Here is a 67,535-nt window from a genome sequence, read left to right as displayed (position 1 = left end):
ACACTTAATACAGTCCTGAGGAACAGGGATGTTCCCAAAAATACATCTGGAAACCATTCCCTTAGATAAACAACATCTCACTCCATGCAAATGACAGGATGAGATGCACTGCAATGAGTTGCACTGCAAAGATTTCTCACCTTCCTTCAAATCACCCTACCTGAAGCTGTCGTTCCCAGCAAAAAAGCCACCCATTGTCTTCAGGATTAACTAAGCTTCAAACTCCCTGGAGATGTTCTTCACACCACTCCTGTTAGGCTTTTAAGGTGAGAGATTCCATGGTCTGGTTTGATGACCCACCAGGTGATCTACAATGAAAAACAAGTGGAAGCCTTCTTTTGCCTATGGCTCGTTGTTTCTAGTCTGATGGTGGCATCTACTTATGTTCTTGGTGCACCAGTGAAGATTCTTGTTCTAAAAGCTCTTGGGGATGAATCTTTTCTCTAAGGCAAAGTTCTGTTGTCATCTGTGTTATTAATAACTAACTAGGGCTCTTAAATTGCTGAGGTTCTTGCGGGTGAAACAAGGCAAACCATTTGCAAAACTGATGCAATTATTTGTGACTTTGGCATGTGGTGATTAAAGCCAAATTTCATCACCCCTGGTCACCTTGATTTTTAGTTTAGTTCTTTGCTTCCAGTTTTGAGCTCTTGGAATGCCAGTGAAAGATGGAAACCCTAATCCTCTGCCTTGGCCTCTTTCTTTCAGAAGGGTAGAACTTGGCACCCAGAAGGAGATTAAAACTGACAAGGACAGCCCATAAGTTTGGCATGAATGGGTTTGTGCCTGGTCAGTGTCTTTTGTAGGGAGAAATCAGGGAGCCATAAACCAAGTGGAAAGCTGGACTGTGGGATTCATATGGGGCCCATTAAATACATGTGGGGCATCCAAGCAAGGACTGAGGCTTGGGGTCAGTGTCAGGGGAGCAGGTCTCTCCTATTCCAGGACCCTGAAATCATGGCAGCCCAATCCTAATCACAATAGAAACGTCACCCCCATCTTTCAAACTCTATATATTGCAAACAATTGTGAGTTAAGGAGCTAGGGAAAGCCACAGGCCAAGGGTAGCAGCTTCCAATGGTTAGTGCTCAGCAGCACACCTCTTCCTGATCTCTATGTTACCATCTGAGAGCCCAATCCTATGCATGTCTACTCAGAAGTAAGTCCCATTACTGTCAATAGGGCCTATGCCAGGTAAGTGTGGATAAGATTGTAGCCTGAGTCAGCAGCAGAATGCAGAGAGAGGGGAGAGGACACCAGTAGATCTATGTCTCACAGTTCTGTGATATGAATGTATTGTGACGACCGACCCCCATGTCTTTTGCTTCCCGAAATGGCTAAGGTTATTTTGCTCTTTTGAAGGCCTGCCTTAGGTGTGTTCTGTTCATATGAATGCACACCTGTGTGTTCAGTGGCAAGTGTGATAACAGAAACTGCAGTAACGTCACAAGGAGGGTGTGGGCCACATTGGGTATCACCCTCAGGAGGGGTGACACCACACTTCCTGAGTCTCTTTGTCCCACTCTGGGCCCAGGCACCTTGTGCTTTGCTCATGTTTTTGCTGCTTGCTGGCAGGAACATAAAGCGACTGGGTCTGAAATCGGCTGAAGATTGCCAAATAAAGGTATAGGTCATGTATAGGGTATAGGGTTCTGTTCTGGAACCCCCAGTGGATTAAAAAATCAGTGGATACAAAATCAGTGGAAAAATAGCTTTAAAGACCCATTATCAGGTTTCTTGCTCCTCTACTGTCGCCCCAGAATGAATTGGTATAGACACTATACCACATTCAGCCACTAGATGGGGTGAATAATGGAATCTAATGGAACGAAATCATAATTACCGTACATACCTGCTTATAAGTCAATCTCACAGATAAGTCAAGGGCAGGTTTTGCACCAAAATCATGGAATTTTCAATGACCCTCAGATAAGTCAGGGGAGTGTTAGGGGGGTGTCTAACAATTTTGTCTGATTTTACTCAAGGCCAGATCCTGAAAACTAACCTACCTAAGAACTGTACAGTCTCTAATTTTTTCAAAATATAATAAAAGATAATAAGATACATTTTTATTCATTAACTTTTTAAATTCTGATCTTCACAACCCTTTTTGTAAACACTATCAGAGTAAGTACACTGTAAACAATATACCAGGAGAACCCTTAATCAAATCCTTCTTTAAGGTGCCTGATGTGTTAAGCCAGAGGCTAGCTGGCCAGTTAAGCAAGGACCAATTGGGAGCAATGGAACTGGAGGAGGAGTGGAACTGAGAGGGAGGAGAGCAAGAAAGAGTGGAGCTGGAGGCAAAGAGAAGTCTGAACAAAGAATACATGGGGAGAAAACCCCTCCCAGGCCCTGGAAGAGAGAAATAACAGGCAGGGGACCTGAATAATTAGGGAGCCAGGACCTACAGCTGCTGTGGCTCACAAAGAAAAACTAAGGACACAGAAGCCTGTGGCCAGAGACCCAGAGTACAACTATTCAGTTTGTCCAAACTGTTGTATTTCCAGGATTGAGGCCGAAACACTCTTCCTGGAGACCAGGGCCTATCTCTCAAAGTGATCTGGTGGAAGTGTTTGCTTAGCAGGTGCAGTTTGGTGTTAGGCAGTAGTACATATTTAGCTTTAAAAGACAGGCAGGGAGCCCACTGGGAGCCCAGACACCAGATCAGCCACATCAAGCACTGGTTCGGGGTTAGGGGGTCCATCTGGCCCAAAGAGGGGGTCCAAAGTCCCAAAGAGGGTCCATCTGGCTGGACCAACTCCAGAACCCCCACTACCACTGGTCAAGATAACAGCCCATGCACCTTCAGGAAAAGGGTGAGTAGAGAGATGAAGGCCCCACTTCAGGGCTTTGCACCAATGCCCCCTGCAACCTGGTGCCAGTCAGGCAGGTACAGAAATCATCTGTAGAGGCATAGAGCATCTCTTCCCATATCAGTTCCGTAACACTGCAAGACATGAGATAGTTTTGCTAAGTGCTGTGGATACAGAGTTATTCCTTTAACTTACCCCACCCTCTGTTACTTTCTGGAGATGCCCATACTGGAAAATCTCAAGAGCAATGACCTCAGGTACAATGTGGTACAAAGCGCAGTAACGCAACAACTTTGTACGGGAGTTTCCCACCTCCCTTTGCTATAGAACCCCTATGTGACCTCCTTAGGTCAAGTCCACAAATGACATTTTGGGGCATCTGGCTGAGATGGGCATCTGGCTGACTGCATTGTGGCTCACTAGAACCCAAAGCCACAAAGAATTGCATTGGTTTTGCAAGTGGCTCCCATTATTTCATGGACAAAACCTCAGGGATTCAGGAGCGCTAGTTGGTTATGAATAACATGGATAACAATAGGACATTGCCTCAGGGAAGTGATGCATCCCCAAGATGCTTCTCCACTGGTGCACTAAGAACTTAAATAGCTGCCAGGAACAGACAAGACAAAGAGCCGGGGGGGGGGGGGGAGACTTCCTCTTGCTTTTTCATTGTAGGAAGAATGGTGGGTCATCAAATCAGACTCAATGATCAGAGGAAACTCTCATCATAAAAGCCTGTCAGTACTAGAGGGAAAAACAGCTCCAGGAAGATGAAAGCTTAGTTAATCCTGAAGATGATGGGTGGCATTTTTGAACATGCTGGGAGCAGCAGGCTCAGGTAGGGTGATTTGAACGACGGTTGTAAATTGTAGCAAAATAATGCAGCCCCTTCCTCTTGTTCATACTTTTCATTGTCTGACACTGTTTTTCCAAGAGACTGTTGCATAAATGGTCCAGGATGTGTGTCATCCTGGAGTGAGCAGCTGCATATCTAAGGGGCAGTGGTCTTCTGTTGCATTTTGGGGAGTATTGGAGCTCCGTTGCCCAGCTAGGGAACCTTTCCAGTGCATGGCATCCTGTCACTTTTCTAGAATGAGAGGTTGGTTATCTAAGGCAGTGGTTTTGGGTTGTATCTGGGTGACGTTGGAGTTCTTCAGAAATGTATTAGGGCTTCTTCAATGAGAAGCTGCCAGCTTCATGGCAGAGGCAAGATTTAAACCCAGGACCTCCTTGTTCAGGAATGCGGCTTTGCTGAAGACCACAGATAGTCCTGTGTTGTTGTTTTTAACCTAACACTCATCCAGGGAGTTCTAATTTGATCATGCGTGCTGCAGATGAAGGAATTCCACAAAGATTCCAAATGCAGTGACATTTCAGATGTGACCCCCTCCCCCATCAAATGCCCTGCAGTTCCACTCAGGTGACAGTGACTGGAGCAGCATCTGCCTCACGGAGAGATGGCCACTAGCCCCTAGGATGTTTTGTGGGCTCTGCCCGTACCTGTACTGCCTTATTTCACATTTGGTCTCAGTGTTCTTGAAGTGAGCTGAAAATGCAAAACAAACAAAAAACACCTCAACTTGTGTTGGTTTGTACAGGAAACAAGATCTGCAAATCCTGATTGAAGTTATTCATGGAGGTCCCCCCCCCCTTCCAACATAATGCAACATGCTTGTGGGAGGGAGTGGGGTGGGGAGAAGAGGAGAGAGAAGTTCCAGTTTCCTGCACATGTATTTGAGAAAAAGAGTGCAACCAAAAGTCCAATCCTAGGCATGTCTACTCAGAAGTAAGCCCCATTATAGTCAATGGGGCATACTCCCGGGTAAGTGTGGATAGGACTGTGACCCAAGGTCCTTACTCTAAAAGCCAAAGTGCCTTGACAGTGCCTTGACAGTGGAGGCAACACAGGGAGGGTCACTTTGGGGCATGCAGCAAGGAAATGGGACTCTCAAGGACCCTTTTCAGGCAGCCAAGTCCTTTGATTGGTGGCCTTGGCAGACTCCTGCCTCACTCACTCACTCACTCACTCACTCACTCACTCACTCCTCGGCTTCCACCAGCTTGGAGCTCCTCCTGCCTTCTCTAGCTGCCCAATCAGAGCATGCAGGGCAGGCAATGGCCACCTCGTTCTTGCTCAACAGCAGGAGCAAGCGACAGCAGGAGGACCGTGAAAAGCAAAGCTCCTTTTCCTGGTGCTGCTGTGCAAGACTCAAAGCAGCTGCTTCTCCCATGTGGTTGCTCCCTGTCTCCTCTGGCCCCACAGCACACCTGAGGCAGCCCGGTGGCACACCAGTGTGCCAATGGCACCAATGTGCAACGGCACAGAGGTTGAAAACCACTGCTCTAGGCCTAGAGACACTAGGAAAACCATTTTCAGCCTCTTTCATCTCTTGGCACACCTACATGGCATTAAATTTGTCAAGGCACACTGTATGTTTTTGGACAATTGACAAGGCACACAACAAATTCACCAACGACCCACTTAAAAACGACCCTCTCCCAAATTCCCATGGCACAACTGTGGGCCATTCACGGCACACCAATGTACCACAGCACAGTGATTGATAATCACTGACCAAGACCAATCTAGTTGTGTGGTTGATCATCACTGTCCTGGGCCAACCAACAAAAGTTCAACAAAAGTCCATCTGCCCTTCAAAGGCAAATGGAAGTTGATGGATAACTTCTCTCTTTTGCTTTTTCTCTGCAGGACACAGGAGGGAACAGGGACAGTGAACCACACCACCATCACAGAGGTCATCCTACTTGGACTCACCAATCACAGGAGGACACAGATTGCCTTCTTTGTGCTCATCCTCTTTGCCTATGGGATCACCATGTTAAGCAATTTGCTCATCATCATGCTGGTCCGATCTGACTCCCGCCTCCATACCCCAATGTATCTCTTCCTCAGCAACCTCTCGGGCCTGGAGATGTGTTATATAAGCAGCATTGTGCCCCAAATGTTGGCCCACATGCTGTCTGGGAGCGGAAGGATCTCTTTCAATAGCTGTATGGTTCAGATGTATATGACCTGTTCTCTGGGTTGCACAGAAGGGCTGCTCTTGGGTGCCATGGCATATGACAGGTATTTGGCCATCTGCTGCCCCCTGGTGTACCCCATGGCCATGAGCAGGGAGCGCTGTGTGGCGCTGACCATAGCCTCGTGGGCAGGAGCTTTCCTCTTCTCTGGGATAATCACGGCCTGTATTCTGCATCTCCCATTCTGTGGTCCCAACCACATCAACCATTTCCTCTGTGAGTTTATCATGGTGATTCAGTTAGCCTGCACCAATACTCACTTTGCCGAGCTCTCCGTCTTTGTGTTGGGGATCTTCACTGTTTTTATCCCATTCTGTGTCATCCTGACCTCTTATGGGGTCATCCTGTTGTCTGTAACGCGGATGAGCTCCGGTGTGGCTCGAAATAAAGCCTTCTCCACCTGCACCTCCCATCTAACCGTGGTCATTATTTTTTATGGGTCCATCATTGGCATATATGTGAGGCCTCAGCCTGGCACAGACCATGGAAATGACAAACTTGGGTCTTTCTTTAATGTCGTCTTCACCCCTCTCCTCAACCCAGTCATCTACACCTTACGGAACAAGGATGTCCACGCTGCACTGACTAAGGTCCTCCGTGGCAGAGCTGCTGGACACATAACAGGACTGTAGCAGGAGTAAATGAACTGTGCAAGCTGAGAAGTTAGGGTTTGTGCCACTCTGAAGGCCATCTTTTAAGATCTATAATAAACTGTACTAATGTATAGAAATGTTTGAGTCTGTAACTGTGGCTTCTCCTGAATCCCTTCCAATTTTCTATGAACAGGGCATTTGTGTTAATGAGGCGAAAATTTAATCAAACATCTGCCCCACTTGCACTCTGAAAGTGGTGCAAACCCAGAACAGCTGCACTATGGGATTTTGTTCAAAGTGAGGTTCAGCCCACAGTTCCATTTAGCATCCCACCACTCCATGATTTCAAAATAAATAAAATAAAAATAAAAAATATATGGAGTTTTGTCTGGATGATTGTATGTGTGCTGTTGTTGTATGTGTGAAGCAGTTGTGTGGACCACTGTTTTCATTCTTTTCTGATGTGGTGGTGCTTAACTTTGGCAGCATTATGGAAATTCAGGGATCAGGTAATGACATAATTATGTAACCTCTCATTTCCAGGCTCTCACATTGGTTTAAATGTGAAAAGGCTGCCTCCCTTTGACAAAATTCATGCCAATTTGGGCACGAACTTACTTTGTTCAAGCATGGAGGAGGTCTCCATGGGCCAACACACATCCTGCCATCAGCCCCACCAACCTACAAGGAGGTGCAGACATGCCTTATAGCACATTTGTGACACTCCGAGGCCAGCACAAGGAATTTGTGCCGGTTGAATGTCAAGGTGGGATTGTGCTCTTCTAGGCACAATTGTGCTCTAGACCAGAAAAGCACATCTGCATGTTGGGAACAGAAAAAATCTCTTTCCATTGTTGCATGGGTCACATACACTTTTTCAGGTTCTTTGAACTGCACTGAATGTGTGCGAATGGTGTGGTTGGTGACTGGTATTTGGCCATGCAATGTCCCCTGGTGTATGCCACAACCAAAAACAGGGAACTGTGATTGATGCTGGACGCAGCTACAGGAGATTTCCTTGTCTGTAGGATAACCAGAGCATGTGTTTGGCACCTTCCCTTCTCTGGCCCCAATCATTTGAAGCATTTCTGTTGTGAGTTTATCATGGTGATGAGACTAGGATGCATTGACACTCATGCTATAGAGACCCCTTGTCATTGTAGTGGACATTATTATTTCAGGTGTGTCTCACTCTTTACCATCCTGACCTCTTTTGTACTTATCACAATGTTGGTCCTATGCATGAATTCAGGTGCAAGCTGGAATAAGGTTTTCTCCACATGCGCCTCCTATTTAGCATTAGAGGTTGCTACATTCTATGGATCACTCACTGCCCTGTATGTGAGACCTTGGTGTGGCTTAAATCCTGGTCATGACAAAAGTGGATACATTGAACATTTTGGTGGTCTCCCACCTTGAGCCAATCATCTATTCATTGAAGAGCAAGGATTAAGGGTGACATACCTTGCTAGGGAATCTCCAAGAAGGAACAACAATTCAGGACTCCTTGCACATTATGGTAAAATATTTCTGCTTGACAAAGTTAGAATAACATCACATTAAAAAAATATTTAAAAAACTGCTCAGAGTATGAAGAAATTGTTCCCATCTCATACTACTTAACAGCAAAACCCACAGAGATTTAGGCGTGCTTATTAGTTGTTTATAATCCAGAGGAAAACAGTGAAATGCCTCAGGGAAGTGGTGGATCCCCCATGTGAGTGAGCCAGAATCACTCTTGCTGCTTTACAGACTTAAATAGGAGACAGTTTTGGATCAGGCAGAAACCCAGAGAAAGACACATTTAATTCTCTCTTTGCTACACGGGACAGGAGTTGGGAAATCACCGGAAGTAGCGTGTACCATCCAATACCTGAGAAGTCTTCCAGAATTGGTTGGAAGGATATCTCAAGGGACCTCGGAGCTTAACTAATTCCTCCTGAAGGTGATGGGGAGCATTGTTGAAGGTGCCAGGTAGAGTAATTTTAAATGAAGAACCTCAGTTCCCCCCAAGTCCTGCAGCAATCACCATCTCCCCAGCTCTCATCCACCCACTTGCTGCTCCATCCATCTAGTCTCTCTTCTCCACTCTCTTTCTCTTCTTTCCTGTATCCCTGCCTTCTACCTCCTACATCTCTGCTTCCCCCACTGCAATGCTCATCCTACTCCTTCCACCTTTCCCCTTTCTGTCTCCATTCATCCTCCTCTGCTTCTTTCAGTGATTCCTTACACGCTCGCCCCACTCAAGTTAGACTGTTTCCTCCTCCAGCCTGGTGGGTCATGTGGAGAAGTCTTTGCTCCAGACTTCAGCTGAGCTCATGCATGCTGCAGATATGATGATGAACCCATAAGAGGTCAGGATGATGTGGATGGGGACAAATAGTATGATAAAACTCCCTGCTAATCTGATGGCCTCAGTAAGGTGAATGTTTTATAAATACTCCAACCCCAGAGTTAATTCAGTACTGTCGTGTTTTAATATTTTAATATCCCTTTTGATCAACCCCTGCTAACTGGGCAATGAGGCATCTTTTAAGTGGTGATTCAGTAATTTTTAGGGGGGGGGGTTGGGGGATAACTCTCCCACTGTCCTAGCATAGCCTTTTCCCCAGTGCTTCTCTGATGGATTCTTGGCTTCCTTGTGGCTGTTTTTAGATTGTGAATACCTCTGGAATGAGGAAACATTTTTGTTGCTGTTATAAACTGAGTTGTGAATCTTTTTTTGAACAAAAGTCATATATAGATCTCCTCCTCCTCCTCCTCCTCCTCCTACTATTACTAATACCACGTAGTACTATCAGAGTGCCTGTTGCTGCTTATTGACATTAGCCAGCACTGCTACAGAATTTTGCATTGTGATATGAATAATGTTCTAAACTTTTAAAGTGAAGGAATGCAAAGTCCTGTTCTGGAAGCTAGATGAATATGAGCCAAAGAACTAGAGCAGACGCCGGCAAACCCCAATCCAGGGGCCCTTTTGGCCCTTGTGGACCTCCAATCCGGCCCACAGGGAACCCCCAGCCTCTAATGAGCCTCTAGCCCATTGGAGACTGTTGGAGTCCAGCCAGTCACAAACCCCAGATACGAGCTGCGGGCTGAGTTAGAGCAAGGCCTTTTGTGGTCTCCATGTGTTCTCTGCTTTCCCCTTTAATGCCCTCCCCCCCAATGCCTCTGAACAGCTTATGTCTCCATGTGTGTGTGGCTTGGTCTGACTTGGTCTGTATGTTTTCAGTGTGCAAGAGGTGTGTGGCAAACAGTCTATAGTTCTCATGTGGTTCTACATGCCTGTATTATAGTTCTCATGTGTATTTTAAATAGTAAAATTCATTCATTCATATAAGTTCCCTCTCTAATGTATTCATTTATTTAATTTTATGTAAATTTATTCAAATTTGAATGGAAAATTAATGCATTTTTTCCTGGTCCCTGACACCGTGTCAGCGAGATGATGTGGCCCTCCTCCCAAAATGTTTACCCACACCTGAACTTGTCTTGATGTACATATGAACAAGTGATCACCCATATCAGGCATCTTTAAAACCCATTTTGCCAGACCCACAGCTGTACACATTTGGTCCCTGTTGTGTATATGCAACCTTGGGAAGAAAGCATAGGGGATGTTGTTGTTGTTATTTGTTTACTTCTGTATGTTACTATTTGTCTCCAGGCTACTAGACAGAAGGGGAGTTGTGAACAACACAAGCATCACTCAGGTCATCCTTGTGGGACTCACAAACCACCAAAGGTTGAGGATTGCCCTCTCTGTAGTCTTTCTTATCACCTACCTGGTCACCATGGTGAGCAATTTCATCATCATCATGCTGGTTCACCTGGACTTCCGTCTCCACACCCCAATGTATTTTTTCCTCAGCAACCTCTCATTCCTAGAGATGTGTTTTGTCACCAACGTTGTGCCCCAAATGTTGGCTCACATGCTGGCTGGAGATGGAAGAATCTCTTTCAATTGCTGTGTAGCTCAGATGTACATTACCTGTTCTCTGGGTTGCACAGAAGGGCTGCTTCTGGGTGCCATGGCCTATGATCGGTATGTGGCCATCTGTTGCCCCCTGGTCTACGTTGGAGTCATGAACAAGGGACGCTGCTTAACACTAGCAGCCATCTCATGGGCCTGTGGTTTCCTCTTACCTGTGGTTTTCACACACTGCCTTTTGAACCTTCCTTTCTGTGGCCACAACAACATCAACCACTTCTTCTGCAACCTTCATATGGTATCAAAACTCATGTGCGGAGAAATTCAACAGCTTGAGGCTATCATCTTTGTGGGGGGAGTTGTTGTCCTACTTGTCCCCCTCTGTGTCATCCTGACTTCTTATGCGCTCATCGTAATATCTGTAGTGCGCATGAGCTCAGGTGCAGGTCGAAGCAAGGCCTTCTCCACATGCACCTCACATCTACTGGTGGTGACAATGTTCTATGGGTCCCTCATAACCCTTTACATGAGGCCTCAGTCAGGTACAGACACCAGTCATGACAAACATGTGTCTATCTTTTATGTAGTGATCACCCCCCTTCTCAACCCAGTCATCTACACACTGCGGAACAAGGATGTCCATGCTGCAGTAGCTAAGGTGTTTTGTAGAGGAGGTGCTGGACACAAGGACTCAGTTCCAGTCTTCATGGGGAGATAATGACTTGGTCTCACCGAGATGTAAAACTTGAAAAATCTGAAGGTGCATTTACTATATATACTACTATAATAAATAGAACAGTTTCTCCAAACTCTTGTGTTCCTTTATATTCTTATCTCAAACTTTGAGACACAGTGCACTGGTTTGATTAACAGCGAAACAAAACAAATGTCTTCATTCATTTTATACTACCTCTAATGTCTAAAGCAATACAAATATCTATCTCAGCAGCACGTTTGAGAGTATCAGTGCTGAAATTTCCAGGGACCAGTTGCCGCTCTTATAGATATCAGCTCTTATGCACTGTTGTATAAGAATATAAGCTGTGGTATACCAACTTCTCAAGATTTTGGGTGTCCAAAAATATATATGACATAATGACATAATGACATCAACTCTGACTAGGTTCTCACATTGGATTCAATGAGAAAAGCCCACCTACCTTTGGCAATCTTTGGGCGACTTTGGACCTAGCCATTGTGCACAATCGCTGGCAAGCAATGAAAACATGATCAACAGTGAGATCCACTGGATTAAAAAAAACAAAAACCTGTGTTGACGTAAGCTTGATACATATGCTCATATAGTTCACTGCTAAAAAATATGGGAAGTCATCTCTTTATTCTCTCCATTGTTCATTCTGCAGCTTGCCATTTTATAATCACATGACCATCACAGAGATGTCTCTGGTGGGATTCACCACATACCAGTCAATCACCATTTCTATGTTACCTCCTTCATCATAATGGGCGATCTGGTCAGCATGATTTGTCTGCTGCCTCAACCCCCTAAAGCGTTTCTTCCTCACTAGCCTCTCAAGCCCAATGAAGTGACTTCCATTCTGATATCTTTTGGTACCCATCACAGTGTTGGTTGTATGCATGAATTCAGGTGCAAGATGCAATTAGGCCTTTTCCTCATGTACTTCCTATTTAGCAGGGGTCACTATGTTCTCTGAATTCACCCCAGCACTGTCTGTTCTACTGTTCGTAGTGTCTGTCTGCTGGTATTCATTTGCATCTTTTTAGATTGTGAGCCCTTTTGGGACAGGGAGCCATTGAGTTATTTGATTTTTCTCTGTAAACCGCTTTGTGAACTTTTAGTTGAAAAGCGGTATATAAATACTGTTGTTAATAATAATAATAATAATAATAATAATAATAATAATAATAATAATAGCTCATCACCCTCTACGTCAGACCTTGGTCTGGCATATATCTTAGTCATGACAGATGGAGAGACATTCAACATTCTGGTGGTGTCCTCCTTGACCCACACACTTGTTCATTGCAGAACAAGAATCAAGGTTACCATCTGGCTAGTCAGGCTCCCCAAAATTAGGAGGAAAGACATCTTAGGGTTCCTTGCACATCAAGGTACATTTCTGCTTTACAAACTTAGAAGGACTTACATCACTTAAAAAACTGCTCAGAGTATGAAGAAATTGTTCCCATCTCACCACTACTTAACAGCAAGAAACCCCAGAGATTTAGGAGCACTTATTAGTTGTTTATAATCAAGAGGAAAACAGGGAAATGCCTTAGGGAAGTGGTGGATCCCCCATGTGACTGAGCCAGAATCTCTGTCGCTGCTTTATGGTCTTAAATAAGAGACAGTCATGAATTCGGCAGAAAGCCAGAGAAAGACACATTTGATTCTTTCTTTGTTGCATGGGACATGAGTTGCAAAATCACCATAAGCAGCGTGTACCATCCATCACTTGCGAAGTCTTCCAGAATTCGTTGGAAAGATATTTCAAGGGACCTTGGAGCTTTACTAATTCCTCCTGAAGGTGATGGGGAGCATTGTTGAAGGTGCCGGCCATGACAGTCTCAGGTGGGGTGATTTTAATGAAGAACCTCAATTCCCCCCCCCCCACCAATATTCTGCAGCAATCGCCATTGCCAGTTTTCACCCACCCACCTGCTCCATCTATCTACTCTCTGTTCTCTCTTCTCCACTCTCTTTTCCTTCATGCCCTGCTTCTACCTCCCCCTTCTCTGCTTCCCTCCCTGCAATGCTGGTCTGCTCCTTCCACCTTTTCCCATACTGTCTCCATTCATCCAGTTCAGGCGTGCCACAGATATTATGATGAGTCCATAAGAGGTCAGGATGACATAGAGGTGGACTTGTGGGATTATAACCCCTGCTAATTGGGTAAGAGGCACTTTTTCAAGTGGGTGCTCCTTTTTTTTTTAGCAGGGGGAGAGTAACTGGCCCACCTCACCCCAGCAGTGTCTGTTCTAGTGGCTGTCTGCTGGTATTCACTTGCATTTTTTTAGATTGTGAGCCCTTTTGGGACAGGGAGCCATTTAGTTATTTGATTTTTCTTTGTGAACTTTTAGTTGAAAAGCGGTATATAAATACTGTTAATAATAATAATAATAATAATAATAATAATAATAATAATAATAATCATACCCCACACTAAGCTGATGGCTTCATTGTGGTGAATGTCTCATAAACACTCCAGGTAGCAGCAGAGTTAAACCAGTACTGTAGTGTTTTAATATTTTAATATCCCTTCAGTTTAACTACTGCTAACTGGGCAACGAGGCATCTTTTAAGTGGTGGATCAGTTATTTTTAGTGGGGGGAAACAACTCTATTTCTTCTTCTCCTTCTTCCTGCTGCTACTACTAGTACTACTATTACTATTATCAGAGCATATTTTGCTACTTATAGCTGGCATGGCGATAGAGTTTTGCAACATGATATGGATAATGTTCTAAAATAAAAATGAAGGAATGCAAGGAGTCCTGTTCTGGAAGCTAAATCAATAAGCCCCAATCAACTAGAGGAAAAATAGACTTATCTTGATTTACAGTTGGAACAAGTGGTCACCCACATTAGGCAACTTAACCCATTTTTGCCCAGTCCACAGGTGTACACATTTGGTTCCTGTTGCGTATATGCAACCTTGGGAAGAAATGGATTAAAGCAAAGAAGAAGTTGTTGTTTGTTTACATCTGTATGTTGCTGTTTGTCTCCAGGCTACTAGACAGAAGGGAAGATGTGAACAACACAAGCCTCACTCAGGTCAACCTTGTGGGACTCACAAACCACCAAAGGATGAGGATTGCTTTCTTTTTAGTCTTTCTAATCACCTACTTGGTCACCATGGTGAGCAATTTCGTCATCATCATGCTGGTTCACCTGGACTTCCGTCTCCACACCCCAATGTATTTTTTCCTCAGCAACCTCTCAGTCCTAGAGATGTGCTTCATCACCAACATTGTGCCTCAAATGATGGCTCACATGCTGGCTAGAGATGGAAGAATCTCTTTCAATCGCTGTGTAGCTCAGATGTACATTACCTGTTCTCTGGGTTGCACAGAAGGGCTGCTTCTGGGTGCCATGGCCTATGATCGGTATGTGGCCATCTGTTGCCCCCTGGTCTACGTTGGAGTCATGAACAAGGGACGCTGCTTAACACTAGCAGCCATCTCATGGGCTTGTGGTTTCCTCTTACCTGTGGTTTTCACACACTGCCTTTTGAACCTTCCTTTCTGTGGCCACAACAACATCAACCACTTTTTCTGCAGCCTTCATATGGTATCAAAACTCATGTGTGGAGACATTCAGCAGCTTGAGGCCATCATCTTAGTGGGGGGAGTTGTTGTCCTACTTGTCCCCCTCTGTGTCATCCTGACCTCTTATGCGCTCATCATAACATCTGTAGTGCGCATGAGCTCAGGTGAAGGCCGGAGCAAGGCCTTCTCCACATGCACCTCACATCTACTGGTGGTGACAATGTTCTATGGGTCCCTCATAACCCTTTACATGAGGCCTCGGTCAGGTACAGACACCAGCCATGACAAACATGTGTCTATCTTTTATGTAGTGATCACCCCCCTTCTCAACCCAGTCATCTACACACTGCGGAACAAGGATGTCCATGCTGCAGTAGCTAAGGTGTTTTGTAGAGGAGGTGCTGGACACAAGGACTGAGTTCTAGTCTCCATGGGGGGAAATGACTTGGGGCGCAATGCTTACCCCTTATGTCAGTGCTTTCCAGCACTGACATAAGGGCAATGCAGCTCCGAGGTAACGGAACAAACATTCCCTTACTTTGAGGAGGCCTCCGTGAGTGACACCCAACTGCAGGATGTAGCACACGTCCCATTGGCACTGCTATGCCAGTGCTGGAAAGCACTGACATAAGGGGTTAGGATTGCGCCCATAATTACATCACCCTTGATCAGTTTCTCACTTTGGTTTCAATGCAAAAAGTTTGCCTTCCTTTGACAATCTTTGGGCAATTTTGGACCTAGCCATTGCACACAATCGCTGGCAAGCAGTGAAAACGTGATCAATAGTGAAATCCACTGGATAAAAAAAAATGTGTTGACATAAGCTTCAAACATGCTCATATAGCTCACTGCTAAAGAATATGGGAAGTCGTCTCTTTATTCTCTCCATTGTTCATTCTGAAGCTTACAGAACAGAGCCTGATAATCACACGGCCATCACCGAGATCTCTCTGGTGGGACTCACCACTTACCAGTCAAATCACCATTTCAAAGGATGAATGTTACCTCCTTCATGCTCATCATCATCATGGGTGATCTGGTCACCATGATTGAACTGCTGCCTCAACCCCTTAAGGCATTTCTTTGTCACCATCCTCTCAGGCCCAATGAAGTGACTTCTTGGCACAATTGTGTGCTCTGGAGTCTAGAGTCTAGACGTTAGTATGTCTCCATGTTGGAAGAAGCTTTTTTCAGCTATCGCGTGGGCCACATGTACTTTTCAGGTTCTATAGTCTGCACTGAATGGTGGTGGGTGGCATGGTCTGTGGCTGGTTTTTGGCCATATGCTCTCCCCTGGTGTATGCCACAGCCAAGAATAGGGGGCAGTGCTTGATGCTAGACACAGCCTCATGAGCAACTTCTCTGCAGCATGACCACAGTCAACGGGATGACCACATCATATGTTCTGCATTTTTCTTTCTCTGGCCCCATTTCTGCCATGAATTTGTCATGGTGGTGAGACTAGGATGCACTGATGCTCATGCCACACTCATGCCGTCATCACTGTGGCAGGGATTACTATCTCAAGCATCCCACTCTCTGCCATCCTGACCTATTTTGTACCCATCACAGTGTTGGTTGTATGCATGAATTCAGGTGCAAGATGGAATGAGGCCTTCTCCACTGGGTGTGCCTCCTTTTTAGCAGTGGTCAGTATGGATTGCTCATCACCTTATATGTGGGATCTTGGTCTGACATAAATCCTGGTCATGACAAATGTGGAGACTTTTAAAATTCTCATGGTTTCCCCCTCAACCCACTCCTCTGTCCATTGCAGAACAAGTATCAAGGGTTACCACCTGGTTAGTGAGTCTCTCCAAAATAAGGAAAGACATCTTAGGGTTCCTTGCACATCATGGTGCATTTCCACTTTACAAACTTAGAAGGAATTACATCACTTAAAAAACTGCTCAGAGCACAGATCGTGCCTCATTATCCACGGTGGTTCTGTTCCAGAACCCCCAGGGGATAAAAAAATCAGTGGAAACCAAATAAAAGGAAAAATAGCTTTAAAGACCCACTTCCAGGTTTCTTGCTTCTCCATTGTTGCCCCAGAATGCATTGGTATAAATGCTGTACCTCATTCAGCCACTAGATGAGGTGGTTAATGGAATATAGTGGGATTAAATTACCATTATTTAACAGCACAAAGATAGGAAATGGGATTTTGGTGCTTTTTCCTCCCAGTGTTCAACATATGTATATAACACTGTTTTTTGGTTTAAAGAGAAGCCTGAATGAATTGTGATTTTAAAAATGGCAAACTGCCTCTCTGTTTAGTTTAGCTGTCTGCCTCAGCAGTTTCAGGCCTGCATCAGGCAGAGTCAGAGATGAGATGTGGATTTTTAAGGTTCCAAGCTGCCAAGCACTTGTTCTAATTGCTTTAAACTAATAATTTGTTCTATAGCATAGCATAAATGGCTTTATTACCCTGTATTAGCAGGGTAATACAGACCACACAACTGAAGTCTTTTATAAAATAAAGTTAGACCTGGGGAAAGTATAACATCAGCAAGGATATTACTAAGCATGATATTCTGATTTGCCTCAAAGCAGCCAAAATCTCAGGAATCTTAGCCAGGCCAGGGTTTCAGTCTTGTGCAGGCCATCTTTGAGGCACAATGCTGCATAAGGAATGCAGTGAGGTACTGCAAAGACCTTATAAAGAAATCTGGATTGAACACATTCTACTAAGATGGAAACAGCTGATATCCAGGTAGGGATACCAAACAGCAGTCGTGCCAGAACCTTGGACTTAAAGATCTGCACTACTGCTGGAATAGAAGAGTTGCCCCAGGGGTAATAAAACTGCAGGGTAGCTTGAACTAATAAATTGCTTGAATAAATAGCAGCCTGATGGTGAAATGACCAAGTATGCCTAAAATGCAGCGGCTTTCAAACTCCCGGGCAGAGTTTGAACCGCAGTAAGTTCTGGCGGGGGCGGAGGAGGGGAGGCAGCAACTTGATCCCCACGATTGCGTCACTAAGGGGGCTGCAGGGAGTGGGATGCACTCATCAGGCCCTGCAGCAGCCTGTTGGGGGTGCCGAGAGCCCCACATAAACCATCTGTAGGGCTCCTTGCAAGTTAAAAAGTGAAAGTTGAGTGATTGTGCTCTACTTCTGCAAAACTGGAACCAGGTTCCCCACATCACGTCGCTGCCTCCCCCCTGCCCTCGCTCCTTAAGGGAAAAGTGGCCAGGGATCTCTGGCTGGGGCATCACGACGCCCCAGTTTGAAAAGCCCTGGTACAATGGAATAGAATTCCGAGATACTTGAATTCTTTAACCTGTTAGATTGCCTTCTCCCCAAAGGACCAACAGATTTAGACTTCTCGAAATTCAATGGCAATTTATTGGAAATTAAATATTCAATACAAGAATTAATTAAACACTTCAAGCCAATTTTTGTACGGGACAGTAACAGCATATCATCTACGTACAACATAAGAACACAAGAACATAAGAACAGCCCCACTGGATCAGGCCATAGGCCCATCTAGTCCAGCTTCCTGTATCTCACAGTGGCCCACCAAATGCCCCAGGGAGCACACCAGATAACAAGAGACCTACATCCTGGTGCCCTCCCTTGCATCTGGCATTCTGACATAGCCCATTTCTAAAATCAGGAGGTTGCACATACGCATCATGGCCTGTAACCCGTAATGGATTTTTCCTCCAGAAACTTGTCCAATCCCCTTTTAATGGCGTCCAGGCCAGACGCCATCACCACATCTTGCGGCAAGGAGTTCCACAGACCAACCACACGCTGAGTAAAGAAATATTTACTTTTGTCTGTCCTAATTCTTCCAACACTCAATTTTAGTGGATGTCCCCTGGTTCTGGTGTTATATGAGAGTGTAAAGAGCATCTCTCTATCCACTTTATCCTTCCCATGCATAATTTTGTATGTCTCAATCATGTCCCCCACTAGGCGTCTCTTTTCTAAGCTGAAGAGACCCAAACACTGTAGCCTTTCCTCATAAGGAAGGTCCCCAGCCCAGTAATCATCATAGTCGCTCTCTTTTGCACCTTTTCCATTTCCACGATGTCCTTTTTGAGATATGGCAACCAGAATTGGACGCAATACTACAGGTGTGACCTTACCATCGATTTGTACAATGGCATTATAATATTAACTGTTTTGTTCTCAATACCTTTTCTAATGATCCCAAGCATAGAATTGGCCTTCTTCACTGCTGTCGCACATTGGGTCAACACTTTCATCGACCTGTCCACCACCACCCCAAGATCTCTCTCCTGATCTGTCACATATAGTTCAGAACCCATCAGCCTATATGTGAAGTCCCCAACAAAAGGGGGAACGATAAATTGCTTAATTTAGGAGGATGGGCATCAACCAAGGACATATGAAGAGCAAGATCATTCATGAAAACATTAAACAATGTAGGGGTCAAAACACATCCTTGTTTGTCTCCTAAATTAGTAGGTATAGAGACCAAAAGTTTCCCACAGGGTGTTAATTTAACACAGCAGCTAGTCTCCGAGTAGAGCTTCCTGCTTAAGAGGAGTTGCTTATGTCGGCTTAAGCTATCTTTTGTGCTCCTTGAAGCATTTGGTGGGCCACTGTGAGATACAAGAAGCTGGACTAGATGGATTGATCCAGTGGGGTTCTTCTCATGTTCTTAATAAGGCCATGCAATGTCCCCTGGTGTATGCCATAGTCAACAACAGGGAACGAGGCTTGACACAGCCTCATGAGCAGGAGCTTTCCTTGCCTGTAGGATAACCAGGGCATGTGTTCTGCACCTTCCTTTCTCTGGCCCCAATCATTTGAAGCATTTCTGCTGTGAGTTTATCATGGTGCTGAGACTAGGATGCATTGACTATATAAACCCCTCATCATTGTGGTGGACAGTATTATCTCAGGTGTCCCTGTCATGACCTCTTTTATATTTATCAGTGTTGGTCCTATGCACGAATTCAGGTGCAAGCTGGAATAAGGCCTTCTCCATATGCACCTCCTATTTAGCACTAGAGTTTGCTACATTCTATGGTTTGCTCATTGCCCTGTATGTGAGACCTTGGTGTGGCTTAAATCCTGGTCATAACAAATGTGGATACATTGAACATTCTGGTGGTCTCCCACCTCGAGACCCTCATCTGTTCTTTGCAGAGCAAGGATTAACAGATTGCTAGGGAATCTGGAAGAAGAAAAGACAATTCAGGGGTCCTTGCACATTATGGCAAAGTATTTCTGCTTGACAAAGTTAGAAGTAATAACATCACATAAAAAGAAATAAACAAAAACTGCTCAGAGTATGAAGAAATTGTTCTATTTCCTACTAGTTAACAGCAAGAAGCCTTAGGGATTTAGGAGCGCTTATTAGTTTATAATCCAAATGATAACAAGAAAATACCTCAGGGAAGTGGTGGATCCCCCATGTGAGTGAGCCAGAATCACTCTTGCTGCTTTACAGACTTAAATAGGAGACATAGTCTCTGTTGCTGCTTTGCACTCTTAAATAGGAGACCGTCATGGATTAGGCAGAAACCAGAGAAAGATACATTTAGTTCTGTCTTTGGTCCACGGGGCATGAGTTGAGAAATCATCGGAAGCAGCGTGAACCACCCAACACCTGAGAAGTCTTCCAGAATTGGTATCCTTTTATATCAAGGAGCTTAGCTGATTCCTCCTGAAGGTGATGGGGAGCATTGTTGAAGGTGCTGGACACAACAGTCTCAGGTGGGGGGAATTTAACGAAGAACCGCGATCCCACCCTGTAGTTCTGCAGCAATCAGTCTCTCCCCAGCTCTCATTCACCCACTTGCTACTCCATCCACCTAGACCCTGCTCTCTCTCTCCACTCTGCTTTCCTTTCCTGTATCCCCTCCTTAGACCTCCTTCTTCTCGGCATACCTCCCTGCAAGGCTCATTCTACTTCTTCCACCTTTCTCCTTTCAATTTGTCCTCCTTCTCTGGTCCTTTCATTAGTTCCCTTCTCAATTGCCTTACCTAGGATCCTGTTTCCTCCTCCACCCTGCTCCAGTCTTAGGCTAAGCTCATGTGCCCTACAGATATTATGATGAGCCCATTATAGGTCAGGATGACACAGAGGGGGAACAAGTGGGATGGTAACACCCTACACCAAGCTGATGGCCTCAGTGTGGTAAAAGACTCATAAACACTCCAACCCCAGAGTTAATTCAGTACTGTAGTGTTTTAATATTTTAATATCCCTTCTGCTCAATTGCTGCTAACTGGGCAATGAGCACCCATCCTGGGCACCCATCCTTTTGGGGGTGGGGGGTGGGGGAAGCCACTCTCCCACTGTCCTAGCACAGCCTTTTTTTGCCAGTGCTTCTTTGCTGGGTTCTTAGCTTCCTTGTGTCTGTGTTTAGATTGTGAATGGCTCTGGAATAAGGAAATAGTTTTGGTTGCTGTTATGTTGTGAACCTATTATGCTGTTAAGTTTTGTTGTGAACCTTTTTTTCTTCAACAGTCATACAGAAATCATCATCATCAACATCATCATCATCATCATCATCCACCTTATACTAGTAGTGCTATCAGACTGCCTTTGCTGCTTATTGAAATTAGCTGGTACTACTGTAGTGTTTTGCCATGTGATATGCATAATGATCTAAAATTTCAAAATGAAGGAATACAGAGTTCTATTCTGGAAGCTAGATAAATATGTGCCAGTCAACCAGACCAGGGGTGGGCAAACATTTTGGCAGGAAGGCCACTTCGTCTCTCTGACACTGTGTTCAGAGCCGGGGGGGAGGAGAATTTATTGACATTTAAAATTTGAATAAATTTACATAGATGAATAAGTTAGAAATGTAACTTATCTGACTGAATGGATATTACTGAGCTTATTTATATTACACATGAGAACTATAAGACAGGCATGTAGAACCACATGAGAACTATGGACTGTTTGCCACACACCTCTTGCATAGTGAGAACATACAGACCAAGTCAGATCAAAGCAAAAACACATGGAGACATGTTGTTCAGAGGCAATGGGGGGCATTAAAATAATGCCCAGGGAAAAGCAGAAAACACATTGAGACTCTAAAAGGGCTTGCTGTAACTCAGACTGCAGCTTGAGTCAGGTGGTTGTGAGCGGCAGTTGCAGGCTCCAACAGTCTCTGATGGGCCAGAGGTTCACTGGAGACTAGGGGCTCCCTGCAGGCTGGATTGGGGGTCCCAGAGGGCTGCAAATGGCCACCGGATCAGGGTTTGCCCACCCCTGAACTAGAGAAAAAATAGTCTTGTCTTGATATCCATGGAACAAATGCTTACCCACATCAGGTATCATTAAAGCACAGGCAACATTGTTTACTTTTTTATGTTGCTGTTGTCTCCAGGCTAATGGACAAAAGGGGAGTTGTGAACAATACAAGCATTACTCAGGTCATCCTTGCGGGACTCACCAACCATCCAAGAATGAGAATTACCCTCTCTGTAGTCTTTCTTATCACCTACCTGGTCACCATGGTGAGCAATTTTGTCATCATCATGCTGGTCCAGCTGGACTCTCGCCTCCACACCCCAATGTATTTCTTCCTCAGCAACCTCTCAGGCCTGGAGATGTGCTTTGTAAGCAGCACCATACCCCAAATGTTGGTTCACATGCTAGCTGGAGATGGAAGACTAGCTTTCAATCGCTGTGTAACTCAGATGTACTTTACATGTTCTCTGGGTTGCACGGAAGGGCTTCTTCTGGGTGCCATGGCTTATGACCGCTATGTGGCCATCTGCTGCCCTCTAGTCTACGTTGTGGTCATGAGCAAGGGACGCTGCTTGATGCTAGCAGCCATCTCATGGGCCTGTGGTTTCCTCTTACCTGTGCTATTCATACACTGCCTTCTGAACCTTCCTTTCTGTGGCCACAACTACATCAACCACTTCTTCTGCAACCTTCATATGCTATCAGGACTTGTGTGTGGAGACATTCACCAACTTGAAGCCGTCATCTTCGTGGGGGGAGTTGTTTTCCTGCTTGGCCCCCTCTGTGTCATCCTGATATCTTATGGGCTCATCATAATATCTGTAGTGCGCATGAGCTCAGGTGGAGGTCGGAGCAAGGCCTTCTCCACATGTGCCTCCCATCTGACGGTGGTGACAATGTTTTATGGATCTATCATGGCCCTTTACATGAGGCCTCGGTCGGGTAAAGATTTCAGCCATGACAAATACGTGTCTATCTTTCATGCAGTGATCACCCCACTTCTTAACCCTCTCATCTATACACTGCGGAACAAGGATATCCATGCTGCAGTAGCTAAGGTGTTCCATAGAGGAGGTGCTGGACGCCAGGACTGAGTTCCACTCTCCATGGGGGGAAAAGGAGTTTGAATCTCAGAAGCATAAGACTTGACAAAAACTGAAGTTGCTCTCTCCCCAAACTCTGTAATAAATAGAACAGTTTCTCCAAACTGTTGTGTCCCTTTGTATTCTTATCTCAAACATTTTTGAGACACAGGGTGCAATCCTAACCCTTTATGTCGGATCTTTCCAGCACCAACATGAAGGCAATGCAACTTGAGGTAAGGTAACAAACATTCCCTTACTTTGAGGAGGTCTCTGTGAGTGACACCCAACTGTAGGACGCAACACATGTGCAATTGGCACTGCTATGCCAGTGCTGGAAAGCACTGACATAAGGGGTTAGGATTATGCCCACAGTGTTCTGGTTTCAACAATGCTCAAAGGAAATAAAATCATTCAATCTTTTCCTACCTATAAAGCAATACAAATTCCAGTCTTGGCCGTGTGCTTGAGAGTATCAGGGCCGAGGATTCCAGGGAGGATTTGCCACTCAGGGGCATCAGGTCTTATCCACTGCAGTACACCAGCTTCGCATGATTTTGGGTGTTCCTCACTACAAGTGACGTCGCTAGGGAGGTGGAGGTAGTGCAGGCTGCACTGGGTGACATGCACAGGGGTGACACGCTAAAATCACGGTGGTTAGGAGAAATACTGTCATGTTATATACTGTTGGATGTGGAATGTCCAGCAGAATGCAATGCAAAAAACCCCAGAGTTAAATATCTTCTTTCTATCAAAAGTTATGGCCAAAAAACCAGATAACAAAAAATGCATGGAGCCCTATGGAAAGTGAAACTGAGCTGTATTGCATGTTTACTTATGGGTAGGCAACTGTGCCTTAGTCCTTTGGAAAGGGCAGGTTGAGAGGAATCCAACGACACCAGAATGGTCCTGATCCAATGAATGCAGTCTCCAAAAACACCTGAGAAGGGAGTCCCTCCTTCCAAGCAGACGAATGTATTGAGCCCTATGGAAAGCGAAACTAAATCTCAGGGTCGCGTTTACTCATGAGTAAGCAAATGTGCCTTGGCTGGCGGTCAGGCCAGGCAAAGGGGAATGTGAAGCCACTAGAATGGTCTTGGTCTGATGTAACTGGAGCTCAACAAATGCTCCAGAACGCTGCCTCCAAACCCCCACCACTAAAAAGGATCAAAACAGTGGCTTCAGCAGATGAAGGTGAACTTTTCTGAGACTTGCAAAGCCAGGTGGTTCCTGACAGTCATCTGGTGAACATGTGAATTGTTCAGTATATGTGAATTGTTCCTTTCTTTAACTCAGGAGTGATCCTTTTGGATGACATTTGTAGACTAGTCACTGATACTTATAATTTATAGACACTAGACACTGATATATAATTTATATATATATAAATTTCTTGTATGCTTTATTGTTTGTTGTGCACTGCTTTGAATATTAGAGAAAGCGGTATATAAATCTTTTAAATAAATAAATAAAATAAAAAAGATGACTACTTACAAACCCCTCGCGTTTGGCAGAACAGCGGTAATTAAAATAAGGATCTTGCCTCAACTGCTCTCTTCTTACACCTTCTAGGGCTATTGAACAATCTTCTTACAAATCCCTCGCGTTTGGCAGAACAGCGGTAATTAAAATAAGGATCTTGCCTCAACTGCTCTCTTCTTACACCTTCTAGGGCTATTGAACAATCTTCTTACAAATCCCTCGCGTTTGGCAGAACAGCGGTAATTAAAATAAGGATTTTGCCTTAACTGCTCTCTTCTTACACCTTCTAGGGCTATTGAACAATCTTCTTACAAATCCCTCGCGTTTGGCAGAACAGCGGTAATTAAAATAAGGATCTTGCCTCAACTGCTCTCTTCTTACAACTTCTAGGGCTATTGCACAATCTTCTATCAATCCCCAGCCTTCTTTATGACTAATGAAGAAGCATCATCTCAATTCAATACCAGCACAACGTTTAAAACAAGGGATGAATATTCACATATTTTCCCATTCAGATCAGTATCATTTGGTAATAGTTTTGGTAGGGCCTAATAAATTGGTGGCTTGTTGATATGCAGACTATGTTGGGTGAGATTCAGTCACATCCTTTCAACAGTTAATTCGGAGAGTGTTTAATTCATCCTATCTCCACCACCCCTGCAAAAAAGGCATCGTAAGGTGGGAGGGGGGAGAGTGTCTTAAGGTTAACCCAAGAGTAAATGGGAGGCAAGTAAGATGATGATTTACCTCTGTGTAAGTCCGGGGCCACCTATGGGTCCCCTTGGACATATGCCACCTATTTTCTTATCTGAGAAGGGAAAAGTGGCAGGGACATTTACAAAAGAGGTGAGAAGATCCAGCATGTATCACTGCTGCTGGATCCACCAATCCAGACTCCTCCCTGCCCCCTTATCCTCCCCCTCCCCAGTCAGAAACACCCTCATTCCTCCAACTGCCTCCCCCATCCCTCCCACTGTTTTACATTGTGCTGGTGGATGGCGTCTTCGCTACCAGCAAACATACACGGCTGCCACTGACTGCACTGGTGGCCCCATTGTACCTACTGGCAGTGTGGGTGAGTGTGATGACGGCATGTGGCATGCACTGGGATGCAGACATTTCTGCCGGGAACTTAATGCTTCCCTGGCAGAATGTGCAATCCACTGGTGGACTGCGCCATATGCCAGGAATCTAAAGCCAGCCAACAGTCATGTAACAGGATTCTCAGGAGGGAGCGCAAGGGCTGTACAGCTTTGAGGGAACTATCCTTCCCTCCAGTGCATGAGGCTGATGGGGTGGAGAGGAGAATTGAAATTCAGATTAGATTTCTGAAACATTCAATAAGATAGGCTATGCTTAATGGTGTTGCTAGGAGGTGCGGGGGGGGGTATGGCCTGCACTGGATGACACCCACAGGGGGATGACATTTTTAAAATCTTGGTATTTTTGAATAATGCCATCTTGTTATAGATTATTTGATGTGCAATTTTATGTAGAATGCAATGAAACAAACCGTGTTGAAATATCTCTATTCTATCAAAGGTTATGGCCCAAAAACCAGCGAGGGCAGGGAGATTGTACATCAGTATGCCCACTGTCTGGGGCATTGCCCCAGCCACTGCGTGGTAGGAGGTCCATCATCAAAGGGGTTACACACTGGCTGGAATAAGGCCTTCACCATATGCACCTCCTATTTAGCATTAGAGGTTGCTACATTCTATGGTTTGCTCATTGCCCTGTATATGAGACCTTGGAGTGGCTTAAATCCTGGTCATAACAAACGTGGATACATTGAACATTCTGGTGGTCTCCCACCTCGAGCCACTCATCTGTTCATTGGAGACCAAGGATTAACACTTTGCTAGGGAATCTCGAAGAAGAAAAGAAAATTCAGGGGTCCTTGCACATTATGGTAAAGTATTTCTGCTTGACAAAGTTAGAAGGAATTACATCACATAAAAAACATAAACAAAAACTGCTCAGAGTATGATGAAATTCTTTCCATGTCTTACCAGTTAACAGCAAGAAGCCTCAGGGATTTTATAATCCAGGTGAAAACAGGAAAATACCTCAGGGAAGTGGTGGATCCCCCATGTGACTGAGCCAGAATCTCTGTTGCTGCTTTGCACTCTTAAATAGGAGACCGTCATGGATTAAGCAGAAACCAGAGAAAGATACATTTAGTTCTGTCTTTGGTCCACGGGACATGAGTTGAGAAATCATTGGAAACAGCGTGAACCATCCAACACCTGAGAAGTCTTCCAGAATTGGTATCCTTTTATATCTTTAGGAGATATATCAAGGAGCTTAGCTGATTCCTCCTGAAGGTGATGGGGAGCGTTGTTGAAGGTGCTGGACATGACAGTCTCAGGTGGGGGGAATTTAATGAAAAACCGCGATCCCACCCCATAGTTCCGCAGCAATCAGTCTCTCCCCAGGTCTCATTCTCCCACTTGCTACTCCATCCACCTAGACCCTGCTCTCTCTCTCCACTCTGCTTTCCTTTCCTGTATCCCCTCCTTAGACCTCCTTCTTCTCGGCATACCTCCCTGCAAGGCTCATTCTACTTCTTCCACCTTTCTCCTTTCAATTTGTCCTCCTTCTCTGGTCCTTTCATTAGTTCCCTTCTCAATTGCCTTACCTAGGATCCTGTTTCCTCCTCCGCCCTGCTCCAGTCTTAGGCTAAGCTCATGTGCCCTACAGATATTATGATGAGCCCATTATAGGTCAGGATGACACAGAGGGGGAACAAGTGGGATGGTAACACCCTACACCAAGCTGATGGCCTCAGTGTGGTAAAAGACTCATAAACACTCCAACCCCAGAGTTAATTCAGTACTGTAGTGTTTTAATATTTTAATATCCCTTCTGCTCAATTGCTGCTAACTGGGCAATGAGCACCCATCCTGGGCACCCATCCTTTTGGGGGTGGGGGGTGGGGGAAGCCACTCTCCCACTGTCCTAGCACAGCCATTTTTGCCAGTGCTTCTTTGCTGGGTTCTTAGCTTCCTTGTGTCTGTGTTTAGATTGTGAATGGCTCTGGAATAAGGAAATAGTTTTGGTTGCTGTTATGTTGTGAACCTATTATGCTGTTAAGTTTTGTTGTGAACCTTTTTTTCTTCAACAGTCATACATAAATCATCATCATCATCATCCACCTTATACTAGTAGTGCTATCAGACTGCCTTTGCTGCTTATTGACATTAGCTGGTACTACTGTAGTGTTTTGCCATGTGATATGCATAATGATCTAAAATTTCAAAATGAAGGAATACAGAGTTCTATTCTGGAAGCTAGATGAATATGTGCCAGTCAACCAGACCAGGGGTGGGCAAACATTTTGGCAGGAGGGCCACTTCGTCTCTCTGACACTGTGTTCAGAGCCGGGGGGGGGGGGAGAATTTATTGACATTTAAAATTTGAATAAATTTACATAGATGAATAAGTTAGAAATGTAACTTATCTGACTGAATGGATATTACTGAGCTTATTTATATTATGCATGAGAACTATAAGACAGGCATGTAGAACCACATGAGAACTATGGACTGTTTGCCACACACCTCTTGCATAGTGAAAACATACAGACCAAGTCAGATCAAAGCAAAAACACATGGAGACATGTTGTTCAGAGGCAATGGGGGGCATTAAAATAATGCCCAGGGAAAAGCAGAAAACACATTGAGACTCTAAAAGGCCTTGCTGTAACTCAGACTGCAGCTTGAGTCAGGTGGTTGTGAGCGGCAGTTGCAGGCTCCAACAGTCTCTGATGGGCCAGTGGTTCACTGGAGACTAGGGGCTCCCTGCAGGCTGGATTGGGGGTCCCAGAGGGCTGCAAATGGCCACCGGATCAGGGTTTGCCCACCCCTGAACTAGAGAAAAAATAGTCTTGTCTTGATATCCATGGAACAAATGGTTACCCACATCAGGTATCATTAAAGCACCGACAACATTGTTTACTTTTTTATGTTGCTGTTGTCTCCAGGCTAATGGACAAAAGGGGAGTTGTAAACAATACAAGCATTACTCAGGTCATCCTTGCGGGACTCACCAACCATCCAAGAATGAGAATTACCCTCTCTGTAGTCTTTCTTATCACCTACCTGGTCACCATGGTGAGCAATTTTGTCATCATCATGCTGGTCCAGCTGGACTCTCGCCTCCACACCCCAATGTATTTCTTCCTCAGCAACCTCTCAGGCCTGGAGATGTGCTTTGTGAGCTGCACCATACCCCAAATGTTGGCTCACATGCTAGCTGGAGATGGAAGACTAGCTTTCAATCGCTGTGTAACTCAGCTGTACTTTACATGTTCTCTGGGTTGCACGGAAGGGCTTCTTCTGGGTGCCATGGCTTATGACCGCTATGTGGCCATCTGCTGCCCTCTAGTCTACGTTGTGGTCATGAGCAAGGGACGCTGCTTGATGCTAGCAGCCATCTCATGGGCCTGTGGTTTCCTCATTTCTGTGCTATCCACACACTGCCTTCTGAACCTTCCTTTCTGTGGCCACAACTACATCAACCACTTCTTCTGCAACCTTCATATGCTATCAGAACTTGTGTGTGGAGACATTCACCAACTTCAAGCCGTCATCTTTGTGGGGGGAGTTGTTTTCCTACTTGGCCCCCTCTGTGTCATCCTGATATCTTATGGGCTCATCATAATATCTGTAGTGCGCATGAGCTCAGGTGGAGGTCGGAGCAAGGCCTTCTCCACATGTGCCTCCCATCTGAGGGTGGTGACAATGTTTTATGGATCTATCATGGCCCTTTACATGAGGCCTCGGTCGGGTAAAGATTTCATCCATGACAAATACGTGTCTATGTTTCATGCAGTGATCACCCCACTTCTTAACCCTCTCATCTACACTCTGCGGAACAAGGATATCCATGCTGCAGTAGCTAAGGTGTTCCATAGAGGAGGTGCTGGACACAAGGACTGAGTTCCAGTCTCCATGGGGGGGAAAGGAGTTTGAATCTCAGAAGCATAAGACTTGACAAAAACTGAAGTTGCTCTCTCCCCAAACTCTGTAATAAATAGAACAGTTTCTCCAAACTGTTGTGTTCCTTTGTATTCTTATCTCAAATGTTTTTGAGACACGTGGTGCAATTCTAACCCTTTATGTCAGATCTTTCCAACACCAACATGAGGGCAATGCAGCTCCAAGGTAAGGCAACAAACATTCCCTTACTTTGAGGAGGTCTCTGTGAGTGACACCCAACTGCAGGATGCAGCACATGTGCAGTTGGCACTGCTATGCCAGTGCTGGAAAGCACTGACATAAGGGGTTAGGATTATGCCCACAGTGTTCTGGTTTCAACAATGCTCAAAGGAAATAAAATCATTCAATCCTTTCCTACTTATAAAGCAATACAAAACCACTGTGTTACATTGTGCTGGTGGATGGTGTCTTCGCTGCCAGCAAACATACACGGCTGCCACTGACTGCACTGGTGGCCCCATTGTACCTACTGGCAGTGTGAGCGAGTGTGATGATGGCATGTGGCATGCACTGGGATGCAGACATTTCTGCCGGGAACTTAATGCTTCCCTGGCAGAATGTGCAATCCGCTGGTGGACTGGGCCATACGCCAGGAATCTAAAACCAGCCAATGGTCATGTAAGAGGATTCACAGGAGGGAGCGCAAGGGCTGTACAGTTTTGAGGGAACTATCCTTCCCTCCAGGGCATGAGGCTGATGGGGTGGAGATGAGATTTGAATTCAGATTAGATTTCTGAAACATTCAATAAGATAGGCTATGCTTAGTGGTTTTGCTAGGAGGTGCGGGGGGGGGGGTATGGCCTGCACTGGGTGACACGCACAGGGGGGTGACACCACTAGTCACTAAAATTTTTAAAATCTTGGTATTTTTGAATACTGACATCTTGTTATAGGTTATTTGATGTGTAATTTTATGTAGAGTGTAATGAAACAAACTGTGTTGAAATATCTCTATTCTATCAAAGGTTATGGCCCCAACACCAGCGAGTATGCCCACTGCCTGGGGCATTGCTGCAGCCACTGCATGGTAGGAGGTCCATCAAAGGGGTTACACACTGGCCTCCCACACCAGGTAATGCAAACCCCTATTGACACCACAGGTTATACTGACCTCTTCAGAGATCCTGATAGCAGGTCAAATATGTGCTCTTTACCATATAATGAACCACCATTGAATGACCTGTTCTCCAGAGATCTATACCAGATCTATATGTGCGGTGCAGAGCCTCCCCACATGCGAAGCTGTGGGTGCTTGTGTGCCTCACATGGTGGTGGTGCTTTTCGAAGAACTCTGCCTCACCTGCCTCCCCACCCACTGCACATCCCTGATCTATACCCATTGGGGAGGATATCAATGCAACTGCAGGTGAAGGGTGTACCATGAAGCAGTTAGAGAAGCAATTTTCAATCTTTTTCATCTCAAAGCACTAAAATTGTCAAGGCACACCATCAGGTTTTTACTAATTGACAAGGCACACCATGCTACCAGTGGGGCCTCACATCCCTCTTGACCCTATTAACAAATGACCTTCCCTCAAATTCCTGTGGCACACCTGTGGACCCCTCATGGCACACCAGTGTGCCACAGCACCAATTGAAAATGGCTGAGTTAGAGACACAACATTTACTGGTTATGATCTTGCCAGTGGATCTCCACAGCTACATGGGGAAAAAATGAAGGAAAAACAATTCAGGATTACTTGACACACCCTGGTACGTTTCTGCCAAACCAGATGAGAAGTGCATCATTTAAGTTTTAAAAGGAATGGCTCAAAATGTGAAAAAACAGTTCCACTATCATAGGGAGATTCTATGCCAATAAAGGTCTTATGTATGTATCATAGGGAGAAGTCTAGGCCAGATGCCATCATTACCACAGCCTGTGGCAAGGAGTTCCACAAACTAATTATATGCTGGGTAAATAAATATTTTCTTTTGTCTGTTCTAACTCGGAATACTAATGAACCACATAATGAACCACGTTGAATTATCTGTTCTCCAGGGATCTATATCAGTGAATCTTCACAGCCACAGCAGAAAAAAAAAAATATGAAGGAAACACAATTTAGGGTTCCTTGACACATCCTAGTTTGCATCTCCCTTACCAAATTAGAAGTGCATCATTCTACTTTTAAAAAGAACTGCTCAGAATGTGAAAAATATGGTTTCATTTTCATAGGGAGAAGCCTCAGGGATTTAGCAGCACTAATTACCTGTTGACAATCCAGATGAAAGCAGGGAATTGCCTCAGGGAAGAGATGGATTCCCCAAGTGAGGGAGCCAGAATCTTTATTACTGCTTTGTGATCTAAAATAGGGACAATGGTGGATGAGACAGGAACCTGCAGAAAGACACATTTAATTTTCTCTTTTGGTAGATGGGATGACATTTGGACCATTGACTTGATCATCAGAAGCAGCACCTGGAATCCATTGCCTTGCCTGGAAGAACATCTCTAAGGATCTTGATCAGGGGTGCTCACACTTTTTTGGCTCGAGAACTACTTTGAAACCCAGCAAGGCCCGGAGATCTACCAGAGTTTTTTTACAATGTTCACACCATCATAACATATAACATTTATGTGTACAATGTATGTTGGTGTACCTTGCATAACCGCATGAGCCAATATTGCACAACACAACATAATTAACTATAAACATTTTTGTAATTACTCGAGTTTACTTTGATGACTTGCACTGAAGTGAATCAGCCAAGGATGCATAGTCCAGACAGTAGCTGCTGACAGCCAGCCTCAAGCACACTTCCAAATGTTCATCAGTCATGGTGAAACTTAATGATCTTCATGTAGGAAAAGGCTGACTCACATAAATAAGTGGAGCCCTTCCTGCCTCAGGTGCTCTTATATCCCTGAGGGCCCTATTGCCTTCAAGAGGCTGCAGCTGTGCAGCACACTGTGCTGGATGCCCAGGCCTTACGAAGATCATAGATCTCACGAAGGCTTTCGACCTGGTCAGCAGGGACAGCCTCTTCAAGATTCTCCCCAAGATCGGATGTCCACCCAGGCTCCTCAGCATCATCAGATCTTTCCACAAGGACATGAAAGGCACTGTTGTCTTCAATGGCTCCACATCAGACCCCTTTGACATCCGAAGCGGAGTGAAGCAGGGCTGTGTTCTTGCGCCAACCTTGTTTGGGATTTTCTTCACTGTCCTGCTGAAGCATGCCTTTGGAACGGCAACAGAAGGCATCTATCTCCAGACCAGATCAGATGGAAAGCTCTTCAACCTCTCCAGACTGAGAGCAAAGTCCAAAGTCCAGCTGAAATGTCTGCGTGACTTCCTCTTTGCTGACGATGCAGCTGTCACTACACACTCTGCCAAAGATCTCCAGCAGCTCATGGATCGTTTTAGCAAGGCCTGCCAAGATTTTGGACTGACAATCAGCCTGAAGAAAACACAGGTCATGGTTCAGGATGTGGACTCACCTCCCTGCATTACAATCTCTGCGTATGAACTGGAGGTTGTCCATGACTTTGTGTACCTTGGCTCAACGATCTCCGACACTCTTTCTCTCGATACCGAGCTAAACAAACGCATTGGCAAAGCAGCTACCACGTTTTCCAGACTCACAATGAGAGTCTGGTCCAACAAGAAGCTGACGGAACATACCAAGATCCAGGTCTACAGAGCTTGCGTCCTGAGTACACTTCTGTACTGCAGCAAGTCATGGACTCTTCGCTCACAACAGGAGAGGAAACTGGATGCATTCCACATGCGCTGCCTCCGACGCATCCTCAGCATCACCTGGCAGGACAAAGTTCCAAACAACACAGTCCTGGAACAAGCTGGAATCCCTAGCATGTATGCACTGCTGAAACAGAGACGCCTGCGTTGGCTCAGTCATGTCGTGAGAATGGATGATGGCCGGATCCCAAAGGATCTCCTCTATGGAGAACTCGTGCAAGGAAAGCGCCCTACAGGTAGACCACAGCTGCGATACATCCGCAAGAGGGATCTGAAGGCCTTAGGAGTGGACCTCAACAAGTGGGAAACCCTGGCCTCTGAGCGGCCCACTTGGAGGCAGGCTGTGCAGCATGGCCTTTCCCAGTTTGAAGAGACACTTAGCCAACAGTCTTGAGGCAAAGAGGCAAAGAAGGAAGGCCCATAGCCAGGGAGACAGACACACTACACTTGCTCCCAGTGTGGAAGGGATTGTCACTCCCGAATCGGCCTTTTCAGCCACACTAGATGCTGTGCCAGAACCACCATCCAGAGCGCGATACCAGAGTCTTTTGAGACTGAAGGTTGCCAACAACCCTTAAAGGGGCCACTGCTGACACCACATCTACCTCCTCACCAGATCTTCCATTACAAGTGGGGGGGGGGGAGCAGATCTCTATACAGACCAGTGCAAAAACAGGGGAAAGGTAAGTCAGCCTCAGTAGAGTCAAAGGGGCTCACTCCCAGGGATGTGTGGACAGGAGAGAAGCCTGCCAGCGGCTCCTCTCCCAGGGAGGAGCCTGCCAGGGGCTCACTCCCTGGGCTCGCTCCCTGGGCTCCCTGGACTCACTCCCTGGGCTCACAAGCCTGCCAGGGGCTCATTCCCAGGGATTCGTGGACGGGAGAGAAGCCTGCGAGCAGCTCCTCTCCAGGTCTACTCACAAGTCAGCCCCAGTAGAGTCAAAGGGGCTCACTCCCAGGAATGCGTGGACGGGAGAGAAGCCTGAGATCAATCCATTTTGCCTCGCGTTCGACCAGTCGTATTGATCCACATATTGAGCACCCCTGATCTTGATGCTCAGTCAATCCTTTCTGATGGTGCAGGGCAGGGCACTTTCAGGTGGGGTAATTTTAATAACGAACCTCCATTCTGCCCTCCCTCTCACTTATGCAGTAAGATCCAAACATGTGATGAGTACTTGAGTCTCTCTTCAATGCCATATTCCTCCCTGAAATAGTTAAAGATGAAATTAATCTTATTGCTCATTCCAGTGGCATACTAAAGTCGGTGTGAAACACTACATTTTGCAGACAACCTCGCAAGCAGCCCCTCCCCTTTGGAGCCATTCGTATGCCTCTATTTTGCTCCCACTGCCCGGAATGGTTCTGAAGGGAAAGGGGAGGGGGAGGGGCCCCTTGCATGTTGCGGTGAGGCTCCCTTCAAAACTTAGTGCTTTGCACCCCGTCTAGCTATGCCACTCACTCATTCAACAAAATTTTGAATTGTGTATCAGAAATGTGTTAGGTAGTTGCAGACTTCCCATTCATTTGATGGGTCAAATGCCCAGCTGCAGAGCCTCACACAGATTTAGGACCCTGTGGAAACCTCTCTGAGGCTCCCGACGGAGTCAGAAACTGCTTCCTGTTTTCCGGAAGCACAATTTAAAGCATCAGGGAAGCTTCAGGAGGCTTACCCGACAGGTCCTGGAGTCACGCGAGCCACCATGTGCTCCAGATAAGTTGGGGGGTGAATTGGTGCATGGGGGTGGTGACATCCCACAGGGGGGTGTCATTGTGAACCTTTGTCCAAGGATGTGGGGCTGGGGAGGTCTGCCACTGGTATTAGCGAAGAAATACCACTTCACTTGAAGAAAAAAATAGGAATCGCAGATAAATTTTATTAAAAAATGGATTACCCTCCCCCACTCCTGATCCTTCCTTGCCTTGTACAGCTGCGGGTGTGTGTCGGGCATGATCTTGGTCATATTCTCCATAATTCTCTACAATACAGTGCAGATTTTATTTTTGGAAAGACGGGCAGGTATTCCTCTGTAGATGAATCCATGTGGAAAGCATTCCTTGGAGGTAGATGGCCTGCAAACTTCTGAGAGAATGCCAAGCAGTCAGTGGAGTAGCTAGAGGGGGTGCAAATAACTAAGTTTGGCAGGGAGCCTCACCACAGCCTGCAAGCAGCCCCTCCGCCTCTCCTTTGAAGCAATTCTGGGCGGTGGGAGCAAAATGGAGTCAAATGAAATTCATGCAAGAAAGTTTGAGGATCAAGAAGGACACCTCCATTGCTCCCTTCCAGCCAACCTTAGCATCAGCCAGTACCTCATATCGACACCCCTCACTCACTACCAACGTAAGGAATTCTCCAAATCTAGTTTTCACTCATTACTCTTAATGGGGCGTGTTTTGTTGCTTTTGAATAGTGTTAGGTTCTGCTTTTCATCATAAAACAGGGTCTGGAGAATGGTTCAAAGCAGTAAATGAAAAAGGAAGGGATGCCAAGAGGTCAGTTCTTGAAACTCTTAGAAAGTGTGCCAGTCTCCCACGGGATAAATGAAGACTTCTGTTCATCCAAGTTTCTATCCTATGCTTATTTCCCTGAGAACAGCTGTCTTGAAACCTAATAGGACATTTGCTGAGTAGACATGCATAGAATTATGCTGTTACATATGGAGCAAATGGTAATCCACATCCACCATAATTAAAAAACAGGACAGCAGGGAAGAACCGAGACTTGAATGAATCAAACTCGAGTCACAAAACACGAGTTTTTTTGCAACTCCTGCAGACTTGAGTCACATGTGTCAAAAACCTGGGCACTGACTGGGAACTTGGGTTTTACCCTAAAAATAAAAAGACGCAAATAGACTCGAAGCAAGACTTGCTTTTGTATGTGGCTGTGACTCTTATACATGTATGACATTGAGTGTTTTCTATATGAGCTTGCTTGCTTTTTAAAAACCACTTCCATGACTCAACTTGCTTCTTGAAAAGACTTGGACTCAAGTCAAAATGACTTGAAAAATGTCTCTGGACAAGTCATGATGGCCGCCTGTTACGACTTGCAGGTGACATGAATCGAGGGGGATGGAGACTAGGGGCGACTCAATAGTACTGTGACTGGCACACCCCACAGGGATGCTGTTCATTAACTTCTCTCTGGTGGTCTTTATCTCCAGGATGCTGAACAGAACAAGGGTTGTCAACCAGACAAGCATCACACACTTCATCCTGGTGGGACTCATCGGCCATCGAAGGACACAGATTGCCCTTTTTGTGGCCATCCTCACTGCTTATCTGATGACCATGTTGGGCAACGTGATGGTCATCTTGCTTATGCAGCTGGACTCCCTCCTCCACACCCCAGTGTATTTCTTCCTCAGCAACCTCTCAGTCCTAGAGATGTGTTTTGTCACCAACATCATTCCCCAAATGTTGGCTCATCTCCTGAGAGGGAATGGAAAAATCTCATTCAGTCAGTGTATAGCTCAGATGTACCTTGGAGGGGCTCTGGTTTGTATAGAAGGCCTGCTTCTGGGTGGCATGGCCTATGACCGGTACATGGCCATCTGCTGCCCCTTGGTCTTTGTCATGGTCATGAGCAAAGGCTGCTGCTTGATGCTAGCTGCCATCTCATGGGGCTGTGGTTTCCTCATTCCTGGGGTATACACACACTGCATTCTGCATCTCCCTTTGTGTGGCTTTGTGATGTCCATGTCCCCAGTATCCCCCCGTGGTATTGACTCACCCGCTTTGTCCAGCCCTGTCCTGTCTTTCCAGGGTCGGCACAAAGAACGGGGAACAAACAAAGGGGTCTTGCTTACTTTCTTTAATTTGGTTGTGGTCTTTACATTCCTTGAGGGGTCTTGTTCCCTCACAAGAACTCCGTACCCCAGGTACAGTCCCAATAACAGTCTTTCCACAGTCCAGGACTCAAGTGGCCAGTTGCCCCAAGAGCTTTTACTCTCCCCCTCAGTTCTCATCGCGAAAGGTGTCTGGTGCGGGGTGTTCTCCGTAGGTCAGATCTGGAGTTCTGGGCTTCTCTTGGGAAGGGGCTGGGTCCAGTGGTTGCCCTCCTTTCCCCTTGGTTCTCACCGGTCATCAGTTCCAGCAAGGAGTTGTTCTGAAGTCTTCTGGACTGGGATCCCTTCCCCAGCCTATGGGCAGCCCCTTCCTCAAGGGGCTGGAGTATTGGACCCTTCCCAGCTCTTGGCTGTCTGCTAGTCGGGAGGGCCTCTCCTCTCCTAGAGGTACCTCCTTTCTCCCTTCTCTTCCCCTCCCTAGCCCCCTTCTCAGGGAGCTCAGGAAGGTGCTTCCTTCCCCTTCCACTGTCTCTTCCCTTCTTCTTATCCCTCTAGCCAGCCCTCTTAGCCCTGCCCCTTCCTTCCCCCACCTGGGACCACCTGAGACCTAGTGGAATCTCCTCCTCCCTTCTCCCTGCCGGCTCCACCCTTTCTTTCCTCAAAGGTTGATGCACCTGGGCTTTCCGGTCTCTGAGGAGGCCTCTGCCTTGTCTCAGAGGAGAGGAGCCTGCTTGCAGCAAAGACTTAGAAGTCTCACCCTCTTTGTCTGACTCCTCACTCTTCCCTGGTCTTCCAGGGGTCGGTATACCCCTTTTCTCTGCTTTCCACACTTTTCCCTCCTGTTCCCATGCTGGGCTTTGCTTCTCCTGATACCCCCCGGGGTGACAGGCTCCAACATCATCAACCACTTCGTCTGCAGTCTTCAGATGGTGTTGAGACTGGCATGCGGAAACATTCACCACATTGAGGTAATTATCTTGGCAATGGGAGCTTTTGTCCTACTTGTTCCCGCCGTGTCATCCTGATCTCTTACGGGCTCATCATAACATCTGTAGTGTGCATGAGCTCAGCCGAAGGCCGGAGCAAGGCCTTCTCCACATGTGCCTCCCTCCTGGGAGTGGTGACAATGTTTTATGGATCTCTCATGACCCTTTACATGAGGCCTCGGTCAGGTACAGACACCAGCCATGACAAACATGTCTCCATCTTTCATGTTGTGATTACCCCACTTCTTAAACCCGTCATCTACACATTGCAGAACAAGGACGTCCATGCTGCAGTAGCTAAGATGCTTTGTAAAAGAGCTGCTCAACACAAGGGCTAAGTTCCAAACTCCATAGGGAAAAATTACTTTGGTTCATAGAAGCACAGAAAAATCTGAAGGCCTTCTCTCTACAAGTACTAGAATAAAGAAAACTTCGTTACCAAGCATTGTGTCCATTGTGTCTTATTCCAAAACTTTAGCTGAGATCCAGTGGCTTAGCTAAGTCATTTGAGACCTAGGGCCAATACATTTTTGTCACCTCCTCTTATGACAAAATTAATTTGTTAGCGAGTAAAGGCACCCGCCAGGTTGGGTAACAAAATTGGGTGCCAGTTGGAATGGGAGCCCAGGTCTACTTGTCAGGTAGATGTATCTTCCAAGTTCAGACAGATCTACCTGCCTTGAAGAGGATTCCAGAGGAGAGTTTGGAGCCCAGGTGTACCCAGCAGGTAGAGCTGGGCTCCAAATCCAGACAGGAGCCCCGGTCTATCAGCCTAGAAGAGGGTTCAAGAGGGTGGTTGGAATGTGAGCCCAAGTCTACTCAGTAGGTAGTTCTGGGCTCCCAAGTCTGGACGGGAGCCTAGGTCTACCCACCTGGCAGAGGTGGCTCCAGAAGACAGTAGGAATGGGAACCCAGGTCTACCAGTTGGGTAGATCTGGGCTCAAAGTCCAAATGGGAGCCCAGGTCTACCTGCCCAGCAAACCTTGGTCACAGAGGTTACAAAGTTCAACCAGGAGCCCAGGTCTACCTGCTTGGTTGGCCTGGGCTCTGGAGTTATAGTAGTGCTCATGCCCCCCAGCGCAAAAACTGGATCCACCCCTGGTGTTAACCCACTCCCCACCCTGGTGTCACCTTGCCAACACCTTATTGGTTCCATGCTGTGTCATAATAACATCTCATTGACTCTTTGAACAATCAGTCTCATTGGTCAGTTTTGAGTTAAGAAACTGTACTTTTCGTTACAGAAGACATTTGCATTTTTGCTTTCTAGTTATCTGGCCATAACTTTAGACAGAATGGAGATTTTTTCACTATGGTTTGTTTCAATGCATTCTGTGGTAAATTACACATTGAATGGTGTATAGCAGTGTATCTCAAACTGTGGGCCCACCAGGTGGGTTGCAAGCCAATTTCAGGTGGGTCTCCATTCATTTCAATATTTTATTTTTAATATATTAGACTTGATGCTGCTATGGTTTGTGACTGCATTTGGGGAAAAGCTACAGACCTGTACTTTTAACAGGCTACTATGTGTATGTTTTTAACAATGATAGTCAGTTGGTTTTACTCCTGGGTAAGTGTGGTTAGGATTGCAGCATAGGCTAGTTAAAAATTTTCCTGCTTGATGATGTCACTTCTGCTCATGACATCACTTCCGGTGGGTCCTGACAGATTCTTATTCTAAAAAATGGGTCCCGGTGCTAAAGGTGTGAGAACCACTGGTATATAGCATGAAGGTGTTATTCCTAACAACCACTATTTTAGTGATTTTGTCATTATGGTGTCACCCCCCCAGTGTAAAGGGGGTGTAAAGGGGAATTATTTCCCTTTAGCCCTCTGTATGCCTCTTGGTCTGCTTCAACCTGTGCACCCTCATTTGTACCTGTATGTCTGAGGACAGAAAACATCATGCAGCATTGGAAAGGAGGGATAGGATCCAGCATAATCCATTTATTTATAGAATTAATAAATTAATGCAAAGACGGCTTCAGGAGGCATGGGGTGAATGCCATCTTCCCAGTGGCCCTCCAAGACCCCCTCCCCCCACCCCTCAAAACTGCAAAAGCCAATTCAGGGTTATGTGACACATCCTGGCCAAGTTCCATTTTCCAGGTTAAGAAGAACTTCTTACCTTTAAAAATGACTGCTCAGCCTATGAAAACACTGTTCCCATATCTCAAGGAGAGGCACCAAGGATTTAGGAGTCCTAATTGTCTACAGTCCTGATGAAAACAGGGAATTGCTATGAATTGTGTTTTTACCTTGTTTTAAATCATGTTTTAAATTGTTTTAATTATTGTTGTAAGCTGCCTTGGGTCTCTTCGGGGAGAAACGCGGGGTATAAATGAAGTTAAAGAAAGAAAGAAAGAAAGAAAGAAAGAAAGAAAGAAAGAAAGAAAGAAAGAAAGAGCCTCAAGGAATAGGAGGTCCCGTGTGGCTGCACCAGAATCTTTATTAGTTCTTTGTGGTCTTAAATAAGAGGCACTCATGGGTTAGTCAAGAACCCACAGAAAGAAAAAGAGGTTAATTCTCTTTTGCTACATGAGATGACAGTTGGGGAAAAGCAGCCTCTTGGGTTGGCATCACTTTCTGAATGTAGGTGGGGCATAGCGCTGATTAACCATGGCATAACTAGAAGGGGTGCACTAAGTTTTGCAGACACCTGAACGCGCCATGCAAGTGGCCCATCCCCCTTCCCTTCGAAGCCATTCCAGGTGGTGAGAGCAAAATGGAGGCAGTCCCCTTTGTTTTATTCTCACCGCCTCAAATGACTCTGAAGGGGTGTGGTCGCTTCCACGCCATGCTTAGGCACCTGCAAAACTTAGTGCTTTGCACCCCTCTAGCTATGCCACTGGCAAACGGCTCCCATTATTTCACAGACAAGAACCTCAGGGATTCAGGAGCACTAATTTCTTATGAATAACATGGATCACAATAGGACACTTCCTTAGGGAAGCATGCCCAAGAGCTGTGAACCAGAATCTCCGCTGGGGCACCAAGAACTTAAATACGTAGATGCCAGGAACAGACAAGACAGCCAGAGAAAAAAAAAGACTTCCTCTTGTTTTTTTTCATTGTAGGAAGAATGGTGGGTCATCAAATCAGACCTTGGAAACTCTCACCATAATTCTGTCAGTAGTAGAGGGAAGAACAGCTCCAGGAAGATGGAAGCTTAGTTAATCCTGAAGACCATGGGTGGCATTTTTGAACATGCTGGGAACCTCAGGTAGGGTAATTTGAACGAAGGATGTAAAAAATAATTTGGCCACATCCTCTTTTTCATAATTTTCATTGTCTGTCACTGTTATTCCAAGAGACTGTTTCATAAATGGTCCAGGGTGTGTGTCATCCTGGAGCGAGCAGCTGCATACCTAAGGGGCTGTGATCTTCCAGTTGCTTTTTAGGGAATATTGGAGCTCTGCTGCACTGCTAGGGAACCTTTCCAGTGCATGGCATCCTGTCACTTCTCTGGAATGTGAGGTTGGTTATCGAAGGCAGTGGTTTTGGGTGTACTTGTGGGGGGGATATTGGAGTTCTTCAGAAATGTATTAGGGCTTCTTCAATGAGAAGATGGCAGGTTCATGGCAGAAGCTAGATCTGAACCCAGGACCTCCTGGTTGAAGCATGTGACTTTGCTGAAGACCACAGATATTCCTGGATTTGGGGGGGGGGCAGATTTTAAATTGTTATTGAAGTTAGTTGAAAATGCAAAACAAAAACAAACAAAAAAATACCTCAACTGTGTTGGTTTGTACAGGAAACAAGCGTTTCAAATCCTGATTGAAGTTATTCGTGGAGGTTCCCCACCCTTTCAACATAATGTAATGTTGGAAATTCTTTGAGTCCCTGTTCAAATCTCCAAGAAAGCTTTCAGTGGCTACCTAGATGCTGATACCTTGGAGACCAGCTTTACTCAATGTGTGTTCAGGGCCGTAGTGGGGGGGGGGAGGCGGGGGGATTTGCCCCCCGAGCCAGCAGTTTGCCCCCCCAGAATTTTTTCCAAACCTGTCCTCTTTTTGTCTAGTCAGTTGTCAGTTGGAGATGATTTGAAGCCCTTTTTGCAACTTTTTTCGTGGGAGATGGGAGGGAGGCATGGGAGAGAGAGAGAGAGAGAGAGAGAGAGAGAGAGAGAGAGAGAATGTGTAGAGTGAGTAAAACAAGGTTCCTGGAGGGCTTCTTGGAAGTTATGGCCTCTGGCCACCCTGCCCCCATCCAGAGCACATGGAGAACGGGACTGGTCAAGAGAAGCTCCAAGGATGGTAGGGAGAGATTTCTACTTGTACTGGCAGGTGGGGTGGGGAGGGAGTTATTTCTTCTACTGTGGAACGTGCTAATTACTACAAGGTATTGCTGCAGAGGGGCAGGAAGAAATGTTTCTGTTTGGAGAAATCATGGTGGGGTTTTTGCCTTTCATATATTTATATATTTAAAATTAATGGCTGCTGCTTGGGGACTGGGGAGACCCTTTTTCTGGTGGAGAAAGCATGGAAAGCATTTGAGCTAAAGAGAATCAAGAACTGTGTGGGAAAGTTTCTAAGCAGGGGTGGATCCTGGGGAGGCCATGGGTGCGTATCCCCCCCCAACTGTCCTGCCAGCAGGGAAGGGCACCCACCGGGATGGAGAGCAAAATCTGGTGTCAGGGAAACACCCACTGGGCGGGTGCCAAGGAGATTGGATGGAACAGGAGCCCAGGTCTACCCACCCAGCAAACAGCTGTAGAGGCTATAAGCACAATCTGGAGTCCAGGTCTACCCAAGCAGGTAGACCTGTGCTCCAAGTCCAGCAAATAGCCACAGAGGCCTGAGAAAGGACATGATTGAGACATACAAAATTATGCAGGGCATGGATGGAGTGGGAAGAGAGAGATACTCTTTTCCCTGTCACATAACACCAGTATCAGGGGACATCCACTAAAACTGAGTGCTAAGAGAGTTAGGACAGTTAAAAGAAAATATTTATTTACTCAGTGTGTAAATTAGTTTGTGGAACTCCATGCCATAGGCAGTGGTGATAGCATCTTACCTAGATGCTTCTAAGAGGGGATTGGACAAATTTCTGGAGGAAAAGTCCATCATTAGTTATGAGTCATGAAAGGTATGTGCAAGCTCCTGATTTTTGAAGTAGACTACCTCAGAATGCCAGATGCAGGTCAGGGCACCAGGACACAGGTTTTGTCTTGCTGTCTTTTGTGCTCCCTGAAGCATTTTATGGGCCACTGTGAGATACAGAAAGTTGGACTGGATGGGCCTTTGGCCTGAGCCAGCAGGGCTCTTCATATGTTCTTATGTAGGTTAAAAGCTCAATTGGGAGCCCAGGTCTACCCAAGCAGGTAGACCTGAACTCCAAGTGGGAGCCCAGCTCTACCTGCCCAGCAAACAGACACAGAGGCTATAAGCTCAATTGGGAACCCAGGTGTACCCAGCAGGTAGACCTGGGCTCCAAGTCCAGGTGGGAGCCCAGGTCTACCTGCCTAGCAAATGTCCACAGAGGCAATAAGCACAAGTGGGACCCCAGGTCTACAGAGCAGATAGACCTGGGTTTGCAGTCCAGGCAGAAGCCAAGGTTTCACCCACCCAGCAAATAACCACAGAGGCTATAAACTCAATCACGAGTCCAGGTCTACCCAGCTGGTAGCCCTGGACTCCAAGTCCAGGTGGGAGTTCAGATCTACCTGCCTGGTTGACCTGGGCTCTGAAAGTAGTGCTTATGCCCCCCCCCCCCAATACAGACACTGGATCCACCCCTGATTCTAAGGAGATTCAACTCTCAGAAAGATAGGAGAATTCAGCAATACTAGGTAGATTGAATAATTCAAGTCTTCTGTACTTTGCTTTTTAAAAGTAATGAATATTGTAAAAAACTAATGTTCCCATGGCGTCACTGTATTTGACTTGCATATCTTTCCTCTTGCTTTTGTGAAAAGTAAATAAATTTTATTTTAATATGTATCAATGCATCAGCAATGTGTCATCGGCTAATGAAAGGCTTTCAATGCAAGCAAATACTACCTGCATCACAGTGATATGTTTTACTTTTGCAGGGATGCAAGCCTGTGTATTGTGCTGGTGTGTAAAATGAAAGGATATGTTACATGTTATTTCTATGTACACAAATACATTTTACCTTGCATACAGAGATCCATTTATTCTATGCAAATTATTGTTACATTGCATTACAGATAATGAATGCGTGTTTCAATAGCCTCCCAAAAATATTTTCTCTTTATGAAATTTGGGCGAGTTACAGGTCTTTGATGTTTCTCTGTACTTATCCCTTCATTTTGCTTACCAGTATAGATACCCAACATAATTGCCCTCCCTGAAAAAATAGCTGCCCCCCCACCTCTAGAATCCTGGCTAGGGGCCTGTGTGTGTTCCTTGGAGCCTTGGGGCTCCTCGAGACCAATGTTAGGAGTGGAAAGGCTCCGGAGACCAAAATTTTGACTTCTGCTCTAGACCAATGGCCAGATTGAAGATTAGACTCTAGACCAGGGGTGCCCAAACCCCGGCCCGGGGGCCACTTGCGGCCCTTGAGGCCTCTCAATGTGGCCCTCAGGGAGCCCCCAGTCTCCAATGAGCCTCTGGCCCTCCGGAGATTTGTTGAAGGCCACACTGGCCCAAGGCAACTTCTCATCGTGAGGGCGACTGTTTGACCTCTCGCGTGAGCTGTGGGATGAGGGCTCCCCTCCACTGCTTCTTGTTTCACTTCTGTGATGCAGTAGCAGCAGCAAAGGAAAGGCCAGCTTTGGTTTGTGCAAGGCCTTGAGCTATTGCAAGACCTTCATTCATTCATATAAGTTCATCTTTAATATATTCATTTATGTAAACTTATGTAAATTTATTCAAATTTTAAATGTAAATTAATTCTTTTTTTCCCCCGGCCCCCGACACAGTGTCAGAGAGCTGATGTGGCCCTCCTGCCAAAAACTTTGGACACCCCTGCTCTAGACCCAGAGTCACTAGGAAAGCAATTTTCAACCTCTTTCATCTCATGGCACACTGGCACTGGCAAGGCATTAAAAATTGTCAAGGCACACTATATGTTTTTGGACAGTTGACAAGGCACACAACAAATTCACCAATGGCCCACTAAAAAATGACCCTCTCCCAAATTCCCATGGCACAGTTGTTCCATGTTCATTCACGGCACACCAATGTGCCACTGCACAGTGATTGATCATCACTGCCCTACACCAATCTAGGTGTGCGGTTGATCATTGCTGCCCTAAGCCAATTCAACAAAAGTTCAACAAAAGTCCATCTGCCCTTCAAAGGCAAATGGAAAGTTGATGGATAACTTCTCCCTTTTGCTTTTTCTCTGCAGGACACTGGAGGGAACAGGGACAGTGAACCACACCACCATTACTGAGGTCATCCTGCTTGGACTCACCAGCCACAGAAGGACACAGATTGCCCTCTTTGTGGTCATCCTCTTTGCCTATGGGATCACCATGTTAAGCAATTTGCTCATCATCATGCTGGTCCGATCTGACTCCCGCCTCCATACCCCAATGTATCTCTTCCTCAGCAACCTCTCGGGCCTGGAGATGTGTTATATAAGCAGCATTGTGCCCCAAATGTTGACCCACATGCTGTCTGGGAGTGGAAGGATCTCTTTCAATTGCTGTATGGCTCAGATGTACATTACCTGTTCTCTGGCCTGTACTGAAGGGCTGCTGCTGGGTGCCATGGCATATGACCGATATTTGGCCATCTGCTGCCCTCTGGTGTATCCCACGGCCATGAGCAGGGAGCGCTGTGTGATGCTGGCCATAGCCTCATGGGCAGGAGCTTTCCTCCTCTCTGGGATAATCACGGCCTGTATTCTGCATCTCCCATTCTGTGGTCCCAACCACATCAACCATTTCCTCTGTGAGTTTATCATGGTGATTAAGTTAGCCTGCACCAATACTCACTTTGCCGAGCTCTCCGTCTTTGTGTTGGGGATCTTCACTGTTTTTATCCCATTCTGTGTCATCCTGACCTCTTATGGGGTCATCCTGTTGTCTGTAACGCGGATGAGCTCCAGTGTGACTCGAAATAAAGCCTTCTCCACCTGCACCTCCCATCTAACCGTGGTCATTATATTTTATGGATCCATCATTGGCATATACATGAGGCCTCAGCCTGGCACAGATCATGGAAATGACAAACTTGGGTCTTTCTTTAATGTCGTCTTCACCCCTCTCCTCAACCCAGTCATCTACACCCTACGGAACAAGGATGTCCACGCTGCAATGACTAAGGTCCTCCATGGCAGAGCTGCTGGACACAAAACAGGACTGTAGCAGGAGTAAATGAACTGTGCAAGCTGAGAGGATTTGTGCCACTCTGAAGGTCACCTTTCCAGATCTATAATAAACTGTACTAATGTATAGAAATGTTTGAGTCTGTAACTGTGGCTTCTCCTTCTCCCTCCTAATTTTCTATGCACAGGGCAATGAGGTGAAATGTTAATCAATGATCTGGCCCACCTGCACTCCAAAAGTGATGCAGACCCAGAAGAGCTGCACTATGGGATATGAAGGAAAGTGAAACTTAGCACACAGTTCTTTTACTGTACCACCACTTCTTGCTTTCCAAAGGAATGGAGCTTTGGTTGGATGAGTGCATGTGTGGATCAGTTGTGTGGACTATTGTTTTCTCTGATGTCTCAATAAAATTCCCATGGTTTCTCTTCCATCAAACTGTCCTGATCACTTGACAAAAAGTGCCTTTTGAAGTACCCCACTCTACATATCTGAAGTCCTTCGAAGTGAAGTATCCCAATCCTTTGGATTTGCTCTGTGTGCTATTTCTAGAGGTTTCCATCCTGGAAATAGTTTTTGCCCTTGAAACAATGCAGAGGGGAAGGCTGCAATCATCATTAAAACCAAGCAGGAGGAATTGTTGAAGGCCTCCTAGCCCTTGATGCAATTTTGCTGCACCTTGTGCACTGTTGGAAGTACATATATGAATATGTTCACATCAGCAAACCCACACCTGGGGAAGTTTCCAAAGACACTTCAAAGGAAGGGGCATGTAAAATCAGAGGCGTCCCTGCCTTGGAGCACACCTGGTGGGGTGGCACTTACCTTTGGCTGCATTCTGGTGGTTCAGGGACCTTCCAGGCTCTCACATTGGTTTAAATTTGAAAAGCTTGCCTTCCTTTGGCAATCTTCCTGCCATCTTGGGCTCAGCCACTGTATACTCTCACTGGCAAACAGTCATAAAACAGACAAAGGATGAATGTTACCTCCTTCATGCTCATCCTCATCATCATAGTGGGTGATCTGGTCATCATGATTTGATTCCTGCCTCAACCATCCTAAGGCACTTCTTCTTCACCTCTCAGGCCCAGTAAAGTGACTTCCAGTTCAATCCTAATCTGTGCTGGAACAGGCAGGTAGGCCTGCACTGTACACAGTGCAGAGTTAGAGGTGGCTGTCGTGCAACTTGGAGTAAGGGATAATAATCCCCTTACTCCAAGAAATGCTGCAGCCACCTCAATGGGGCTATTCAGATCTGTGTCAGTTAAATCGCTGGTGCAGATCCAAGCAGCTCACTGTAATGCTGGGCTGTCCAGGAGGGAGATTAGGAACTGCCCTAAGAGCCTGAGGCTGGTCCCACTCCCCTCCCAGGCCTAGCCTACCCACCACTCACCTGTCACTCTCCTACCCCCTGCCCTGAAAAACCCCCATTCAACCCTCCCCCAATCCTTCGCAACCCCTGCACTGGCCTCTCCAGGCCAATGTGAATTTACTTTGTTCCGGCATGGATGCGTCCGGTCTCCATGGGCCAGCGCACGTCCTTGAGTCAGCCCCACCAACCCACGAGGAGGCGCAGACATGCCTTACACCACATTTGTGACACTCTGAGACTGGCACAAGAGATTTGTGTGGGCCCAACATCAAGGTAAGATTGTGCTGTCCTTGGCACAATTGTGCTATAGACTAGAAAAGTACATCTGCACGTTGGGAATGGAAAAATCTCTTTCAGTTGCTGCATGGGTCACATGCACTTTTTCAGTGAGCTGCACTGAATGTTGGTGAGTGGCATGGTTGGTGACTGGTATTTGGCCATGTGGTGCCCCCGGTGTATGCCACAGCCAAGAATGGGGAATGGTGCTTGATGCTGGACACAACTTCAGGGGCAGGAGCTTTCCTCGTCTGTAGGATAACCACAGCGTATGTTCTGCACCTTCCTTTTCTGGTCCCAATCATTTGAAGCATTTCTGCTGTGAGTTTATCATGGTGGTAAGACTAGGATGCATGGACACTCATTCTATAGAGACCCCTCATCATTGTAGTGGACAATTATGTCAGATGTCCCACTCTCTGCCTTCCTGATCTCATTTGTACTTATCATAGTGTTGGTAGTATGCATGAATTCAGGTGCAAGCTGGAATAAGGCCTTCTCCACATGCCCTCCTATTTAGCATATGCCTTTAAGAGGGAATTGGACAAATTTCTGGAGGAAAAGTTCATCACAGGTTACAAGTCATGGTAGGAATGTGCAAAGCTCCTGGTTTTAGAGGTAGGCTACCTAAGATCACCAGATACAGGGGAGGGCACCAGGACGCAGGTTGTGTCTTGTCTTGTGTGCTCCCTGAGGCATTTGGTGGGCCACTGTGAGATATTGGAAGCTGGACTAGATGGGCCTTTGGCCTGATACAGCAGGGCTCTTCTTATGTTCTTAGCATTGATGGTTGCTATGTTCTGTGGCTTGCTTATTGCCCTGTATGTCAGACCTTGGTCTGGCATAAATGCTGGTCATGATAATGTGGATACATTGAACATTCTGGTGGTCTCCCACCTCGAGCCACTCCTCTATTCACTGCAGAGCAAGGATTAAGGGTGACCAACCTTGCTAGTTAGTCTCCAAGAGGAAAGACAATTCAGGGCTCCTTACATATCATGGTAACGCATTTCCGCTTGACAAAGCTAGAAGGAATTACATCACTTAAAATTTTTTAAATTTTTTTTATAAAAACTGCTCAGAGTATGAAGAAATTGTTCCCATTTCCTACTAGTTAACAGCAAGAAGCCTCAGGGATTTAGGAGCGCTTATTAGTTTATAATCCAGATGAAAACAGGAAAATACCTCAGGGAAGTGGTGGATCCCCCATGTGACTGAGCCAGAATCTCTGTTGCTGCTTTGCACTCTTAAATAGGAGACAGTTGTGAATTAGGCCGAAACCAGAGGAAGACACAATTAGTTCTCTCTTTGCTACTTGGGAAATGAGTTGAGAAATCATAGCGTGTATCGTCCAACACCTGAGAAGTCTTGCAGGATAGGTTGGAAGGATATCTCAAGGGTCCTTGGAGCTTAGTTAATTCCTCCTGAAGGCGATGGGGAGCATTGTTGAAGGTGCTGGGCATGACAGTCTCAGGTGGGGTGATTTTAATGAAGAACCTCAGTTCCCCCCAAGTTCTGCAGCATTCACCATCTCCCCAGCTCTCATCCACCCACTTGCTGCTTCATCCATCTAGTCTCTGCTCTCTCTTCTCCACTCTCCTTTCCTTCTTTCCTGTATCCCCTCCTTCTGACTCCTCCTTCTCTGCTTCCCTCTCCGCAAGGCTACCCTCCTACCACCTCTACCCATACTGTCTCCATTCATTGTCCTCCTCTGGTCTTTTCATTTGTTCTTTTCTCACTTGCCTTACCCAACCTCCTCTGTTTCTTCCTTCCCCCTTGTCATGTGGAGAAGTCTTTGTTCTGAGTTAAGCTCATGTATGCTACAAATATGATGATGAACCCATAACAGGTCAGGATGACACAGATGGGGACAAATGGGATGATAAAACTCCCTGCTAAGCTGATGGCCTCAGCATGGTGAATGTTTTATAACTACTCCAACCCCAGATTGAATTCAGTACTGTAGTGTTTTAACACTTTAACATCCCTTCTGCTCAACTCCTGGTAACTGGACAATGAGGAATCTTTGAAGTGGTGACTCAGAGATTTTTAGTGGGGGGAGGAGCAACTCCCACTGTCCTAGCACAGCCTTTTTTTGCCAGTGCTTCTTTGATGGGTTCTTGGCTTCCTTGAGTCTGTTTTTAGATCGTGAATCCTCTGGAAGGAGGAAACATTTGTTGCTGTCATAGACTGAGCTTTGAAATTTTTTTCATCAAAAATCATATATAAATCTTCTTCTTCTTCTTCTTCTTCTTCTTCTTCTTCTTCTTCTTCTTCTTCTTCTTCTTCTACTACTACTACTACTACTACTACTACTACTACTACTACTACGTAGTACTATCACAATGTTTTATTGCTGCTTATAAACATTAGCTGGCACTGCTATAGAGTTTTGCATTGTGGTATGGATAATGTTCTAAAATTTAAAAATGAAGGAATGCAGAATTCCATTCTGGAAGCTAGAAGAATATGTGCCAATCATCTAGAGGACAAACAGACTTGTTTTGATCTACATATGGAACAAGTGGTCACCTACATCGGGCATCATTAAGACCCTTTTTGCCTGACCCACAGATGTACACATTTGGTCCCTGTTGTGTATATGCAACATTGGGCAGAAATGGTTTAAAGCATAGGGGACGTTGTTGTTGTATGTTTACTTCTGTATGTTGCTGTTTGTCTCCAGGCTAATGGAAAAAAGGGGAGTTGTGAACAATACAAGCATTACTCAGGTCACTCTTGCAGGACTCACCAACCACCAAAGAATGAGGATTTCTCTCCTTGTAGTCTTTCTTATCACCTACCTGGTCACCATGGTGAGCAATTTCATCATCATCATGCTGGTCCAGCTGGACTCCCGACTCCGCACCCCAATGTATTTCTTCCTCAGCAAACTGTCGAGCCTGGAGATGTGCCTTGTGAGCAGCATCGTGCCTCAAATGTTGGCTCACATGCTGGCTGGAGATGGAAGAATCTCTTTCAATTGCTGTGTAGCTCAGATGTACATTACATGTTCTCTGGGTTGCACGGAAGGACTGCTTCTGGGTGCCATGGCTTATGACCGCTATGTGGCCATCTGCTGCCCCCTGGTCTATGTTGTGGTCATGAGCAAGGGATGCTGCTTGATGATAGCAGCCATCTCATGGATCTGTGGTTTCCTCTTACCTGTGCTATCCACGCACTGCCTTCTGACCCTTCCTTTTTGTGGAGACAACAACATCAACCACTTCTTCTGCAACCTTCATAAGCTGTCAAGACTCATGTGTGGAGACATTCACCAACTTGAAGCCATCATCTTTGTGGGGGGAGTTGTTGTCCTACTTGTCCCCCTTTGTGTCATCCTGACCTCTTATTCGCTCATCATAATATCTGTAGTGCGCATGATCTCAGGTGCAGGACGGAGCAAGGTCTTCTCCACATGTGCCTCCCATCTGACAGTGGTGACAATGTTTTATGGATCTGCCATAGCCCTTTACATGAGGCCTCAGTCGGGTAGAGACTCCAGCCATGACAAACATGTTTCTATCTTTTACGTAGTGATCACCCCACTTCTCAACCCTGTCATCTACACACTGCGGAACAAGGATATCCATGCTGCAGTAGCTAAGGTGTTCCATAGAGGAGGTGCTGGACGCAAGGACTGAGTTCCAGTCTCCATGGGGGGGAAAATAACTTGGGCTACAATCCTATCCACACTTTCCTGGGAGTAAGTCTCATTGACTATAAAGGGACTTACTTCTGAGTAGACATGTATAGTATTGTGCTTTTGGTCTCTCAGAGGCATAATAATTGAAAAATCTGAAAGTGTTTTTCTACTTACAGTCTAATAAATAGAACCGTTTCTCCAAACTATTTCATTCCTTTATAGTCGCATTTTAGGCTTTATTTGAGACACAGTTCACTGGTTTGATTAACAGCCAAATATGTTTCTTCATTCATTCTTTACTACCTCTCGCAATACAAATCTCGATCTTGGCAACATCTTTGAGTGTATCAGTGCTGAAATTTCCAGGGAGCGTTTGCCGCTCTTATAGATCTCAGCTCTTATCCACTGTCGTATAAGTGTATAAGCTGTGCTATACCAGCTTCTCATGATTTTGGGTTTTCAAAAGTATATATGACATAATGACATAACTGCAACACCCTCGACCAGGTTGTCACATTGGTTTCAATGCAAAAAGCCTTCCGCTGCATCTTTGGGCCACTTTAGACCTAGCCATTGTGCACTCTTGCTGTCAAGCAGTGAAAAACATGACCAACAGTGAGAGCCACTGGGTCAGATCAGTCAATCTGTGTTGGCTTAAGCATGAAACAAATGTGCATATAGCTCACTACTAAAGAATATCGGAAGGTGTCTCTTTATTCTCTGCATTGTTCATTCTGCAGCTTACATAAAAGGGCCTGATAATCACATGACCATCACAGAGATCTCTCTGGTGGGACTCACCACTTACCAGTCAATCACCAATTCAATGTTACCTCCTTCATGCTCATCCTCATAATCATAATGGGTGATCTGGTCACCATGATTTGACTTCTGCCCCAACCCCCTAAAGTATTTATTCCTCACCAGCCTCTCAGGCCCAAGTAACTTCTTGGCACAATTGTGTGCTTAGACATTAGTACGTCTGCATGTCGGGAAGGGAAGAATCTTTTTCAGTTGTTGCGTGTGCCACATGTACCTTTCAGGTTTTGTGGTCTGCACTCAATAGTGGTGGATGCCATGGTCTGTGGCTGGGCAGGAGGTCTGGTCTAGAGGGTAGAGCCTCCGTCTGCCTGAAGATAACATCCACAAGGTCGCCAGTTCGAGGCCACCGGCACCGTGCGACCTTGGAGCAGCTGACAAGCTGAAGCCAAGCTATTCCATCTGCTCTGAGCGTGGGAGGATGGAGGCCAGAATGTGAAGCCAGATCGGAATGAAACACCTGAATGTTGTGGTTCTTGAAAGAAAGAACCTTCTTTCAAATTGTAAAAATCCCTATTTAATAAGGGATTTAAATAAAGCCTGCCTATGTAAACCGCCTTGAATAAAGTCTTGAATAAAGACCAAGAAAGGCGGTATATAAATACCTGTTGTTGTTGTTGTTGTTGTTGTTGTTGTTGTTGTTGTTATTATTATTATTATTATTATTATTATTATTATTATTATTAGGTCATATACTGTCCCCTGGTGTATGAAACAGCCAAGAACAGGAAATGGTGTAGATGCTAGACACAGGCTCCTCTGCAGTATGAGCACAGTCAACAGGATGACCACATCGTGTGTTCTGCACTTTGCTTCCCCTGACCCCAATCACCTGGGCCATTTCTGCTATGAGTTTGTCATGGTGGTGAGACTAGGATGGACTGACACTCATGCCCCCATCATTGTGGCAGGTACTACTATCTCAGGCATCCCACTCTCTGCCATCCTGACCTCTTTTGGTACCCATCACAGTGTTGTTAGTATGCAGGAATTCAGGAGCAAGATGGAATAAGGCTTTCTGCATGTGTGCCTCCTTTTTTGCAGTGGTCTCTATGTTCTCTGGATTGCTCATCACCCCATCCACATGTCAGACTTGTTTGGCATATATCCTGGAGACTTTCAATATTCTGGTGGTTTCCCTCTTGACATACACACCTGTTCATTGCAGAACAAGGATCAAGGGTTACCCCCCTGGCTAGTGAGTCTCCCCAAAATAATAATAAGGATTCCTTGCACATCCCTTTAGGGTTCCTTCAGAATTCCTTGCACATCATGGTACATTTCCACTTTGCAAACAAAGAAGGAATTATGTCACTTAAAAAACTGCTCAGAGTATGAAGAAATTGTTCCCATCTCACACTAGAAACCCCAGAGATTTAGGAGCACTAATGAGCTGTTTATAATCAAGAGGAAAACAGGGAAATGCCTCAGGGAAGTGGTGGATCCCCCATGTGACTGAGCCAGAATCTCTGTCGCTGCTTTACGCTCTTAAATAGGAGACACTCGTGGATTTGGCAGAAACCACATTTCTGTGAAAAACACATTTAGTTCTTTCTTTGCTACATGGGACATGAGTTGGAAAATCACCAAAAGCAGCTTGTACCATCCATCACTTGAGAAGTCTTCCAGAATTGGTTGGAAGGATATCTCAAAGGACTTTGGAGCTTAGCTAAGATGATGGGGAGCATTGCTGAAGGTGTCAGGTGCGGTGATTTTAATGAAGAACCTCCATTCCCCCCAAATTCTGCAGCAATCCCCATCTCTGCAGCCCTCATCCACCCGGTTGCTGCTCCATCCATCTCGCCTCTGCTCTCTCTTCTCCACTCTCCTGCCCTTTCCTGTATCCCTTCCTTCTACCTCCTCCTTCTCTGCTTTCCTCCCTGCAAGGCTCCTCCTGCTCCTCCCACTTTTCCCCTTTCTGTCTCCATTTGACCTCCTTCTCTGGTCCTTTCTTTAGTTCCTTTTTCACTTGCCTTACCCAGGCTCCTCTGTTTCCTCCTCCAACCTGGTGGATCATGTGGAGAAGTCTGCTCCGGCCATTGGCTGAACTCATGCGCTCTACAGATATTATGATGAGCCCATAAGAGATCAGGATGACACAGAGGGGCAAGCCTAACATCCATTCCGGGTAAGATGGTGGAATGCCTCATCAAAGATAGGATCTCAAAACACATAGACGAACAGGCCTTGCTGAGGGAGAGTCAGCATGGCTTCTGTAAGGGTAAGTCTTGCCTCACAAACCTTATAGAATTCTTTGAAAAGGTCAACAGGCATGTGGATGCGGGAGAACCCGTGGACATTATATATCTGGACTTTCAGAAGGCGTTTGACACGGTCCCTCACCAAAGGCTACTGAAAAAACTCCACAGTCAGGGAATTGGAGGACAGGTCCTCTCGTGGATTGAGAACTGGTTGGAGGCCAGGAAGCAGAGAGTGGGTGTCAATGGGCAATTTTCACAATGGAGAGAGGTGAAAAGCGGTGTGCCCCAAGGATCAGTCCTGGGACCGGTGCTTTTCAACCTCTTCATAAATGACCTGGAGACAGGGTTGAGCAGTGAAGTGGCTAAGTTTGCAGATGACACCAAACTTTTCCGAGTGGTAAAGACCAGAAGTGATTGTGAGGAGCTCCAGAAGGATCTCTCCAGACTGGCAGAATGGGCAGCAAAATGGCAGATGTGCTTCAATGTCGGTAAGTGTAAAGTCATGCACATTGGGGCAAAAAATCAAAACTTTAGATATAGGCTGATGGATTCTGAGCTGTCTGTGACAGATCAGGAGAGAGATCTAGGGGTGGTGGTGGACAGGTCGATGAAAGTGTCGACCCAATGTGCGGCAGCAGTGAAGAAGGCCAATTCTATGCTTGGGATCATTAGGAAGGGTATTGAGAACAAAACGGTTAGTATTATAATGCCGTTGTACAAATCTATGGTAAGGCCACACCTGGAGTATTGTGTCCAGTTCTGGTCGCCGCATCTCAAAAAAGACATAGTGGAAATGGAAAAGGTGCAAAAGAGAGCGACTAAGATGATTACGGGGCTGGGGCACCTTCCTTATGAGGAAAGGCTACGGCGTTTGGGCCTCTTCAGCCTAGAAAAGAGACGCTTGAGGGGGGACATGATTGAGACATACAAAATTATGCAGGGGATGGACAGAGTGGATAGGGAGATGCTCTTTACACTCTCACATAATACCAGAACCAGGGGACATCCACTAAAATTGAGTGTTGGGCGGGTTAGGACAGACAAAAGAAAATATTTCTTTACTCAGCGCGTGGTCGGTCTGTGGAACTCCTTGCCACAGGATGTGGTGCTGGCGTCTAGCCTAGACGCCTTTAAAAGGGGATTGGACGAGTTTCTGGAGGAAAAATCCATTATGGGGTACAAGCCATGATGTGTATGCGCAACCTCCTGATTTTAGGAATGGGTTAAATCAGAATGCCAGATGTAGGGGAGAGCACCAGGATGAGGTCTCTTGTTATCTGGTGTGCTCCCTGGGGCATTTGGTGGGCCGCTGTGAGATACAGGAAGCTGGACTAGATGGGCCTATGGCCTGATCCAGTGGGGCTGTTCTTATGTTCTTATGTTCTTATGGGAAGATAACATCCTCCACTAATCTTATGGCCTCAGTGTGGTGAATGTCATAAACACTCCAACAGAGTTAATTCAGTACTGTAGTGTTTTAATATTTCAATATCCCTTCTGCTTTACTCCTGCTAACTGGACAACAAGGTGATTCAGCTATTTTTAACGGGGGGAGGGGGGCAACTCTCTCACTGTTCCAGCATAACCTTTTTTTCCCAGTGCTTCTTTACTGGGTTCTTTGCTTCCTTGTATCTGTTTGTAGATTGTGAATACCTCTGGAACAAAGAAAGAGTTTTTGTTACTGTTATGTACACTGTGTTGTTAACCCTTTCTTCAAAAGGCACATATAAATCTTCTTCTTTGTCGTCGTCATCATTACTACTACTACTACTACTACTACTACTACTACTACTACTACTATCAGAGTGGATGTTTCTGCTTACTAACAGATGCTGGAACAGCTATAGAGTTTTTCAATGTGAGATGGATAATGTTCTAAAATAAAAATGAATGAATGCAAGGAGTCCTGTTCTGGAAGCTAAATGAATAAGCCCCAATCAACTAGAGCAGGGATCTCCAAACCCTGGCCTGGGGGCCCAATGTGGCCCACGGCAAGCCTCTATCCGGCCCGCAGTCATCCTCTTATCCCCTGAAAGCCTCTGGCCCACTTGGCCGAACGTGACAGGTACTATGCTCTGGTTGTGTCTGGAGGGTGTTCTAAGGGCCAGAGAGGTTGAATGAATGAACCCATTCATTCATTTATTCACTCATCTGAGTTCCATCTCTAATTTATTTATATAAATTGTATATTTAAATTTTTTTTCTGGCCCTCAACACCGTGCCAGGTATTTGATGTGGCCTTCCGGCCAAAAAGATTGGAGACCCCTGAATTAGAGGAAAAACAGACTTGTCTTGATGTACACATGAAACAATTGGCAACCCACCCATAAAGCATAGGGGATGTACACATTTGGTCCCTGTTGCGCATATGCAACGTGAGGCAGAAACGATTTAAAGCATAGGGGATGTTGTTGTTTGTTTACTTCTGTATGTTGCTCTTTGTTTGCAGGCTACTGGACAGAAGGGGAGCTGTAAACAGCACAAGAATCATTCAGGTCATCCTTGCAGGACTCACCAGCTACCAAAGGATGAGGACTGCCCTCTCTGTAATCTTTCTTATTGCCTACCTGGTCACCATGGTGAGCAATTTTGTCATCATCATGCTGGTCCACCTGGACTCCCGCCTCCACACTCCAATGTATTTCTTCCTCAGCAACTTTTCGAGCCTGGAGATGTGCCTTGTGAGCAGCATCGTGCCTCAAATGTTGGCTCACATGCTGGCTGGAGACGGAAGACTAGCTTTCAATCGCTGTGTAACTCAGATGTACTTTACATGTTCTCTGGGTTGCACGGAAGGGCTGCTTCTGGGCGCCATGGCTTATGACCGCTATGTGGCCATCTGCTGCCCTCTAGTCTATGTTGTGGTCATGAGTAAGAGACGCTGCTTGATGCTAGCAGCCATCTCATGGATTTGTGGTTTCCTCTTACCTGTGTTTTTCACACACTGCCTTCTGAACCTTCCTTTCTGTGGCCACAACAACATCAACCACTTCTTCTGCAACCTTCATATGCTATCAGGACTTGTGTGTGGAGATATTCACCAACTTGAAGCCATCATCTTCGTGGGGGGAGTTGTTGTCCTGCTTGTCCCCCTCTGTGTCATCCTGACCTCTTATGGGCTCATCATAATAGCTGTAGTGCGCATGAGCTCAGGTGCCGGTCAGAGCAAGGCCTTCTCCACATGCGCCTCCCACCTAGCGGTGGTGACAATGTTTTATGGATCTGTCATGGCCCTTTACATGAGGCCTCGGTCTGGAAAAGACTCCAGCCATGACAAACACGTGTCCATCTTTTATGTAGTGATCACCCCACTTCTCAACCCTTTCATCTACACACTGCGGAACAAGGATGTCCATGCTGCAGTAGCTAAGGTGTTCCGTAAAGGAGGTGCTGGTCACAAGGACTGAGTTCCTGTTTCCATGGGGAAGGACAGACATATCTTGGTCTCACAGAGGCATAACACCTGAATAATCAAAAGGTGCTTTTTCTATGTACACTGTAATAAATAGAACAGTTTCTCCAAACTGTTTTGTTCGTTTGTATTTTTATCTCAAACCTTTTTGAGACACAGTGTTCTGGTTTCAACAATACTCAAAGGAAATAAATGCATTCATTCTTTTCCTACCTATGAAGCAATACAAATCCCAGTCTCGGCAGTGTTTTTGAGAGTATCAGTGCCAAGATCTCCAGGGAGATTTGCCACTGAGGGGCATCATCCACTGCAGTACACCAGCTTTGCATGATTTTGGGTGTCTCTCACTACATTGTCCACAACCAATTGAGTTCAAAGCAGGCTGCCTCTGGACATGTAGAGTGCTTTTCTATTTTAATCTGAGTATGACCCTTTTGGATGATATTTCTAAGATGTTTCTACCATGTATTGTTAGACACCTTCAGTGTGTCCCAAATCGCAAGTGTAATGGAGATGGCGTTTGCCTCTTTGTGTTGCTCCTTCTGATAGACCACCGAGGACAAGGGCGCATATGTATATGTACACACAAGGGTGTACACAATGTTGTGTGTATATACACACACACAAGGCAGTATAGAAGATAGGTAATGGGTGAGTGTAAATCTGCATGCATTTTACACTGAATGAATATACATTCATATACATTCTGAATGAATATACATTTTACACTGAATGAATGAATGAAAAATATATCTATATATATTCATATATATTCTTATATATTCACACATATATTTCATTCATTCATTTTTAGATTATTAAAAAATTATAAACAGTACAATGCAAAATAAACACAAAGACATAAACCCAAAATACGGTGAAGATCTGATGTAGTGATTGCCTTCTTTGGACAAAGGAAGATGGCTGAGTGTCAAATCTTCATACATTTTGAATGTAGAATGGATGATCAGAGGTTAGTTTCTCCCCCCCCCCCCCCAGTAAAATAGGGTGAAAATTTAGAGATTCCTGGCGCCAACATTTTGAGAAGTTCCTCATGAGCAAAAGGGAGTCATCCATGTATCTGATGCATTGCTAAGGTACAAGGACAGGTTGGCAACCTTCAGTCTCGAAAGACTATGGTATAAGCCTACAGCACCCGGTATTTCCAGGCGGTCTCCCATCCAACTACTAACCAGGCCTGACCCTGCTTAGCTTTTGAGATCAGATAAGATCAGGCATGTGCAGAGTAACAGTTGCTGCCCTAAGGCAGTTGCAAGGACACAGATCATGAGTTGTCCCTGTGGTCTTTGCCAGGCACCTGGAGACAAAGTAGATGTGTCTTAGCAACAGGAGGACAGATTATGACTGCCCTCATAATCAAACAAGAATGAAGGTAGTTTGATTGGAGTGGACCAGGTATAAAACTGAGATAGGCAAGTCCATTGTAGCCTGCTCTTGGTTGTGTGTGCAGCAGGACGCTCTGTTCATTTGAACAACAATAATTCTGCACTGCAGGATTCCTAGAACCAACCAAATGGAGTAAATAGTTAACTAGATTTATGGTTTCTGCTGCCTCAAAATGTATGTATTCTCTTGGAAACATCTGTTGATTGCCTCATATACTGGGGCGGAGATTTTCCCTACTTACTAACTCAAAGCATATCGAATAAAGTATTAAAATGAACTATAGTGCATGCTTGTTGGTTGACCAGAGAAACATGGGCTCCAGATGAATCACTTGGAAGTCCTGGTAAATCAGTGATCAAGGGGGGATTCTCTAACCTTGGTTTCTCTGTGCTCTGTGCTAATTTTCTATGTTCAGGGAGTTTGTTTTCACAAGCTAAAGCATTCCCCAGTGCCATTTCCCCATTTATAATAATTACACACAGCATCCTACCCCACATGTAATAAACCCCTATGACAGGTTAGGGACAGAGTGGGGGTCAGTGGCATAGCTAGAGTGGGTGCAAAGCACCAACTTGGTGGGCTGCTGTGAGATACAGGAAGCTGGACTAGATGGGCCTATGGCCTGAACCAGTGGGGCTGTTCTTATGTTCATATGTAAGTTTTGCAGGGAGACTCACCGCAACATGCAAGCAGCCTCTCCCTTTGTACGCCTCTGTTTTGCACCCACTGCCCAAAATGGCTCTGAAGGGGAGAGGCTGCTTGCACACCATGGTGAAGCTCCATGCAAAACTTGGTGCTTTGCACCCTTCTTGCTATGCCACTGTTGGGGGTACAGGTACCCCCACAGCTGCGAAAACTTAATTAGCTGTCATTGAGAATAGCCAGTTCATTAAAACCTGCCTCAGCTATGTTTGATGTAATTCAGACTTCTTCCTAATTTATCCAAATAAGCACAGATGGGGTTGCACGGGGGCTTTGAACTAGACAAGGAATGGATCAGCATGGGTGGGGTTAACATATGGCTCAGTCTCTTAGTCAAGAGAAGTTTCTGTGGAGATCTCAAATTCCAAGAGGGGTTTATAGAAACCACTGAGCAGAAGAGCTGAGTCCCTGACTTTGTGGAGACAAAAATTGATTGGGCTCATGGAGGCACAGGACACAGAGAAGTGTGGAGACCCTCTCTCAAAATCCCTTGTGTCATGACTGATAAACAGTATCATTGCATTGTTTCTTTTTTTTTTTTTTTGGTTTGTTTTTTTAACAGGACGAAGTATTCATCAATTCATCCTACAAGCAAAAGAAAATCATTGGAAGAAAATCCACTTCAGACTCCTTAACACATCATAGGGCATTTCTGCTTTGTAAGCTAGAAGGAGTTGCATCACTTAAAAAACAGACAAGCAAAAACTGCTCAGAGACAACACTGCTCCCCATCACACTGTATAATAAGAAGAACCCTCAGGGATTTAGGAGGACTAATCATTTATTTACAATCCAGATGCAAACAGGGAATTGCCCCCGGGGAAGAGATGGATGCCCCATAAGACTATTGAGCCTTTATTACTGCTTTCTGATATTAAATAGGAGACAGTGATGGATTAGACAGGAAACCACAGAAAGATAGATTTAATACTCTCTTTTGCCATATGAGATGACAACTGGACCATTGACTTGATCACCAGAAGCTGCCTGTGGAATCCATCAAGAAGTCCTCTAGTGTTGGTTGGAAGGACATCTCAAAGAACAGAATTCTAATTCTTAAGAATTAGTTAAGAAAACTTAACAAATACTCCCTGTAGGTGATGGACAACATTGTGGAAGATGCTGGGAGAGGCAATATAAGGTGGGGTAATTTCAATGGAGGACCTCAGTTTGTATTCTAGGTGGAGATCTCCATAAGGTAGCACATGGCATAAGGCATAAAGCATCACATGGCATGTCTTTCTTTTGCAGTGCAATGCTGTTTATCCTAGGTGGTGGTGTTCCAGGGAAACATGCAGTTCCTCCAAAATGTATTGGTCATTCCAGAGGTACAGAACCACACCTGAAGGATGGGCTGCCTCTGATTTGACCCTTTCTGTTTCAGCCCTGCAGGGATTATCTTTAATTTAGAACGGGGAGAGCAACTGCTCCTCTTCATCCCTTCAGAGCATCCTTCTCCACTGGCTGTTTCTTGTGTCTGTTTTTTTGGATGGTGATACCCTCTGGGACAAAGAAATGGTTTTCTGGTTTAATTTAAACTGATTGAGGAACTATTTTGTTGAAAACTGGTATAAACTATAAATACTCTTAAGCTAATAACAGTAACGGAGTGTATTTTGTTGCTTCTTAACAGAATTTGGCACACCTACGGGATTTTGCATCGCAATAGGAGTAATGATTTAACCTGATACATTGAATACAAAAGAACACAAAGAGCCTTGAATCAGGCTGAATGTGTATCAGTCTACTAGGGAGAAAAAAAAGTCGACTTGTGTTGATTTACACAAAGAACAAGTCATTCAAATCTAGCATTATTAAAGCATAGGGGGAAGCTGTTCTCTGACTATTCTCTGTTGCTCTTTGTGTCCAGGACGCTGGACAGAACAGCAGTCGTGAACCAGACAAGCATCACGCAGGTCATCCTTGTGGGACTCACCAGTCATCGAAAGACCCAGATTGCCCTTTTTGTGACCATCCTCATTGCCTACCTGATGACCATGTTGGGCAACCTAACTGTCATCTTGCTTGCCCGGCTGGACTCCCGCCTCCACACTCCAATGTATTTCATCCTTAGCAACCTCTCATGCCTGGAAATGTGTTTTGTCAGCAACATCGTGCCTCAAATGTTGACTCAACTGATGTCAGGGAGTGGAGGAATGTCTTTCAATCACTGCATGGCTCAGATGTACTTTGCTGGAGCTCTGGGTTGCACTGAAGCAGTGCTTCTGGGTGCCATGGCCTATGACCGGTATGTAGCCATCCTCCACCCTCTGGTTTATGCGGTGGCCATGAACAGGGGGCGCTGCTTGATGTTAGGTGCAATCTCATGGGCCAGTGGTTTTCTCTTGCCAGTTATATTCACATGTTGCATTATGCGCCTTCCTTTTTGTGGTGCCAAACATATCAATCACTTCTTCTGCAGCCTTCAGATGGTGCTGAGACTGGTGTGTGGAGACATTCACCACATTGAGGTCACCATCTTGGTGGGAGGTGTTATTGTCCTACTCACCCCACTCTGTGTCATCTTGATCTCTTATGCACTCATTGTACTATCTATAGTGCGCATGAGCTCAGGTGCCAGCCGGAGCAAGGCCTTCTCCACATGTAGCTCCCATCTCCTGGTTGTCACAATGTTTTATGGGTCCCTTCTGGCCCTTTACATGAGGCCTCGGTCGGGGACAGACACCAGCCATGACAAACACGTGTCTATCTTTTATGTGGTGATCACTCCACTTCTCAACCCAGTCATCTACACACTGCGGAACAAGGATGTCCATGCCGCAGTAGCTAAAGTGCTCTGTAGAAGAGGTGCTGGACACAAGGATTGAGTTCCAGTCTTCGTAGGGGGAATACGCTTGAACTCACAAAGGCACAGGACTTGAGAAAATCCGGTGGCCTGTAATAAACAGGCCCCCTGTAATAAACAGATCTCTTTGTCCAAATGTTGTGGGTATGTATTCTTATCTGAAACTCCAACTGAAACATAGTATATAGTATGACTGTTTAATGGCCAAAGGAAACAAGTTTATTGATTCATTCTTCCTCTCCTTCAAAATCCTTTTCTCTCCTACAAAGCATCTGAATCTACCCAATCATTGCAGTCTATCTGAGAGTATCAAGGCTGAGATTTTTATAGGAGGATTTGCAGCTTATAATTGCCTGTGATTTTCCACTAGATTACACCAGCTTCTAATGAGTCCCTGACCCATAGTCCACAGTCAACTGAGTTCAAAGCAGGCCACCACTGAACACGTGAAGAGTTTCTTTTATGCAGGAGCGATCCTTTTGGATGATATTTGTAGGCTAGTCACTGATACTTTTAAACTTGTAGTTCAGAAAAATGATTTTTATTATTTTTTTGGTATGTTTTTTTCTTTGTTGTACACTACTTTGAATGTTAGAGAAAGCAGTATATAAATCTTGTAAATAAATAAATAAAATAGACTATTTACAAGCCCCTTGGATTGGCAGGACAGCGGTTATTAAAATAAGGATCCTGCCTTAGTTGCTGTTTTCTACACCTTCCAGGGCTATGAACACTCTTATATCAGTCACAACCTCCTTTATGAGCAACACCTAAGGAAGAAGTATGGTCTCAGTTCAATACCAGCACAATGCTTTTCCATTCAGATCAGTATCGTTTTGTAATAGTCTTGGGACGGCCTAATAGGTTGGTAGCTTCTCGATATGCGGACTATACTGGGTGAGATCCAGTCACATCCTTTCAACAGTTAATTCAGAGAGTGCTTAATTCATCTTATCTCCACTACCCATGCAAAAAAAGGCACGTGCTGTATCTTAAGAGGGGTGGCTTAAGGTTAACTCGGGAGGGGGGGCAAATGGGAGGTAAGAAAGATTATTACTCACCCGTGTGTAATACTGGGGCCACCTATGGGTCTCCTTGGACATATGCCACCTATTTTCTTGGGCTATATCGGAGAAGGGGAAAAGGGCAGAACATTTACAAAAGAGGAGATAAGATCCAGCATGCATCGCTGCTGCTGGATCCACCTCTCCTCTCCCATCTCCTCCCTGCCCTGGTTTCTCCTCCTCCCCAGCTCCCCCATTCCTCCAACTCCCTCCCCCATCCCTCTCACCACCACTGCTTTTCCTGGTGGATGGTGTCTTCACTACCAGTGAACATACATGGCTGCCATTGACTGCACTGGTGGCCTTGTTGTACTTGACAGCAGTGTTGGCAAATATGATGACGGTACACGACATGCATTGGAACTTAGACATTTCTGCCCAGAACCTGATGCTTCCCCTGGCAGGATGTGTGATCCGCTGGTGGCTCCTAAAGGGTAAGATTGGGCCATAAACCAGGAATCAAAAGCCAACAGTCATGTAACAGGTTTCTCTGGGGGACTGACAAGGGCTGTAGTGCTTTCAGGGGACTATCTGTCCTTTCAGTAGGTGAGGCTGATGGGGTGGAGAAGAGATTTGAATTCAGATTAGATTTCTGAGACAAGCAATAAGATGAATTTTGCTGACATGGCTACAGCCCCTGATAGCAGGCCTAATGTGTGCTCTTCACCACATAAGAAGACCTCACTGGATCAGGCCAAAAGTCCATCTAGTCCAGTTTCCTGTATCACCAGATGCCTCAGGGAGTAGGCAAGAGAACAAGAGACCTGCATCCCAGTGCCCTCCCTTGCATTTGGCATTCTGAGGTGGCCTACTTCTAAAATCAGGAAGTTGCAAATACCCATCATGGCTTGAACCTGTCATGGGCTTCTCCAGAAATTTGTCCAATCCCCTTTTAAAGGCATCTAGGCCAGAAGCCATCATTACCACATCCTGTGGCAAGGAGTTCCACAAGCTAATTATATGCTGGGTAAATAAATATTTTCTTTTGTCTGTTCTAACTCGGAATACTAATGAACCACATAATGAACCACGTTGAATTATCTGTTCTCTGGGGATCTATATCAGTGGATCTTCACAGCCACAGTAGCAAAAAAAAATATGAAGGAAACACAATTTAGGGTTCCTTGACACATCCTGGTGTGCATCTCCCTTACCAAATTAGAAGTGCATCATTTTACTTTTAAAAAGAACTGCTCAGAACGTGAAAAATATGGTTTCATTTTCATAGGGAGAAGCCTCAGGGATTTAGCAGCACTAATTACCTGTTGACAATCCAGATGGAAGCAGGGAATTGCCTCAGGGAAGAGATGGATTCCCCAAGTGAGGGAGCCAGAATCTTTATTACTGCTTTGTGATCTAAAATAGGAGACAGTCGTGGATGAGACAGGAAGCTGCAGAAAGACACACTTAATTTTCTCTTTTGGTAGATGGGATGACATTTGGACCATTGACTTGATCATCAGAAGCAGCACCTGGAATCCATCGCCTTGCCTGGAAGAAATTAATCTTATTGCTCATTCCAGTGGCGTAACTAAAGGGAGTGCAAAACACTAACTTTAGCCGGGAGCCTCACCGCAGTGTGCAAGTGGCCCCTCCCCTTTGGAGGCATGTGAATGCCTCCATTTTGCTCCCACTGCCCAAAATGGCTCTGAAGGGGAGGGGGAGGAGCCCCTTGCATGCTATGGTGAGGCTCAAAGCTTAGCGCTTTGCACCACCCTCTAGCCACGCCACTTGCTCATTCGACGAAATATGTCTCTTGAAAGTGTTCTGTGGTTGGATCTCAGTTCAGCCTTCAAATAGTTGAGTCTATGACATGCTCATGGTTATCACAGGTGAAGAACTCCACAAGGGAGCATGTGCCACATCTGTGTTTCAGGTGTGCAGCTGCCTATCTAAGGTCGAGGGGTTTAAACTGGTTTGAAACAACCTTACAGTTCCTCTGAACTGTATTAGTGGTTCCTTGAAGAAAAAATCAGGAGTAGGAGAGAATCCTTATGAAAAAAACTGATTACATCCACACCACTTCTGATCTTCCCTTGCCTTATGCAGCTGCAGTTGTGTATTGGTGATCTTGGTCATATTCTCCATAATCCTTTACAATACAGTGCATATTTTATTTTTTGAAGATGGGCAGGTATTCCTGTGCAGATGAACCAATGTGGGTGAGTATTCTTTGGAGGTAGATGGCCTGCAAACCTCTGAGAGAATGCCAAGCAGTCAGTGGCATAGCTAGAGGGGGTGCAAAGCACTAAAAGCACAATCCTGAGGTGTACTTTGGCCAACGCAAGTTCCTTGTGCTGACCCAGGAGCTTCGCAAATGTGCTGTAATGTGCGCCACTATGAGGGGAAATAGGCCAGCACACTGTTTTGCGCAGGCCTCCCCCTGCCAACGCGGAGAAGGTGAGTTGCGTTGGCCAAGCTCGGGGGATGCAGGGGTCTGGGAGGGGTGTGGGGAGGGCAGGGAGAAGGCAAGAGGGAGATGTTTTGGGACAGGGTAGGGTGGGCGGCAGGTGTTCCCAGGAGCGAGCAGGTGGGGAGTGGGAAGCGGGGCCAGGATCCAACAGTTACGCCAGATCCTAGCCCCATTCTGGGTTGCGCAGAGTGGCCCCTGGACACTCTGTTCTGCTTGGATCTGCACCACCTCATCGGGTGGCACAGATCCAAGTAGACCCATTGGGGCCACACAGTGCCACATGGGGTAAGGGGAAAAGTTTCCCCTTGCCTTAGGCTGCACTGCTTTTGGCCCCAAACTTGTGCTGGATGCAATGCAGGCCCACTGGCCTGCCTGTTTCCAGCGCAAGTTAGAATTGTACCCTAAGTTTTGCAAGGAGCCTTACTGAAATGTGCAAGTGGGCCCTTCTCTTCCCCTTTGGAGCCATTCCTGATGGTGGGAGCAAAACGGAGGTGTTTACCTCCACACCTAGTTTTTACTCATGATATTCTTAAGAACAATGGAGTGTATTTTGTTGCTTTCAATCAGCATTTGGCTATTTGTAATCACACAGTGTGGGATGGCTAATGGTTCAAAGCAGTAAATGAAAAAGGAAGGAGTGCCAAGAGGCCAGTGCTTGAAACTCTTAGAAAGTGTGCCAGTTTCCCATGGGATAAATGAAGACTTCTGTTCATCCAAGTTGCTATCCTATGCTTACTTCCCTGAGAATAGCTGTCATTAAACCTAATTGGATATTTGCTGAGTAGGCATGCGTAGAATTCTGCTGTTACATATGGAGTAATTGGTTATCCACATACACCATAATTAAAGCACAGGAAAGCAGGGATGGCCCATGACTCAGATGACTTGGACTTGAGTCACAAAAACATGTGTTTTTTGCAACTCCTATAGACTCAGGTCATTGTCAAAAACTTTGGCACTGACTTGGGACTCAGGGGCTTTACCCTAAAAATGAAAAGTCTTGAGTAGACTTGAAGCAAGACTCACTTTTATGTGTGCTTGCTTCCTTTTTTTTAACCACTTCCATGGCTCAACTTGTTTCTTGAAAAGACTTGGACTCAAGTCAAAATGATGCAAAAAATGGCTCTGAACATGTTGTTACAACCACCTGTTTTGACTTGTGGGCAACTTGAATCGAGTGGGGCAGAGACTTGGGACTCAACTCGAAACTCAGTGATGTGACTCAAACATCAAGGGCTGCCATTGTCATCACTGGTGCTGATGTTAGTTATTTATACAATTAATAAATTAATTC

At 45.6% G+C, this 67,535-nt stretch overlaps 8 protein-coding genes across 8 annotated transcripts; all 8 read left to right on the top strand.

Moving 5' to 3' along the window:
* The first annotated feature begins 4,931 nt into the window (after positions 1 to 4,931).
* Positions 4,932 to 6,490, top strand: LOC136653822 (olfactory receptor 2D2-like). The gene is made up of 2 exons (XM_066630704.1): positions 4,932 to 5,008; positions 5,527 to 6,490. Exons 1-2 carry the CDS (start codon positions 4,932 to 4,934, stop codon positions 6,488 to 6,490), a joined length of 1,041 nt encoding a protein of 346 aa, XP_066486801.1.
* Positions 6,491 to 14,219: 7,729 nt separating this feature from the next.
* On the top strand, positions 14,220 to 15,050 carry LOC136653821 (olfactory receptor 2D3-like). Its single transcript, XM_066630703.1, has one exon. The coding sequence runs from the start codon at positions 14,220 to 14,222 to the stop codon at positions 15,048 to 15,050; it is 831 nt and encodes a 276-aa protein (XP_066486800.1).
* Positions 15,051 to 22,093: 7,043 nt separating this feature from the next.
* On the top strand, positions 22,094 to 22,924 carry LOC136653820 (putative olfactory receptor 2W6). The gene has a single exon (XM_066630702.1). The coding sequence runs from the start codon at positions 22,094 to 22,096 to the stop codon at positions 22,922 to 22,924; it is 831 nt and encodes a 276-aa protein (XP_066486799.1).
* Positions 22,925 to 28,458: 5,534 nt separating this feature from the next.
* LOC136653819 (olfactory receptor 2D2-like) lies at positions 28,459 to 29,337 on the top strand. The gene has a single exon (XM_066630701.1). The coding sequence runs from the start codon at positions 28,459 to 28,461 to the stop codon at positions 29,335 to 29,337; it is 879 nt and encodes a 292-aa protein (XP_066486798.1).
* Positions 29,338 to 34,497: 5,160 nt separating this feature from the next.
* LOC136653818 (olfactory receptor 2D2-like) lies at positions 34,498 to 46,162 on the top strand. The gene is made up of 3 exons (XM_066630700.1): positions 34,498 to 34,505; positions 36,266 to 36,454; positions 45,199 to 46,162. Exons 1-3 carry the CDS (start codon positions 34,498 to 34,500, stop codon positions 46,160 to 46,162), a joined length of 1,161 nt encoding a protein of 386 aa, XP_066486797.1.
* Positions 46,163 to 50,536: 4,374 nt separating this feature from the next.
* LOC136653817 (olfactory receptor 2D3-like) lies at positions 50,537 to 51,415 on the top strand. Its single transcript, XM_066630699.1, has one exon. The coding sequence runs from the start codon at positions 50,537 to 50,539 to the stop codon at positions 51,413 to 51,415; it is 879 nt and encodes a 292-aa protein (XP_066486796.1).
* Positions 51,416 to 56,965: 5,550 nt separating this feature from the next.
* On the top strand, positions 56,966 to 57,844 carry LOC136653816 (olfactory receptor 2D2-like). The gene has a single exon (XM_066630698.1). It carries the CDS (start codon positions 56,966 to 56,968, stop codon positions 57,842 to 57,844), a length of 879 nt encoding a protein of 292 aa, XP_066486795.1.
* Positions 57,845 to 61,058: 3,214 nt separating this feature from the next.
* Positions 61,059 to 62,786, top strand: LOC136653815 (olfactory receptor 2D2-like). The gene is made up of 2 exons (XM_066630696.1): positions 61,059 to 61,099; positions 61,829 to 62,786. The coding sequence occupies exons 1-2, from the start codon at positions 61,059 to 61,061 to the stop codon at positions 62,784 to 62,786; spliced, it is 999 nt and encodes a 332-aa protein (XP_066486793.1).
* The last annotated feature ends 4,749 nt before the right edge of the window (positions 62,787 to 67,535 follow it).

This window comes from Tiliqua scincoides, chromosome 5 (assembly GCF_035046505.1).
Source record: "Tiliqua scincoides isolate rTilSci1 chromosome 5, rTilSci1.hap2, whole genome shotgun sequence".
In the NCBI taxonomy this organism is placed as follows: domain Eukaryota; kingdom Metazoa; phylum Chordata; class Lepidosauria; order Squamata; family Scincidae; genus Tiliqua; species Tiliqua scincoides.
The sequence above is the reverse complement of the archived record's forward strand: the minus strand, read 5'-3'. Positions and strand labels throughout refer to the sequence as shown.

What these genes read in the sequence shown, in the direction of transcription:
- LOC136653822 (XM_066630704.1), top strand. Translation starts at nt 4,932, where the DNA reads ATGGCCACCTCGTTCTTGCTCAACAGCAGGAGCAAGCGACAGCAGGAG. An exon ending in AAGCAAAGCTCCTTTTCCTG is followed by an intron (nt 5,009 to 5,526) that starts GTGCTGCTGTGC and finishes TTTTCTCTGCAG; the next exon opens with GACACAGGAGGGAACAGGGA.
- LOC136653821 (XM_066630703.1), top strand. Translation starts at nt 14,220, where the DNA reads ATGGTGAGCAATTTCGTCATCATCATGCTGGTTCACCTGGACTTCCGT.
- LOC136653820 (XM_066630702.1), top strand. Translation starts at nt 22,094, where the DNA reads ATGGTGAGCAATTTTGTCATCATCATGCTGGTCCAGCTGGACTCTCGC.
- LOC136653819 (XM_066630701.1), top strand. Translation starts at nt 28,459, where the DNA reads ATGAGAATTACCCTCTCTGTAGTCTTTCTTATCACCTACCTGGTCACC.
- LOC136653818 (XM_066630700.1), top strand. An exon ending in TCCCTCCTCCACACCCCAGT is followed by an intron (nt 36,455 to 45,198) that starts GTATTTCTTCCT and finishes TTTTCTCTGCAG; the next exon opens with GACACTGGAGGGAACAGGGA.
- LOC136653817 (XM_066630699.1), top strand. Translation starts at nt 50,537, where the DNA reads ATGAGGATTTCTCTCCTTGTAGTCTTTCTTATCACCTACCTGGTCACC.
- LOC136653816 (XM_066630698.1), top strand. Translation starts at nt 56,966, where the DNA reads ATGAGGACTGCCCTCTCTGTAATCTTTCTTATTGCCTACCTGGTCACC.
- LOC136653815 (XM_066630696.1), top strand. Translation starts at nt 61,059, where the DNA reads ATGGACAACATTGTGGAAGATGCTGGGAGAGGCAATATAAG. An exon ending in GCTGGGAGAGGCAATATAAG is followed by an intron (nt 61,100 to 61,828) that starts GTGGGGTAATTT and finishes CTTTGTGTCCAG; the next exon opens with GACGCTGGACAGAACAGCAG.